Source organism: Malania oleifera, chromosome 2 (assembly GCF_029873635.1).
Source record: "Malania oleifera isolate guangnan ecotype guangnan chromosome 2, ASM2987363v1, whole genome shotgun sequence".
Lineage (NCBI taxonomy): Eukaryota > Viridiplantae > Streptophyta > Magnoliopsida > Santalales > Ximeniaceae > Malania > Malania oleifera.
Window position 1 is genome coordinate 128,055,356 of NC_080418.1, and position 72,089 is coordinate 128,127,444.

The following is a 72,089-nucleotide window of genomic DNA, read 5'->3' on the forward strand; positions in this document are numbered from 1 at the left end:
GGAATTTAGTGATTTATTGAGGAATTGGTATATATGTATTATTTCAGGATTTTGAGGATAGTACGTCGAGGGCGTGAGAGTGGAGTGGGAGGCAAGCCTCCTAGTCAGTTAGGTAAAGGAAATATGCTATGCTAGGAATTTTAGAAATTTTATCAGTAGTATATATATGTTCCGAGGTGAATTCTAAAGGGTATAAATTATTTTTACTAGCAAAAAATACAGATTTTATTACAGGGGTTTTTGTTTATTTAATCATGTGACATAAGTTAATATTAGATCAGTTTAGGATTTATATAGTTTTTCAAAATATCATGATTTACAGAATTATGAATTACAGTGTATATATAGATAGAGATATTTTACAGACAGATATTATAATAGATATTTATCAGACAGATATTATACAAACAGATATTTATCATACAGATATTTTATAGATAGTATACAGATATTACAGTTTATACAGTTTAAATATTTCAGGTCAGATAATACAAATATTTCAACTTAGATAATGTAGTGTTATGGTTATTTTGGAATCATGATCAAACAGTAAAATAATTATGTATATTAGTACTATATAGTAGCAGACCCTAATGAATCAGGTTAGTAAATATTCAGCTATCAGAGCACGATACCGTTGCTATTACAAATCAAAGCGCAACCACACATCTTAGATAATGTGTGGAAGGTTTCCGTTAACCATGCCTAGAGGGTTTACATGCTCCCCAGAAGTCTGGGTTGAGGTGGCCGGTTTGATGAGGTAGATACCAGTATCGTGCCTAAGAGAGGTTACAGATTGGCCGAACTAAGGATTGGTAGAGTTACAATTGACTTACCTGGTAGGCCAACCAGAGTTAAGTCCCGCCTACAGGCCGCACAACCCTGTCATGAGGGGTTAAATCATGGCGTACAGTTTTTCATGGTATTTTTCACAGTTACGTATATGTATACAGATTTACAGAATATCAGAAGACATATTACAATACTAGAAGAATGAATATGTAGAAACTCAGATATTACAGATGTATTTTAAACCATAATAGATATGAAACGTACTGAATATTGTATTATCAGTTTTTACAGTTTCAATTACTTATCAGTATAGTATTTATGTAACTTTGACACCACACACTAGTAATAGCATATTTCTTCTTACAGAGTGTTGTCTCATCCCAATGATTTAATATTTTTCAGGTGATCCAGGTAGGCGAGCAAATCAGGCTCGCAGATAGAGAGGTCATTTGCATTGCCCTGTATATAGGGTAAGTGTTTTTAGCGAGTTGGGTTTTTGGGTGGATCTCAAGGTTTTGGTAGATGTAATTGGGAGTTATGTAATCGTGTATGTATATTTTCGGTAATACAGAATTCTGGTATTGTAAATATTGATTGTACAGTTTTATGCTTTTCACTGCATAGGTATGTAATATGATCAAGGTTTCCTCAGTGCTCACTTGGGGCCTGAGATGTTATAATGGATGATCCAGGGGTATCAGAATAATTTAAATTAAAAAAAATGGTATAGATTTTCAAGTCGTTACAGAAAGACTATGCATCACTAGTTGCAACACATAAGTTTAACTATTTACCTGAAAGTAAATAACAAATTCACCACATAAGCATGTTCTATGCATCAAATGCAAATTATGTGGTAAAATCATGAGTAATATCTAAACATGAAAATTATGTGGTAAACAACAAAATAATCGAACTAATGGTGTACAAACAATTAATAGTGTGTACAAACAAAGACAACTAAAAAGAAAAACTAGGGTTGACGCCACATCGAAATAGTTCGTAGTACGTCGATGACGGCGACGGTGACGGTGGGTTGACAATCGGCATCCTCGATTCTTAATTTTCTATTAGCCATAGTTTTCTCTACAGTTGGTATTTGCTCTACACGGAAATGAATAGAAGTAAGGTGTGAGCGTGAACTAAGGAAAGAGGAAATAGGGTTGATGATGCGGAAAAGCAGTTCGCAGTACGTCAGTGACGATGATGGTGATGGGTTGACGCCACAATGAAGCAGTTCATAGTTGCCGGTGACGGCGGGTTGACAATCGGCATCTCCGCCGGCCATTATTTGGACCTGAATAGTGAATCTAAGAGAGGCAACCTCTGGTGAATCTATGTCCTAGCTTGAGCAAAGGTATGGATTTCTGTTTAACCTAAAAAAAGACAATATTTTTCAAAACCACAAATTCCAAAACACAAACCCAAAAAATCACATTTTTACAGTGTTCACTTGGTTGTCATCCTTGCCCTTTATGGGCAGCCCTCCGGTGACCCTTGTCACCGACGGGAATGTGAGGGCTTCCGGACCTCAGGTGGATGGGTCAGATTCTGTACGGGATCGGAAAATGGTTAAGAAGGAAAACAATGCCTTGGGTGGGAGACGTACTTTTTGCAGGCACTTCAAAGACCTATACCTTTGTCCAAATTTTGATTACCATTAAGGAAACATAAGATGATAAACAGAGAATTAGTCTTCATTTTTTTTTGGATAATGATATGGACAAAGCCGCAGAGGATCTGAAGTTTGCTTTTGTTCTTAAATTCTTATCGAAGAGACTGTCAATAGATGTGCTGCAACTTCAGATTATTAAGACGTGGGGTTTCAGTAAGGTACCAATGATTAGTTTTATGGATGAATATCACATGTTGCTGTACCTGGTGAATGAAAAAGATTATTTACACACATGGGTGAAGGAGGGGCGTGTTGTGGCAGGTTGTTTGTTCCGTTTGTTCAACTGGATAGTTGATTTTGATGTTAAGAAAGAATCATCTGTGGCCCCTCAATGGATCTTCCTATGAGGTCTGTCGTTGCTCTTGTATTGGTTGGATTGTCTTCAAATTTTGGCTACAAGGTTTGGAAAGTTTCTTGGAACGGATCATGCCACACTATATAGAACCCACGCGACAGGGGTGAGAATTTGTGTTGAAGTAGATTTGTAGGAGGAGCCAGTTAGTGGCCTCCCTTTGATGGTAGGTCAAAAACATCAAGTTTGGCAGGAAGTGGTGTATGAGAAGTAGGGTTATTGTTGCAAAAAGTGTTTTCGTCAGGGTCATATAGAGGTTGTTTGTAGGTTGGATGATCGTATCGAGGCAAAAACAGTTAAGAAGAACAAGATGATGATTGGAGGGAAGAAAGAGGAGGTCAAAGCTTGGAAGGAGGTGCGAAGAAAGGACAAGAGTTTAAAAGAAGGTGCAAGTAAAAATATGGAAGTGGATCCTATTATTGTGTCTAAAAATAAAAAGATTGGAAATGAGGTAAAGTTAGTTTTGGATGAAGGAAAACAGGTTTTAGGGGAGGGTAGTCCTCACCTAGTCCTTATTTATGAGGGATTGCATGTGGGTGGGTTGAGTAATAATGCTCGGGCAATTGGGAAGAGTGAGATGGTACAAATTGAAGGGCAAAGAGAGTGTAACACATTGGTGATGGATGAAGGTAGTAAGGGAGGAAAAGAAATTCCAGAGGTGGTTGAAGATTGTGATGTACATGAGTCGGGTGGAAAAGCGCAGGGTGAAGAGATACTTGGAAAGAATATGATGATAGAGGAAGGGGAGATTGTTGAACTTGCTTCGGATGTAAGAGATACAGAATTGGACCTAGAACAGTCTCAGCTTGCTCATGAGAATGAGAGTAAAATACATGGTTTGGCTTCTGACAAAGGCTATGATTCGGAAGGTAATTTTTCTCAACCCAAGATTCCTTTGCTAAAAGCTTCTAGTAATAAAGCAAGGCAGTCCCAATGGGTTATTACCCATCGTGTAAAACTTAATTAATGAGATAAAAAATGATGGTATGGAACGTGCGAGGTATAGGCACGTCAAATAAACACTTAAAGAATTTGGTTGGGAAATATTCGATTTCGATGTTGGCCATTTCGAAACTATTAATGTAGGAGGACTCTATGGTTCATTTCGCTCAATTTTTAGATTTCCCTAACTATTGTTTGAATGAAACAATGGGAGATAAAGTTTGGGTAATATGGAATGAGCACGATGATTTTGAAATAGTGAGTATGTCGAATCAAATGATAGCGGGATGAGTGGTCTTAAATGGGACAAAAGTGCTTGTCACCTTTGTTTATGCGAAATGCTCCTTTTATGAGCGTAGGGGTCTTTGGAAAGATTTAGAGGCTCTTCAAGTAGGGTGTAATCCTTAACTTATTGTGGGGGATTTGATTTAGAGGCTCTTCAAGTAGGGTGTAATCCTTAACTTATTGTGGGGGATTTTAACATTATTTGGGAGGATGGGGAACAAATTGGGGGGCAGCCTAGACTTTTGGCTGCTATGGAGAAGTTTAATAATTGTTTAGACAATTTTGGTGTTGTTGATTTAAAATTTCATGGTGGGTATATGTCTTGGTTTAATGGGCATGTTGGCCTGACTAGGAGATTGGTGAAGCTTGACCGAGCTTTTGTGAATGTGCCGTTCATTAATCGTTTTCAAACTATTATGCTGGAATACTTGGCAAGGAAGACGTCGAACCACAAACCTATGCTGACACATTTCTCAAATCACTCAACAAGATATGGGCCACCTCCTTTCAGGTATCAAAATATGTGGAGTTCCCATGAAATTTTTTTCCTTTTATTTGTTAGATTTGGATGGAACCAGTTCAAGTGTCGGGCATTTGTAAGTTGGTTGTTAAACTCAAAAAGGCTAAAGTTGCTTTAAAAAGGTGGAATGTAGAGGTTTTTGGTCGGGTTGACCTTAATATCAAGGAGTTAGAGAATTGAATGATAGACCTAGAGGAGAAGTTACAAAGGGGTTATAATCAGGAGGTAGAGACAGACTTCCTGGTTACAAAATGTGAACTGGATTACTAGCAAAAATGAGAGGAAACCCGTGTTGCTCTGCTTGCGAAGAAGCAATGGTTGGTGGAGAGTGATCAAAATTTCAAATTTTTTCATGCAGTTATGAATCAAAATAGGAATTCTTCGATGATTAATTCTATGATCTTAGAGGATGGTACGATTTTGGCATCCCCCGAGGAGATCCATGAAGGTGCGGTTAAGCATTTTTAAACTTTTCTCTCAAAAACAGTCTAATAGAGTATTACCTGATTTGAGCCAGCTTATCTCTAGGGAGTTATCTAAGGATTAAAATGAGTACTTACTTAAAAATCCTTAAAAAATGGAGCTAAAAATAGTTCTAAATTCTATCCCAAAAGATAGTAGTCCAGGATCTGATGGTTTTGGTTCAAGATTTTACAAATCTTGTTGGGATTTTTTTAAAGAGGATTTACCTAAAGCTGCCAAGGAATTTTTTAGTAGAGCGCCTCGACCCAGATTTTTCACGTCTTTGTATTTTGTTTTTATCCCTAAGGTGAAGGATCCACAAAGTTTTGAAAAGTTCAAACCAATTAGCCTGTGTTCTGTCACACACAATTTTTTTTTTCAAAAATTATTGTAGGTCGATTGACGCGTTGCTTGAATAGAATTAGCTATCCAGAGCAAGGGGCTTTCCTCCCGAGTAGAAGTATTTTTGAAAATATTATTTTGGCGCAGGAAATGTGTAATAACCCGAGGAATTTTCAGCATCTCGTCGACGAACACAGAGGATTCGTCGACGAGGATATAAGAGGAGCTCGTCGACGAGGACAGGTTTCGTCGACGAGAAAATACTGAGAGGGGTTTTGGGGCAGTTTGAAATTCATCGACGAGGGAGGAAGTTTGTCGACAAAATTCCTTAAGGACTCTTCAACGAGATGACGTGTCTTGTCGACGAATTCATGGCTATAAATTGCCAAAACCCTGATTTTTCAGCAGAATTTTGGTGCAAAAGACTCCCTCTCTCTCTCTCTCTAAACGACCCTCTCTCCTTCTCTCTTCGATCCCAGCCCCATTTCTTGTCATATCGACGATCTGAAGACACCACGACGCTCCTAGCAAAGTTCTCTGCAAGTCTACCGGAGCGAATTGTCGGTAGAAGTGGTTTGGAATTCGTCCTAATTTCAGGGTAATGTATTTTATTCAAAATATGCCTTCCTTATAGTTATAAGAAATGTTGCAGGTAGGAAAATACTGATGTTTTGTTATGGGGGATGTCGTTTTCAGGGGGTTGAATGGAGAACCCTGCGAGTATAGGGTCAAAGTTCAGTGAGGGCTTTTCAGAAACTAGGTAAGGGAAATATGCTATGTTAGGATATTTAACTTATATTATTAGAGATTTTATATGCATGTATACCAATTATTATGTAGTTTTATAGAATAAGAGTATTAAAGAATGTGTGGCCTGAGTAGATATTTTCTGATATAGAATCTTATGCAGTTTTTCTCAGAATATCATGTTATATAGTATATACGAGCATATGTACATCTACAGTTTTATTCATATCAATATATATTCAGATATTTACACAAACAGATATATATATATATATATATATATGTACACAGATGTTTACTTAGATCAGTATATACAGTATTTACAGAATGTCGTGTTTTCCTAATGTCATAACACTCAATTTATACAGACAATTTATACAAACAGTTTATACAGACATAATATATAGTTATAGCATCAAGATGCTACAGACATGTTGTTCAAATATTACAGCATTTACATTACAGAATCATAATGTTATGGTTATTTTGGAAACATGATAAAAACAGCTAAGATAATTATAGTATATATATTTACATAGTATCAAATCCCTGATGAGATATTACAGACAGATACAGTCTACAGAGCATGGTACCGTTGCTATATACAGAATAGAGTGCAACCACATATCTCAGATAGTGTGTGGGTACCGTCAAACCATGCTCGGAGAGGATAGTGCTCCCCAGTTGGGTTGAGGGGGCTGGTTTGACGAGGTAGCAATTCCAGTTCCGTGCTTAGGAGTGGATGTAGTTTTGCCGAACTGAGGTAGTGTAGAGTATAGTGACTTACTTGGTAGGCCAACCAGAGTTAAGTCCCACCTACGGGCCGCACAACCCTGTCATAAGGGGTCAAATCATGACATTTAGATTTCCAGGGAAAAACATAGTTATATATATATATATATATATATATATGTATACAGTTTTACAGCACTTAATGTATATAGTATGATATTAGCAGTATGAAAGATAGAAAGTTTAGATGATACAATTATATTTTAAGCTACGATTAACATAAAATTTATCTATACTATTTTGCCAGCTTTACAGTTTCAAATGTTATTATTATTGATATGCAACTTGGTCGCTACACACTAGTAATAGCATATTTCCACTTACTGAGCATCGACTCATCCTAATATTTTAATATTTTTCAGGTGAGTCAGCTAGGCGAGCAGATTAGGCTCGCAGATAGAGTGTCCCTTGGTAGCTCTATACTTAGGGTAAGTTGATACAGGGGGGGGGGGAGGGTTTGATTTTTGAAGAGGTGATACTTGTATATGTAAATATAATATGTAAAATTACTGGATTATGGTATTGTATGTATATTTGTGGTTATGTGATTTATGTTTTCCCGCTGCATAAGTGTGCCCACTACCTACAGAAATACTTTAGTGCCAATCTGAGGTCTGAAAGTCTATAGCAAGGATATTTAAGAAATTATATATATACATGAAGAAAAAGAAGTGACATAATTTTGAGGTCGTTACAAAATGGCTCACTCAATCAACAGAAAAAGTAAAGGGGGGAAATGTAGTATTAAAAGTGGATATGACAAAGGCTTATGAGAGAGTTGACTGAGGATTTTTTATTTGGGTATTGGAGGGTTTTGGTTTCTCTAGTCATGTGTGTAACTTAGTAGAAGAATGTGTTAAGACTGCATGGTTTTCGATCATGATGAATGGTACATATAAGGGTTTCTTCGAGTCTCAATGGTGTCTTCGGCAAGATGATCCTTTATCCCCTTTATTTATTTATTTTGATGAAAAAAATTCTTTCTAGATTATTAAAAAGAAATTTAAGGAAGGTAGGATTGAAAATTTTTATCTTTCGAGGGGAGCTCCTTTAATCTCTCATCTAGTATATGCGGATGACTTGCTTGTTTTTACAAACGGGGAAAGGAGATCTTTGAAGATGCTTTTGAAGATGTTGGATTTGTATGAAAGTTGGTCAGACCAGTTAATTAACAAGGAGAAATCAACTCTCCTTTTGTACAACAAGATCAACATTTCAAGAAGAAGGAAGCTATTACGCTTGACGGGTTTTGCGGAAGGAAATTTTCCAATGATGTGCCTTGGGGCACCTTTGAGTTTTGGTCACCTTACTGCTAGATTGTTTGATTCGATGGTCTTAAAAATTTGAAATAAGGTGGGAAGTTGGAATATGAGGTTGCTGTCTTAGGGAGGTCGTCTCATCCTTATTCGTCATGTTTTATCATGCATGGCGACTTATACACTAGCGATTCTCTCAGTTCCTTTGGTGGTTCCATTCTTTCTTCTTTTCTCTGGAGAGAGAGAAATGGTAGGGCGAAAATGAAATGGTGTGCTTTGTCAAAGGTTTGTAAACCCCTAGATGAATGGGGTGTTAGCATTAGGGACCTTAATGATGTTCAAAGATCCTTTCACATGAAGTTTGCTTGGAGACTGATGACGTTAGATAATCTTTAGACCCGTTTTTTTAAGGCTAAATATGCTAAATTTAGTCACATAGCTTCAATCCATTATACTCCTACGGGCTCTCGATTTTGGAAGTCAATCTTAAAGATTTTTCCAGAGGTCTATGAGAATGTTTATGTGAAGGTTAGAGAAGGAAAAACTTCTTTTTGGTTTGATAAGTGGTTGAGCAATGGTCCCCTTGCGTAGTGTTCTCACATGGTTCATCATCCTAAGTTTAAAATTCAAGATTGTTGGGAGTCAGAGAATTGAGATATTGATATGCTGAAAGAATTGTTAGGGGTCCCTAAAACGGATGAGATTTTGTTGTCGTCTATAAAGCACAAATCGGGGCCTAATGTGTTTATTTGCAAGCCTTCCATAGATGGTAAATTTTCAACTACCTCAGCTTGATAGGTGATAAGAATTAAAGGGGAGCAATACCCATGGATGGAGTGGGTTTGGCATGATCTTCTACCTAAGAAAGCTTCGATGTGTATATGGAAATCCATGTTCCAATGTCTTACTGTAGATGAGAGAGTGCGGAAATTGGGAATTGTTATGGTCTCATGTTGCAACTATTGTATGAATAAAAAGGAGGAATCTCTTAATCATGTTCTAAGTACGGGTTCCATCACAAGTATGGTTTGGAAGAGAGTAGTGTCTGGCTTGGGAATTCTAAACTTTGATGATAAACCTTGGAGGGTGAAAATTAGTAGATGGTTCTAATGTGCCAAATATTCAACCCAAAAGGTACGATCATCGTTTGTTACCTACTATAATTTCTTGGAGACTTTGGTTGAGACGTTGTAAAGCCTGCATGGAAGATAAGGACAAGTCGGGGAATAAAGTTTGGTTATCGGTGAGGTTTTGGCTAGCTAAAATTGCAGAAGGCGTGAAGAGTTCTCTACCTTCTATTGACAAGAATTTATTGGATGAGTTCCAAGTGAAAATGATAACTTTGAAGGTTAGAACTCCTCGAAAAGTAGTCTGGGAAAAGCCTCTTGTAGGTTAGTTGAAGCTAAATATTGATGACTCTTATAGAGGAAATCCGAGTTCTTATGGTGGTGGTGGTATCATTCGCGACTATTAAGGTAATATTAAGGCATATTTCTCTGAAAAATTTGAGTCTGGTGCAAATAATGAAGCGGAATTGCAGGCTCTTATTAGTAGTGTTCGACTATGTAAAGAGTTGGATATCATAATATTTATATTGAAAGCAACTCGAATTTGGTGGTGGGATGGATTACATCTAGGATTTGCTCTTCTTGTTACTTATGGGACTTTTGGGAATTGTTAGAAGATGAGCTACAAGACCTTCAATTTTCTATAAAGTACCAATTTAAATAAGGTAATTAGGTGGTGGATCACTTGGCTCATCAAGGTGAGGGAGGCAACACAAGGATATATTTTGTAGGTGATGTGCTACCGCGTAAAATGAGAGGTCTAATTCGTATGGATAAGATGAGTATTCCAAACTTTCGTTTTTAATTGGCATCATTAGGTTCTCCTATGTTTTCCTCAAGTTTTTTATTTTGCTAGTATTTATCATGAGTTTGTAGGTATTTTGGTTTTATTTGTGTTTATTTTGTTTTGATTAATATGGTCTTGTTTAGTTTGTTTTAGATTGATTTTTGGTTTGTGTTCTGTTAGGTTTGTTTTGATTTTGTTGTTTGGAATGGTTTTGTTAGTTTATTTGTAAATCCCTTGTGGATTGTTTGTAACTACGGTTTTCCTCTACCATAAGTGATGGCTATCAATAAATTTGGATTTTTTGTAAAAAAAAAAAAAAAGTAGAAAAAAGAATACATTTAACACATTTACAATGTCTAATATTGGGTTTTATAATGGTTGACAGACATTCACTATTTTGTAAAGAGATTTCTATGTAATTCTTGCTCGTGTGTGTTTGAGAATCTTATTATTATTATTATTATTATTATTATTATTATTATTCTTTTGGTTTTATAATCTTGGACTACTATTTATACAAGGATTACCAGTCCATCGAGTACAAAACAAATAGTAACAACAAGCATATGCAGTTGAACAAGTTTGATTCATGATTCGGGTGTCATGAAATATTATAGCATGCATAATTTTTAGGAGGCAAAAAATATTTAGAATAAATCTCTTACTAAATCAGTAGTGGAAATATTTTTAATTTAGTTAGAAATAATTCAACACCAATTAAATACTTGATTGAATAACTTCGATTCATTGAATTTTAAATCATTAACCACTCAACCTCTATCAATCACAATTAAAAAAGATGGGGAGAACCCAATCATCATACTCCCATTTTATTTAAGGCGTTACTTAATTTGAAAACAAATTCCCCATTATTATTTTAAGGGTTACCCAATTAGTGAGTGTAAAACAAGGAATCATAGTAGTATAACCCTTCAAGTTGAAAAGGTTTAGTTAATTTAATGACCATAAAATATTATAAATTATATTAGTTTTAAGAAACAAAATATTTAATTGAATTTCTAATACATCTCTTACTAAATCAGGAATAGAAAAATTATTAGTTTAGTCAAAAATAATTCAACACCAATTAAAAGCTTCTTTGAATATGTTCAATTCATCAAATTTTAAATCATTAACAAATTCAAGCTCTATTAACAGACAATAAACAAGGAAAAGAAAATAAAAAACTCGATCTACATAAACTCTCAAGAGGGCGAGTAATATGATGAATCTATTCGAGCGCGTGGATCTGAGATTACCGTGGGACAGTGTTGGTGGGGGGCTCCACCGCCCACAAGCTCTTCTGTCTCGCGTTCGCCTTTTGCATGGGAGAGCAGCCATGACTCGATTCGATGGCCCATCACCATAGCCCCTCATCCTCTGCAACTTCTCCCTTCCTGTACGCTTATCATAATTGTCTCATACGGGTCTTCCCTGAAATCCAAGATCACCATACAGTACAGAGCAGATTGACTTGATTTCTCAGGTGCTGCAAGACCCACCATTTGTTCGTTCTTAATTTTAGTTTTCCATCTTCATTTTGAGTTCCTCGAGAGAACTCTAGTCTTTTCGTGCAGTCTGTACTGGATTTGTCTTCATTTTGTCTTTTGCTTTTTGAATTTTTGATTCCGTTAAAAGATGAGTTTTTTATGGTTCAGATGAATCTTACCTTGATTCTTTGATTTATTGGTTTTGGTCTACCTAAACTGAACTTTGTAGCGGTTACCGTTTCAGAGCTTCAGATTGGCCTTTGTGGAGTTTTGCGCTTTGAATTTGATTTGTTTGAACTTGAACTTGCTCAATTTTGATTCACTCAGCTGGGTTCTCTACTGCTTACAAGGCACGCATCTTCTCTCTCTCTCTCTCTCTCTCTCTCTTGGTGGCTTTACTTTGAGACGGTGACCTCAAGAATTCAAAATTGTTTCTGGGATGTATTTGGGAATTACAGATTTCAATTGAATGAAGAATTTGTGTTTTATACTTTCTGTTAAGGGATTTGTAGGGGTAGCAATTGCATCGATTTTGTTTGAGGGGGCCTATTGATGGATATTCATGGACCCTTTGGGCAATTTTTCTTTTTGGGCTTTAAGATCTTTAATTTTGAAATTTTCAACTTTTTAGTCTGTTCCTCTTCTAAAGCTTTTAGTTCAAGATTAAAGCTAATCAGACATCCTTTTATCTTTTTTCATCTGAGGAATTAATATTTGTGGTTTTGGAACAAGTGTGTTGTTTTTAAGTTGCGGATAAAAGACGCAGTCCCTACTCGTGATTTTTCAGAATTAAAATTCTGATCTCCGTCTTGAGATTTTCTTCTTCGTATGTTCATTTAAGAATTTTTTTTTTTCAGTCCAGTAGATTCTTTTTGGGTAAAAGGGAAATTTATTAAACAAACTCAAGGAGATGCAATCCGTAAGAAGAGGAAAGAAACACGAAAACAACACCAGACCACCACTCCACAAACAAAAGACAGCAAACTATATAAATTTTTTAGTAAAAGAGGAAATTGAATTGAATTTCGTTGTTTTTATTTTCAAAATGCTTACTACTTGGAGCAAACTCAAAAAATAGTGGTTTAGATGAAATATATGCGCGTGTTCTCTTCAGCGATGCTTTCTTCCCGTGATCAGCTTGAATTTTAAACATCTTTTCTATTGTTGATGTTGTTGATGTCGATGGAAGCTTGGTGGAATGTTCATTTAGTGGTGCAGTGTTTTGTTTGATTTGTAAAACTGTTTTTAACATGTTCGCTTTCCTCCTGGTATTTGCTTCAGTAGTATTTGCCTCTTTCAATTCAATCCTTCTACTATTCTGTTATAAGTTCATATGTAGTAATTATTATTGTGTTCTAATAGTTTTGGGAGGACTTGTAAATATGGTGGCTTTCTTGTTTCCCAACTGGGGAACTTCAGCTTGATTTTAGCATGAGCCTGGTATGGGTTTTAAGGGTTTCTTGGGATAGGCACTACAGTAGATTAAATTTAGGGAATGTTTTAAAGTCTTTTTTTTGGTGAAATATTGTGCTCACATTCTCTTTTATAGCAAGCCATGTTTTGATCCTCGTTTTTGTTTGATATAAGTGCAGGAATTGAAGAGGAGTCCGTAGGTTTTTTTGTTTTTGTTTTTTGTTTTTCTTGTTTTGAGATTCTTAGTGACCTTTTTTTTTTTTCCATTTTTAACTTGTCATGCAATTAGGGGAAACATGGCTTTCCAAGATGATGTTGTCTCCTTTCTGAAAATAATTTTCCTTGTACCTTCATCAAATTTGTTTTGAATGATGTTAAGTTCTCCATTTTATCCATGCTTGCATTTTTATGTTGTTCTGATGTATTTGAGAACCCTTAATTTTCAGAAAGATACCTCATTCCTGAGAAGAGGGATTTCCAACTCTTGGATCTGGAGTTATGGGGGTTTCAAGCTCTAGAATAGAAGAAGACAAGGCTCTGCAGCTATGTCGTGAAAGGAAAAAGTTTGTGAAGCAAGCCCTTGATGGCAGATGCTCACTTGCAGCTTCTCATGTTACTTATGTTGACTCACTAAACAGTGTAGGAACTGCTCTTCGGAAGTTTGTAAAACCCCAAGCTCCTGTCGAGTCATCCTTGTACACTTCCACTAATGCAACACCAGAGCCACTTGCTTTAACTGAAAAGTCCCTTTCCCAGTTTTCATTCTCTTCTCCTGCTCTGTCACAACGCGTGGATGCAACAGAAACTTTTTCTCCATCTCCTTCGCCTACTTATTCTAGTCGGTTTCAGGCAAACCACATGAAATTCAGGGGCAGCTTTTCGAGAAAAGTAGAAGAAAAACCTTCTTTACCTGTTCTGGGGACAGTGACATCCTCAACTACCCCACAAAATACCACACCTCGATCTGGAGAAATACCTGAAAAATCGCCATTTGAAGCTGATCCCCTCTCCAATGGAACTCCAGCTTGGGATTACTTTGGCCTTTTCCATTCGACTGACAATCAGTTTTCTTTTACAGAAGGTGGAAGATGGAATCAGGATTTGGAGAGTGCTGATGATGTTAGACGGCTTAGGGAAGAGGAGGGAATTCCTGAGTTGGAAGATGAAGAAGATAAAGAATCTTTTTCTTCGAGGGAAAGAGATGAGTCTCAGGAATCTGAAGATGAATTTGATGAACCTTCTACAGATACATTAGTTCGAAGTTTTGAAAATCTTAATAGGGCTTCCAATCATGAGGCCAGTGCATCCCATCATGTTGAGTCCATTGCTTCAACACCTATGCCTTCTGCAAAAAGTGTAGCTTCAGAAACTGAGCCCTTAAGCCATGAGAAAAACAGTTCTCCTAATCTGTCACCATTGCAAACTGCATCATCAGCAGTTGCAGCACCTACTGATACAAAGAGAATGCCAGTCAAAGAAGATGGTATTGAAAACAAGGTTTCCCCTAAGGATTTGTTTTCAAGCATGAAAGATATTGAATATCTCTTTATTAAAGCTTCTGATTCTGGAAAAGAAGTTCCAAGGATGCTTGAAGCAAATAAGTTACATTTTCGTCCAATAACCCAAAGCGAAGAAGGTGATCTCTCTCTCTCTCTCTCTCTCTCTCTCTATATATATATATATATATATATATATATATATATACATACTATAAAAAGAGGAGTGCGTATATGGGGTCCAGTATAAAATTTTATGTGCTTCTTTCTAGTTAATAATTCACATCGCCAATTTGTAGGGCATCAAAAACCACTCAGCATATAATCCTATGGATTTGATGGGCTGAAACCTTGGCATATGATTATGTTTTTGTGAAGGGTGCCAAAATATTTACCTAATAGCTTTAGATTATATCAAAGTTCTTTTGTCCTCAGATATGTTATTGGAAGCTTTTAACAAGTCGATTCTCTAATGTAGCAGGTGGGTCAGTGGCATCTACAATATTTAAGGCTTGTTTTTCTTGTGGAGAAGACCCACGCCATGTTCCTGAAGGTAGATCTCCTTACATCAATTCCACAATTGTTCTATTTTCTGTGAATAGTAGAGAATCAACCATTCAGAATATTGAACGCACGGATGCATTTTTAGGGCTGTTTTCATGCATTATGAACTATGAGTGATGTCTCTTCTCCTATATATTTTATAATTATCTGTAACTTGGACTCAGAGTTTGTCATTATAAATTGTACGCAACTTTGAATAGTGTTAAGCTAGCAAAGCAGATTTCTATAATGCAGTCAGATTTGACCCATTTGCCCACTGACTCCACTCTATACACTTGGAATTTGCCACCTGATGAAGATTAGTGTCGTGAGAAGTACATTTATAAGTTACACAATATGATACATAACTTAACAAGGGATAAAATAGTGTAGATTAAGAAAATGTGACAACTTACTGGTTATAATTGGGGAAGAGTAGATTGGTGATAAGAGTTTCACAGCCTTTATGTTTAAAGAATAATTGGATTGTATTTGAAGTAATGACTGAAGATGAATTAAATCAAATTTGCATATTTGAAGTTGTATAATAGCATTTCATGAAAGATAACACCCAATAACTTATTCTCTTCATAACTTTGTCCTTTAGAAGGCCCCTATTTCATGTGAATATCAAATTTGAGCTTCTTGAAGTCTTGAACCCTTTCATGGTTTTTTATTTTCAATGTATGATTAGGAGAATAATTTTTAAGTGAAGTTAACATGCCAATGATCCTTTGAATCTCATTTTTCCAAAAAAATTTCAGTCCTTTGATTTCTATAAACTCCTTTATCTTGATGTATAATATAAACAAGTCCAAAACTATTAGGCAAATTAAATGGTAACTATCAGCTGATGAAACATTTTGTCTTTATTGGAAGGTAAAATGTTTTGAAGATATAAAAATGCAAAACTGCACTTGTCTCTCTTGAATTTTCTACTAATTACAAGGATCTCTCTTAACATTTTGAAAATAGTGAACACCGTGGAGATTTGTTAATTTAATCATTTATCTCCCCTCTTGCTTTATTGACTGTTAAATATGGTGATGGAAAGTGAATAACTGAAAGATGTCCTTTTTTCTCAATGCACAGGGCTACTTTTTGCCCTATAAATTATATGGAAAAAAATTGTTTTAACTATAGTTTAAAACAAAAATATCTTTTGCTGCGCAATTTGTAGCAAAATTCCCTTTCCAAAATATAATGCTATGATGTTGCTTATATTGGAGATGATACAGAGCCAATTGTTTTGGCAATTCCTCTTTTTGTTACTATAGATGACAGTTGTAGACACCTCAATTTTAACCATGCCATTTTCTAGGAAAAACCCGGTGTAATAAAAATTGAATTTAAATCCATGGAGTTGGAGGACCTGTTGGAATTAGTGTATTCCCAAGAGGGGGGGTGAATTGGGTATTAAAAATTTAGTCCTAGGTTCAATGTCCAATAGCAGTATAACACAACCTAGGGTTTGTCTATGCAATCCCAAATGCGCAGATAAATATAATATACGGAAATTAAATCATGCGCATGATTCACAGTCTAATGAAAATAACATACATGTGCAGTAAATGATTTGCGGAATAAAGTGCACACACGATATGTTATCAGGGTTTGGCCAATACTACCTATGTCCCCGTCTCAGTTCGCAAGTCCAAGGATTTTACTACGGCTCTTTTAATGGGTGGAGCGGCACCGAAATACAATCAGGTCAAATTAAAGTATGGCTGACATCAACCTTTGCACACTCTCTTTACTAGGCGGAGAATTCCCACTTCTGGCCACGCCTGGAATACAATAATGAATATAAAATTGCGTACAAATAAAGATGCTTCTAATACAAGCAGATTTGTACCGATACGCACAAGTAATAATCAATGCACTTCCAAAAGATAAAAACTATAAGGTCAGTGCAAATATGTGAAATAACACTCTTGGTAATGTCAATAATCAATCAAGTGTGCAAGTGTATTATCAATCTATCTTTGAAACAATATATAAATATATATCAACCACAAATAGGGTTTCAAAGATTTCCAAAGATATAACCAAAATATCTCAAAATGATTTTCTCAAAGTTTAAGCACAAGAGATATTTTCAAAGCAAACTTGTCAAAAAGTTTTCTACAAAACACAAGACAAGTGTAAGAGTCTTGCAATAAATAATGCAAAGACTCACAAGCTAACAAAAAGTTTTCCCCACAAAATGAATATTGATTAACTCAAGGGGGAAAGCTTTTGGGCTTAACTCTTAATAAAAAAAAACAAGAAGCAATTTGTGAGTATGAGAGTTTGAGCAATAGTAGGACTTGTAGGATCACTTAGAATACTCTCACTCAAAAATATTTTGCAATAGGATGAGCACGGGAAGGGAATATGGCTTATGTGTGAAGAAAATGCTCTCAAAATTTCAGAGGAAATTTTTCTTAATCAAATTGCTAATTCCCTACTAATCAAACCAAATGAGGAGTATATATAAACACTCCAAAAAATATAACTGTTTGGGACTCATTCGGTATTTTTGGAAAAGTTTAAGTGAGGTTAATAAAAATTAACCCTATTTTACCTCAGTAAAAATTGGGCAACCTGAGAGTTTTTGGTCGACTATATTTGAGGTTCGGTCGACTAAATCACTAATTTCGGTCAACCATAGCATTTTTGAACTGAGGTTTTGGTCGACTATATTTAGGCGATTTTGGACCCTTCGAGGTTCGATCGACCAGGGTAGGTTTGGTTGACCATATTTTGATGTTCGATCGACCAGGTCAGATTTTAACTAAGGGTTTGGTCGACCAAAGTGTTGGGAATCACCCATGTGTTAGTTCGGTCGACCATACAGTTCAAGTTCATTTTAAAATGGTCGACCGAATAGTTAACAAGTTGACTCTGAGAGGTTCGGGCAACCGAAGCTTCTATGTTGGTTCAGGGTCGGTCGACCGAACACACTTAAGGTGTGCATTTAAGTCCTAATTTTTTATCAGAAGTCACCCTGTTCATATGGGTATAACTTTTAAGTTATGGGGGACTTTTCATGTGATGTTTAGGGACCTAAGGTCAGTTTATGGCCTAAGCTTTTAAATTAAGCCCAAAAATCCAGTATCGGTCGACCAAAACCCTAAGGTCAATCTATGGTATTGAGCTTATAGTTCCTACCATACATTAATTATTATAGACCTTTGAATAATTATTACAGACCCGAAATGAATAAAAGAAAATAAATTACAACAATAAACACTTTGGGTCTTCATTTCTCTTCAAGTCACCATACGCCGCCATATAATTTTGCCAATTAATCCTGCACACAAATTCAGGGCAAACATTAAATACCAAGGTATTTGTCATAATCAAAACGGGATATGACCTATAAGGTCAACAAGACCCTTTTTGAAAAATTTGGTCGAGTCCCAAGTGTCAAAATGGAACCTTTTTTTCAAATCCAAGCACCGGTTATCTTCAATGGGGTCCCTTAGTCCAAGAGTGGTGACTCAAGTCCTGTATTTTCAAAATTGAGACCTTTTTTATTAGTTTTAAATTTAGTATAGGTCTTTAGTTGCAAAATTAATCTCTTCTATTTAGCTAGGTCCCACAAAAATTGAGCCTTCCATGTTCAAAGAAAAATTGCAGCCTGTTTAATTATAATTTTAGAGCTGAGTACCTCTAGTTCTTATTGGAGTTCCCTAAATCTCAAAAATTGATTTCCTTAAAATAGAGTTTCTCAAATTTTCAAATCAAGTTGTTAGGTTTTTAAATCGAGTTTTCAAATTATTGAATTGAATTTTTTTTTTTTAATTTAAAATGAAGTCTCTCAAACTTGGAAATCGGGTTTTTGACGAATCTCGAAATCATGTTTAATTGCCAGGGGCGAATTGGTCAAACTTTAACATGGGGTCTTGGTCAAAATTGAAAGACTTGAGGTCACATTTTATTGCAAAAGTGGGAAGGACACGTGCCCAAGGAAGTAAAATACAAAATACAGGGAAATAAGATGCAAAAGTACAGGGAAACAGAAGGAATGTTACAAAAGAATGTTGCAGGAAAAGGGGCACGGGGGTACATACATTCAAGAAATACACAGAAAATGAATACAGGGAAAATAGAAAAATCAAGCAAAGTTCCAATCCCTGTCTGCCAGTTGGAAGCATCTTCCAGTTCACCTGCACACAAAGAGAAGTTGCACATCAGATTAGCAAATGAAATTCATATACAGAAATCACATGTGCAAGATTGAAGTCTGTTAGAAATATTCCTTGCCAGCGCAGGGAATAAAAAGGGGAAAACAGTTAAGGGGGAAGCAAAATTGGCGCCAAATCAACCTCGAACCTCCCTATAAATAGGGAGGCTCGCATTGTAGCATGGGTAGGGAAGGAAGTATCAGAATAACTCTGCCAAAGTTGAGAGAAAACTAAAGAGAAGCTCTGCCGAAACTCTGCAGAGATTGAGAGAAGGAGAGGCAATCGGAAAACTGCAGAATAGAGATCCTGCAGAAATTAAGAACGAAGAGTGAAGAATTAGGAAAGAGAATGGAAACTCTGCTGAATTGAGAGTCATAGAAAACTAGGAGGAGGGAGTTTCAGAGAGAAACACAAAGCGGCATTCAGTAACAGATGCAAGCCAACATTCAGAAATAGAAGCAGCAGAATACCTAGACACCCAGACCAGCACAGAAGAAGGAGAGAAAGAGAAGGGCAAAAATCTAAAGCTCCATTTTCTAAATTGTTCGATCCAAGTGTACTGTGTGTGTATGAATGCAGGTACCCTCTCAGGTTTTGAACCTGACCTCCGACCCGTACCCGAACCAGGATTCGAATCCCCTGATCCAAGCCTCTAACCCAAATCAGGGTTCAGATCTTCTGATCTGAACATGAACCCATTTAACCCATGCCCAACTCGAGACCCGAACCCTAACTCGCACAACCCTAACTCGCACTGATGGGTTGAACTAGATCCAACTCCCATTTCCCTGAACCCAAATCTGGGTCTTGGTTCTCACCTTTTTAAACACCCAGGCCCGTACTCCTTTTAAAATTTTTAACCTTCAAGCCTGTTTTAAAACTTTACCTCAAGCCCATTTTCAAATTAAAACCCATCAAAACCTTTAAAACCAACCCCATTTGGAAACTTTTAAACCAAGCCCATTTGGAAACTTTTAACCCCCAGCCCATTTTTAACTTTAACCCGTAGCCCATTTTTAACCTTTAACCTGTAGCCCATTTTTAATCTTTAACCAGCCCATTAAAACATTTTTAAAAAACCAGCCCATCAAAACATTTTCCAAACCGAGCCAAAACCAAAGCCCAACTCATTTTCAAAAAACACCCCTGCCCCTGACTTGCTTTTAAAACACCCCAACCCTATTTGGAAACTTTTAAACCAGCCCTTTTAAAAATAAACCCGCAGCCCATTTTTAACTTTTAACCCAAGCCCTTGAAAACATTTTAACCCAAGCCTATTAAAACATTTTAAACCAGGCCCATGAAAATATTTTAACCCAAGTCTATTAAAACATTTTAAACCAAGCCCATTAAAACCATTTTGACCCAGGCCCATTGAAACACTCCCCCTCAAGCCCAAAACACAGTTAAATTTGAGCCCACACATGCTCAAAACCCCAACACGTGCTAACCAAACCCCACCCGGGTTACCTGAGCCAACACCGTTCCCAAGGGTTGACTCGTGCGAGTCAACCTTAGTGTGAATCGCTGTGTTGAAGATGATTTGACTCGTCTTCATCCTTGATCCTGAAACCTAACCCCAATCCCCACCTGAACCCTAACAGATCTGGGATCACAAGGCGCACACACAAACGCTGAAACAAGCAAGCACACAAATCTTCGTTTTTAACCCAAACCACATGGATTTGAATATAATCCAGCATCCAAATCTCAAACACCACAGCAAAAAAAAAAAAAAAAGGCAGAAAACAAGAGTGGGAAGGATACTTAGCTTCTGGGGATTCGTGAGCTTGAACAGCTCCTAGGTTTGAACCCCCATTTGGGGTCGCGTACTTGGTACCCTCCCTATGAACCTCCTTGAGTGTTCGAATTCCATTCGAACCACGAGCTTTAGCTTCGCGGAGAGATTTAATTAGAATCTTCGGCTCTGTTTCACAGTGAACAAAGAAGATCGGAGATCTGGGTTTTTTCTCAGGGAGACTTTGACCAGAGAGCAAGAAAGGAAAGGGCTAGGGTTTTAAAGTTTTGGAAAAATTAAGGTTTGCGAATCAAATTAGAGGAAGTAAAGAGAGAAAGTTGGAGAGGGAGGAAGATAAGTGAGGGTGAGTTGCAGAGGGGCTAGGGTCTCAGGATATGTTCGTTTAGTTCCAGAAAACAGAGGGGAAAGGTTGAGATTTAGGGATTTGTTCATAGGGATGCGAATAAGGAAAGGAGTATAAGGGAGACTTAGGGTTTTGATTGCAAGAGATACAGAGAGAAAGGAAAAGGAAGAGAGATTGAGAGAGGTGAGAGAGTGGATCGTAGGAGAAACAGAAACCCTAGGGTTTCTATTTGCTGAGTTGCAAAGAAGAAAGGAAGAGGAAGAAAAATTGAGGGAGGGAGAGAGAGAGAGAGAGAGAGAGTGCTTCGAAATGAGAAGAATGAAAATGGGAAGAACTAAAAATTGCAATTTAAGTATCTTTGGCACTGGGACGATAGGATCGTGACACGTAGTGTTTGATCCTCATTGATGTGTAGCACATGGAAGCTCTATCCTCCACACAAGCTGAAGGTTACACGGTTCTCTCAGAGCCGTTGGATCTATGCTTCCCATCCACGCTCCAGATGAAGCCATGTCAGTAATCCACGTTGATCAAATCTCCACCGTTGGATCTCCACACACCAACAACGGCCTCGATCTCCCTGAGTTAGACGTCCCCTTGATCTCCGTTCGCCGCTTAATCCTTGACACGTGGATAGCCTGCTCCCCACGCACGCAGAGGGATGCGTGCTCTTTCCTCAGTCCTTGGATCCCCCCCCCCCCCACCTTTCAGTGGATGTTTGCAATGCTGCCACGTTGTTAATCCTTACCCGCACTCGCTCACCCACTCGTGGGGCGACGTGTGGCAAGGCCTTGACTAGGCCTTAAATAGGTTGACCACCCTTGTTGACCGGTTCTACCTTGAACTGGTTTGGTCCCTTGAACCAGTCTTAGACCGGTTCCTATTTTGTTTTTCTTTGTATTTTATTATTTTAATAATTTAAAAATCCACAAAAATTTCAAAAAATCACAAAAAAAAAAAAATTCAAGGAAAATAAGGAGAGAATTCCAAAAATACTCACACTTAATTTTCATTATTTTGCCTTAATTATCCTTGTTGTCATTTAAAAAAACTAAATAAAAATTAAAAAAAAAAATCACAAAAATATTTTAAAGACCAAAAATTGTTTTTGCACTGAAAAAACACAAAAAATTTAGAAATCTCATGAGAAAATTCTAAAAAAAATATTTTCGACCTGATTTTCCCTATTATCTTTTTGTTATTTCAAAACTTTGGGGAAAAATATAAAAAAAATTATTATAAAAATTCAGAAAAATTAAAGAAAAATAAAAAAAAATGTTTTTGAGGTTGGAAATTCATCTTTGCAAATTTTTCATCCTCCAAATGAATTCCAAAACCTCCCGCAATAGTATCTCCATACTTAGAAAAGTCCTACGAAATTTCAAAAGTCGAGTGTGTATTTTGTAGCTTATCTTCTCGATTTGCCTTCTCGGTGATTTAAACAAAGGGCATGAACTCTTCGGAGTACGGTATGCCCCGGTTCTAAGGGAATACTAATATGATATATACTTTTTTGCAAATTTTGAAAATGGAGTAATTTCAAAGGCTTATTAAGTTTAATTTTGGGATGATTTTCGATTAATTAGATACCGTTTGTAAGAACAGGTGTGTAGGGGGTGCTCATACCTTCCCTTCACATAACCGAACTCCCGATCCCTGTTTTGGTAACACAGACCGATTCTACCCTTAATTGGGTAGTAATCAAGTGTTCTAATCACACTCCAAAAGGTTAGTGGCGACTCCATTACACCTTGTTTTCCACAAAAATATTTTAAAACCACCTTGTCCAGTTTGCCTTGGGAACGTTGTGACAACAGTCAATCAAAAGGAAGCCTGGAAAATGATAAAATGATGGTGGTTAGTGTTATTCATTTTTAAAGTATTAGGGGAGATGTCAGCAATTAGAGGGATAGTTGCTTGGTGGAGGTAGGTCTAGGATTCCCAAGATAAGATGCAAAGCAGGGGAAGAGATTTCCTTTGTGGAATTCTCACAATACATGCGATGACTGTGAGCCCTCCCCTCCTCTCCAGTGCTTCTGGCGGTTGGTGGTTGAAAAATTTTGATGTCCAAGTTTGAATAACTCGTGAGTACAGATAATGCGTGCTATGGTTCTAAAAATCATCATGTTTCATTTGCTACTATCATCAATCATCAATCCTCTGGATGACCTAAGCATTGTTATATTTAAATTTTTAAGAAATAAACTGTAGTATAAGCCGAATATGGTATCAATTTGGAAAGATATTTGTTGCCTGAAAAAAAGTGGCAAAATTTGAAAGTGATGCAAAATGTTTTATGGGGTATCTCAAAATGTTGTTTCCCAAAAGACCAATTTTTAGAGAATGTAAAAATGTTTTCTATGTTCGCAGAGATGCCAGCCCTTTTAATAATTGAAAATGAACTGAAAGCCACAAAGTTTTCTGTGTTTTCTACATTTTTATTCTGGAAAATAAAACTAATTTTCAAAAAAAAAAAAAATGAACCTCGTACTTAACTGGCCAGCCATTTGGGGTTCTTAAGCCCAGCAGTGGATTTGTTAATTTCACCCTTTAGGCCCTCCAATTCCTTGATGAAAAGGCTTAAAAATGAGGAAAGAAATTTTTTCTCCCGATCCCTTGAGATTCCAACATTTAAAAGCCTTTAGTAGGATTCTATTTTATTTTATTTTATTTTTTTATAATTTTAAAAGCATCATAGTCTGCTTTCAATTATAATAGTTATTGTTGAGGAGTTACAAACATATACAATGAATTACATATGAGCTATGTGCCTATGCATTTGCCATTTTTAATCCTTTTGTTCATCCTTTATTCATCAAAAATGTAAAAATTAAAACAAGATATCATATTTATTTTGTATTTTAAGAAGTAATGTTTTTTCAGATATCCATGTCAAGATATTTAGAAAATTGAAGGGGAAAATAAGTGGAAGTTTATTGCAAATATAGTTTTGAGTCATTTCTTGGAATGGTATTTCACAATATGCAATGTGTTCGCCAACAATATTAAGCAGAAAATACTCTTAAAAACCCTGCATCTGGTCCATTTTTATAATGAAGTTATATTATGTATATGTAAGAGAAAAAAAATGCAGACTAAAGTTATTAGAGCACAATCAAATTGTTCCAGGTTCTTAAAGGGTGGAAGGGACAGATCTGAGCAGGGATAAAGGGCTAATGGATGCAAGGATTGCTGCATTTTGGAAATGAAATAATTTGAATTTTGATTTAAAAGCTGACATCATTGTTGGTAAGAATATTTTAATGTTTGTTAAAAAAAATGAATATCAAGTACATGAGGGAGAGAGGATAGTTATGGGCATCATGCTGTTGATTTTTTTTTTTGTGTGACCAGATTAGCTGTTTTGATCATATTAGATGCCCTTCAAAATTAATTCAAAAAGAGGGTGCTTTTTTTTTCTAAATTGGCATGCAATTGGATCTTGATGATCCAACTTCTGCTGACTGTTATCAGAGTGGGCAAAAGCTCTTGGACAGTGGGAGCAGAAAATTAAAAAGAAAAAGGGAAATAGAAAATCAGATGTTCAACATCTGATTCATATGTACACATGACTTGACTTAGCACTTTGAGAAGCTGCTGCACATTTTAAAAGAAAAAGCACAAAAATTTGGGAGAGAGAGAGAGGCCGATTTGGTTTGTGGTGCAAATTTGTACATGCAGGGGCAACACTAGGTTTACAGGTTTTCTTTAAAAAATGGACACAGATGGAGATGGGAGAGTTGGCATTTACACCCTTAAGCCATTCCTTGACTAGAAAAGGTCCCAACATGTGCTAACCTCAAGTTGCTGCAACTGCTAGATTCTGATAGCAATGGCAGTATAAATTTTGAGGGGACTTCCACTTTCTCATACTTTTAGGAAAACAACAGGCTCCTGTTTGACAGCAGTATTGATTGCCATGCCTTCGAGGGTTTGTACTTCATTTTTATACGTTTCTTTGGCTGGCAGGCCAATTGGCAATGCCTGGTTGTCGAGATTTCCTGAAAATCTGATATTCAACCACTAATTTTCTATTTATTTAAGTTGCGGTAGGGCATTTGAGGATGTGCACCCCTGTTCTCAAAGGTCCAATGTTCATCTTTTATCTAAGATTTTCTTCCGCTAGGAAAAAATGACAAAGAGCTTGGGCTCAATCTGCATATAGTTCAGCAGAATTTAGGATGTCATAATCCAATTTCATGATGTTTTAGTAAAAATGCACCCCACTTCTGGAAATAGTTTCACAAGGAACCTAATTTGGTATATTGTTTGGTCAAACCCTCTAATTTGGTAAAAAACTTTTGTTGTTGGTCCTACTTTTACTGCCTCATTGATTTATGAATTCTAATGCTGTGACTGTTACGGGGGTACTTTCAAGTCAAAATGTACTTATGTAATACCTTGTTAATGGACACTAACAGTGTGATATATGTCTGTATCAAACTTTAAATGACAATGGGAATTGGTATGGGATGTGTGGCATGCTTCCGGTTGGATACAGACCCAACAAGCATGCCTGACAAAGGGCAAGGCTGGGATATATAAGTTTAGTTCAAAATTAAATCCTTGGCTCTCATGAATGATTATGAGAAAGCATTACATCTAATTATGTTTTTCCAAAATTCAGTATGTTATCTGTTTGAATTTTGGAGGTTGCCGCCTTGTTGAAATTGGTATGCTTGTGTTTTGCGTGCTAGCTTCACAAAATTACCACTTTAATGGTAAATAGGAGTTTAATTAACCTTGTAATCAGTGCAAAAATCCTGTCAGTATTGGGTGTATCATGTATGTGGCTTAATAATTTGCACTCATTGATGAAATTCATGTTTATTTTTTTTTTCAATTATGTAAAGACTGGATTTAAAATACTTGGCTAATCTCTTCTTCTTCTTCTTCCTCTTTCAATAATTTTGATGACCACTTAGAGCCCGCACAAACATCTGTGAAGTACTTAACTTGGCATAGGACAGTATCATCTCGTTCATCTCCATCAAGGAATCCTCTTGGCTCGAACTCTAATGCTGGTATTGAGGATCTGCATGGTGATCTCTTCGAGAATGTCTGCATGATCTCGGGCAGTCATGCCTCAACCCTAGATAGGCTTTATGCATGGGAGAGAAAGCTTTATGATGAAATCAAGGTATTGACAATTTCTTAACAATAAGAATCTTTATTATTTAACGATTATACTGCCTTCATATTTGCAGAAAAGTACATTACTTTCAGGACTATTGATTCTATGTTGCCAATTTTCTTTGTTATTCGAGGGCTAAAAATTGGATAAATATGCTTTCCCTTCTTTCTTTTCCTATTAGCTATTTGTGAGCTAGGTCTAAGACACGATCGTGTTGAATGATATCAACTGAGCCTAGTTATTTTAGTGTTAGGTTTTGTACAATTTTATTTGCATTTCTAGTTATGTTGATCTCTGTTTTATGAAAACATATGTTCTAGGGACCTTTTTATTGGAGGTCTTGGATTGTAGTGTTTTTAATTATTCTTTATAAATAGGTGCAATGGTGCTAGGACTAGATGGAATGAAATTGGATTAATTAATTATGCTTTGGGACTATGTGGTGCTGGCGCTTCTGTGGCAAATCCACATTTTCTCAAAAACAACTGTGTTTATGCCTTGCTTTTAAGAAATTTTGGTATGGATTGTGTCAAATTCTTTCATATGCTAATGATTATGCAGCATAATTTCAGGGATTAGAGATGCGGCTCCCAAGGGCTGGAACTCAAACCATTTCACTATTTCAGAATCAGACTCCAACTTGAGCTCCTATTCTGGAAGTAGATACTAACTTTCCATCCACAACTTTATACAGCACTTTGTGACCCTCCTTTGTTCATTTTAAATTAAATAGAAAAGTTCCAGCTTGTTCAAGTCTTTGTGTGGGAGTATATTCGTAGTGGTAGAGCGATAAAATCAGATGGAGTCTATTTAGCAGTAGAGATGTTTATATTGACTCTTACTATAGAAGGCTGTTAGGAGGTGATTTAGAGTTAAGAGAGAAATGTTTTTCTTTGGAAATCTATTGAAAGGATGAATGCCCCTCTAATTTTGTTTGTTCGGGAAGTGGATTGGGAAAAGATTTTAATCATTGATAACTCAACATGGAGAGGGGTTTTGCTTGGTAAATAGATGGTTGATGTTGCTGTAGAAGAGTATGCATTGGTCTCTTTGATGCCACTGAGAAATATGCTTAAAAAAATTCAATAAATTTAGAGGAACATTGTCTCTTATGTATGAACAATGCGATAAATCATGTAAATCACGTCAGATTCTGAAATTGTTCTACATTAAGCTTCATTTTGTCTTAGGTCACGGTAAGCCTTAATAATATCTTAAAATATTGATTTATTTTTATTTTTATTTTTATTTTTCTTTTTTAAATTTGACATATAAACTGTTTGATCATTGTTAAAGTTATACATTGTTAGCCGACAACCTAATAGCTTAAGCTTTTAGTTGAAGTGGTAAAGCTAACAATCATCAAGTAGATAGGCTGTCATAGTATGTTTGGAAACTTTTCCAATCATCTAATACGTCATGTTACAAATTTTTCTCTGAATTCAGGCTAGTCAAACGGTCAGAAATGAGTATGACATGAAGTGTAAAATTCTGAGACAACTAGAGTCGAAGGGAGAAAGTTCTCACAGGATTGATAAAACTCGTGCAGTGGTCAAAGATCTACACTCAAGGATCAGAGTTGCAATTCACAGGATTGACCATATATCAAAGAAGATTGAGCAATTAAGGGACAAAGAGCTCCAGCCGCAGCTTGAAGAGTTGATCAAAGGGTAGGTACATGTTAATTTCATTTAATTTGTGCTTGATAAAGGCTTGAGCATTTCAAATGGAACTCTATTGGCAGCAACAATAATTTGTTGAACGTAGATGCCTCCAAGACGCCCTACATATTGCATGATCATATATTGACAGTTTTATTGAATCAAAATAACTCCTATTGAAACTTTGACCTTTGATGGAAAAATCAGCTAGTGGAATTGCTAGCTAAACTCTACCATTAAGCAAGATAAAGGACAAATAAAGGAGCAGCATGTCCCCCCCACACACAATGATATAGGTGCCATATTAGCTTCATACATAAAATATGATTCAGTTGAGAGATTGAATTGAAAAAAGTTGTATAACTCATTTTTGCTAATACCCTGAGTCCTACAATTGCTGATTTAACCCCATATTATTAGTGATTAGACACTATATTAACTCTTGAGTTTATATTTGCACATATGATTAAACTTTGACCATAGATGGAAAAATCATCTTGTTGAATCACTTGCTAAATTCTCTACCATTATGCACGATAAATGACAAAGGAGTGACAACTCAACACCCACATAATAATATAGGTGCACCAACCATGTTAGTTTCTTACATAAAATATAATTCAGTTGAGATATCGAATTGAAAAAAAGTTGTATAACTTTTATTCACAGAAGGGGAAGATACAAGAAAACTTGCATTGTGATGCATGATGATGTACAACAACATTGCAAGAAAATTTACATTACATATTGTCAACCAAAATTTTTAGTTTTTGGGACTCAGCATTTAGGGATTGTTTGGAACCACTAATGAAAAAAAAAATTCTTATCTGAAAATGTATTAATAATAAATACTGAGTTGAAAAAGTACTGAAAATCATAAGTTTTGTTTGGTTGTGTCCAAAAAAAAGGTACTGATATAAGCATTTATAAAATAAGTGGTGTTTTGATACTCTTTTTTTTTTAAGTGCTCTATAATCTTATTATAATTTATATGTTCTTATGCATAATAAATAATTTATAATTATTAATTATTTTAAAAATTATATTATTAACTACATAAATATTTTTAATTAGTATTATTCATAAGTGCTTTATGAAGCTATTACAATAATAATAATATTATTAAATATTAACATATGATTATGTAACCAAAAAAATATTTAGCAGAAAATAATATATGATTATTAAACTATGTTAGTAAAATAACATTTATAATTAATATTATTAATTAACATTTAATTGTTCTTAATTATCAATTTAATGAATATTTATGTTACGTAACATTTTAATATTTTTTCAGTAACAATCAATTAGCATTTTAAACATTGTCTAAATAACAAAATGGATAACATTTTAAAAACAGATTATACTAATACAACAGAGAAGATTTTGTTTCCCAAGTTCACAGTACATCAGATTTGTTATTACATCAAAACAACAAGGCATTTTCCAAATAAAAAAAAGAAGAAGAAAGAAAAGCTGATTTTGTAATTAGGTGAAGACAGAAGAAGAAGCAAAGGCCATAGTGGCAGCCTTGCAGGAGGGGTAGGGGAGGAAGAGGAGGAAGAAGAAGCATTGGCGGTGGTTTTTTCACAGTGTAGAGAGAGATCAGGGGAGGTGGCGGGCAATCAGGGGCAACAGTGGATTTCCATTGGAGTCTGCATGGCAGAGGGAGCGCCGAAGAGGTGTGGCATTGCACAGATCAATTGGAACAAGTATGAGAGAGTTGCAGCAGAGTGAGGTGTTGAAGAGAGAGAGAGAGAGAGAGAGAGAGAGAGCTGTACCAGCCCTGGAGGAGGTGAAATCTGAAGAGGGAAGAAAGATAATCTATGCTCGTTTTTTTTCCCCTTTTTTTTGGGGGGGGAGGGGGGGGGGGATCAAATGGCCACGTAAAAATGGTTACTGTTTTACCTCTTTTTTTCATAGAGGCATCTTCAGATAACTTCTTCAGAAGTAATTTGTTTTTACTAAAAAAAAATAGTTTTGAGAAGTACTTTTTATAATAAATACTTATTTAAACACATGCCAAACTCTACTTTCTTATAAAAGTACTTATTTTAAGTACTTTTGTAATATGTACTTGTTTTTTTAAGATGTTCCAAACAGGAGCTTTGTCTTCACATCCATGTAAATTTTGTTTGTTAGGATCTCCGGACGCGGTTTAGTGTTCTCATATAGCAGGCTGTTTCTTGCTTTCCAAGTGTGGTAAAGTGGTAGCTACCCAAGTTAGTTTATTGAGCAGGTCTTTGGGGGAGTTGCCATAGAGGGAGAGTCTTTTCAAGCTCTCCCCCTTTCTGGGTGAAATCTTGGAATGTTGAGATACCGTGCAGTGTGCACTGGTGGTGTAGATCTGGTATGAGTGGGGCATTTGAAGAAGAGATGTTCTCTGATTTCAGGACAAATCCACAGGATTTGCAGCTTGCATCATCTGTGATGCTGATACCCCAAGCATTAAGTCTTTCATGTGTTCAGTCTATTCAGGAAAGCAAGCCAAGCTGTGAAAGTTTGCTTTGGGATGTAATATTTGTTCCATAGGAGGTTTGCCCAGTTGACAGTGTCCTGTTTCTCTCTAACAAATTACCAGGATGAAAGAGAGGAGAAGGCACCAAAAGGGCTTGGAGTCCAGTAGAGGCTTGATCATCCTTCGATATAGCAGGTCTAAGGCTTGTGGCCATAGCATTCAATGAGGGGACTATGTGGGTGCCACATCATGAAACATGGAAATATATTTCTCATTCCCTAAACTGTGCTTGGTTGTTCCAGGACCAGGTTCTGAGCAGATGGTTTGAGGGACCATAGGTTGTCATTTATTTATTTATTTATTTTGTAAGCTTGGATCCAGATCACCCAAAGAAAACTCTTTGATGTCCAGATATGCCAGACGAGTTTGATGGCTGTGGCTTCACTGCATTCAGTGAGAATTTTGAGATTCAAACCTCCTTCCTGATAAGGTTTGCAGGCATTTTGCCACTTCACTTTAGAACCAAAGATACTCCAGTTGTTACCTTTCTACAGAAAATCTTTCAGTCTCTTATCAATTTCCTTGATTACTGCTTTAGGCAGGAATAGGGCAGTACTCCAGTAGCTATGAATGCATTGGAGCAAGGATTTGATCAATTGTAATCTCCCTGTATAGGAGAGATACTTATGTGTCCGGCTGTGGATTTTGCCTGTGATTTTTCAATGAGGGACTCACAACCTCTCTTTCTCAGCCTCTTGGTGGAGAGTGGTAAGCCCAAGTATTTAACTGGGAGGTTCCCAATTTGGAAGCCCAGAATATCAGCTATTTCTGAGGTTTTATATAAGAAACACGAGAAGTGAAGATTTCAGATTTGTCAGAGTTGCATCTGAGGCCGTAGAGAAGATAGAAAGTGTTTAATACATGCTTGATGTTAGAGGCAGACTCAGAACCCCCTTTGGCAAGGATCACCAGATCATAAACAAATCAGAGGTTAAGGAGTTTGAGTTTCTTACAATAAGGGCGGTAAGCAAGTTTACCTTTTTGGGCAACAATTTGAAGAAGCCTGGTAAGGACTTCCATAACCTGAACAAATAAAGAAGGGGAGATTGGTCTGCCTGTCTGATGTCCTTTTTTCCCTTTGAAGTAACCTTCAAACGGCCCATTAATCAGGATAGAGTAAGAGGGGGAAGTGATGCATTCCTGAATTTAACCTACGAAGATCTCTGGAGTATTAATGGTTCTTAGGAGTAGAATCGCAGAGTTCCAGTTGATCGAGTCAAAGGCTTTCATAAGATCTGCTTTCATTGCCAATCTTGGAGGTTGAAGGTTCAAGTGGTACTTGTGGAACAGTTCATGGGTGAATAGGACATTGTCGCGTATGCATCTCCCTTTAACAAATACAGTTTGATTGAGGCCTACATAAGAACCAACACAAGTTTGAAGCCTGTTTGTTAGGATCTTGGTAATGCTCTTGTAAACAAGATTACAGCATGCTATAGGTCTGAAATCCTTTGCATAACTAGGGTTTTTATTTAGGAATGAATACCAAAAAAGGTAGTTAATCTGCTTGACAATCTTTGAATCCTTGAAGAATTGATAGTGCAGCAGATGTAACATCTTTACCAAAAATGTGCCAGCAGGATTTGTAGAATTTGGCATTGAATCCATCTGGTCCTGGGGCCTTCTCATCTGAGAATGAGAACATGGCTGATTTGACTTCCTTTTTATCCATTGATTTTTCAAGCATAGATTTTGCTTTGTGGTCCCACTTGAAATTAGTAATTCCCCTACATATTGAGAATTTTAGTGCATTACTCCATTGTCCTCCAGTCCAAAAAGGTTTGAGTGGTTGCTAATGTTAGATTATCACTTTACCTAAAAGCTTATGCTATTAGGTTGTGGGCCAACAATGTATTTAAAGCTTTAACATTCCCCCACATGTGCAGCCCGACAGCACGTGGAAAGATAAAAACACAATAATATCACCCATTATAGGGAATACAATAATTTTTTGTATACCACACAATAAAATCCGACAACAAGACTAGAACCCAAGACCTCCTGGTAACCAGCTCTGATTAAGCTTTTAGGTAAAGTGGTAATCTAACAGCTAATAAGTTCTTTTAAGTTATCAGCTTGTGAATTTGTTAGCTTGCCATCTAATTTCCTCAGAGAGATGATTGGAGACTTCAGCCTTCTGTCTTTGGTAACTGTGGAGAAGAATTTATTACTTCTATCCCCTAGATTCAGCCATTGGTTTCTTGCTTTCTGTTTTAGAATTTCCTCTTCTGCTGTTAGCAGGTTTTTGTAGTTCTTCCATTATTGAGGAGACAATAATAGGGGATGTCTTGAGGAAGAGCATGTCAAGTTGAGCTTTCTCAAGATTCTCGCTGGGGGCTGCAATCCTGGTATTGATCACTGAAAAGTGCTTTTGGTGAAACAGTTTAGGGTTTACCTTGAGGATTTTCAGCTTCTGGAAAGGAAAAACATTGGGGAGCCATCAATAATAATTTTCCCGGATTCCTCCACAATCTTGAGGAAATCTTGGTGTTTGGTCCAACAATTGAGGAATAAAGGAAGACAGCAGGATTTGTCATGTGCACTTGGTTTAATATTGAAAACCAAGCAATGGTTAGAGATTCTTAGAGGTTGGAAATCCACAGAAATTTTGGAGGAGGAATATAATATATGGTAATTTTAAGGACTTTGTCAAGCTTCCTTGCAATGAAGCCTTCCTCTCTTTTGTTTGACCATGTCTAGTAAGCAGAGAGAAATTCCTTCAGATCATTCATGCTGACAATATCATCATCTGACAATGGACAATAGTTTAGGACAATAGCTGTCCTCCACATTTCTTGCTGCATTGAAGTCCTCTTAACAACAACCAAGAGGAATCACTAAAGTTTGAGGCAATAGTTGAGAGGTGATCCCAGAGCTTCCTCCTTTCATGGCATTTGTTAGAGGCAAGGATTAATGAGATCCAGCATTTTCTGAAAGAGACTTGGATATGCTGGGAGATGGCTTGTTCATGGGAAAAAACTTCCAACATTTTGAATATGTTGGGATCAAAGCCAACCCAGATTCTCCCAACTGATAAGGCTTTGTCATAGTTGTGTGAGAAGGCCCAGTCCCTCTGAAGGAGCTTAGACAATCTACCAAAATTTAGCAGGCTTTTGTTTTATATAAACCAATCAACTGAATTTTATTTACTTCAATGAAGTACTTGAACTCTTTTTGCTTAAGCGGGTCATTAAGGTCCCTAATGATCCAGCTTGCTATTATGATCGTGGAGGCTGGGAGGGGAAGGATTCATCAGGCTTGGCTTGTACTTTGGGAGGTCCCCCTTTCCCTTTTTATTTCTTGCTGTCTTGGGTCTTTGGGTCAGAAGCTGAGGACAGATTTAGGAGTTCAGTCCCAGTAGAGGATGAGACTGACTAATATTTGGTTGGGCTAGCTGGCTTATTAAGGGGAGAGTCCAAGGTAGCCATTTCAATGATTGCCTGCTTTCTGCTACTGAATAATAATGGGCTGGGCTTAACGTCCTTAACACTGATAGGTTTATCTCTATTAAGTTTTGGGTTGAGGGAGGTTAGTTCCTGTGTGGAGGAATTAAGTTACCTCATTACAGAGTAGTACTGCATCCAAAAGCTTATACTTTAACATGGATTTATCTGAATTATTAGGTATCCATGTCTAATATGTTATGGCATATATGAAAAAACTCTTCTTAGCATTTGGGGTAGAACTATGAAGATATGGACAGATAAAAATTCAAAATTTATTTTGGTGTTTTGCCAGTTATTATGTTCCATAAACATGTTAAGAGATGACTCATCACTGTTGTATACACAGATAATTGTTGTTGCATCTGAACTAGTTGGATTCACATTTGAATGTACGTTTTTTTTTTCCCAGTGTTTCACTCTTTTGTAAAAATGGGCAGGTTAAGTCACATGTGGGAAGTGATGTCTGAATGCCACAAGCTCCAATTTCACATAATCTCAGTAGTACATAGCAATGGCAACACCAGAGTATCAATCGGATCAGAAGATCATAGGCAGATTACCATCCGCCTTGAAAGCGAATTGAGCTATCTGTCTTCAAGTTTCTTGAAATGGATTGGTGCTCAGAAGTCCTACTTGCAGGCAATAAATGGATGGCTTTTAAAATGTGTCTCTTTACAACAGAAACCTTCTTCCAAGAGGAAAAGCAGGGCACAAAATGATAACTGGAAAAATTCTGGTCCACCCATATATGTCACATGTGGTGCCTGGTTGAACAAGCTCAATCAACTGCACCCTAAAGATGTTGCTGATTCTATAAAAGGTTTAGCAGCTGAAATCAGCCACTTCTTACCACGTCAAGAAAAAGGCCAGGGGAGGAGTATGAATAATCTTCGATCAAACGCTAGTGATTCAACAGCTGATCTCTTGGTAGACACGGATGGAACTTCAGATGACTGGAACTTTGGTTTTGATCGTTTTCGATCAAGCTTGGTGGGTTTCCTTGGTCAGTTAAATAAATTTGCCAAGGACTCCGTGAACATGTACACACAGCTTGAAAATGAGATTGGAACTGCCAAGAGGAATTATGAACAAAAGAATAATCAAGACCGTAGATGCTGAAAAAGACTTGTGCTGAAGATTAAATGCTGGAAGTTTACAATTCCATCACAACAGGAGGTTCACATAAAGCATTTGGATGGGAGATTCACTTAGGCATGGCACCTTTGTATATGGAGAAAAAGAAATAAATGGGTATTTGGGGTTGGGGATTCTTCCCATTTTAATTTAAAGAGCAAATAAAGTAGGCTTTTTCTTTCTTTCCCATTGTGTAAAAGTTAAAGAGGTGTTATAAATGGGGTTGTTTGGAGGTCAAAGCTGTTGTAACTAGGCATTCATAAGAAGTGTTTTTAGTTTTTTGGCAGTCTTAAGCACCTGTACAGCCATTGTAAGCCAAGACATTATGTGGAGGAAATCCACCCCTCATGTCCTTTTTATTGATCATATAATAATTTCAGGGGTGCATTCTTGTTTTGGTGTTGTGCATCTCAGAGGATAGCTTAACTACAGCACTACCAGGTTTTACATGATGTTTGGTGGAGAAATTTTTCATTGCATTCCATTTTTCTGCCCCAAACAAAGCTCTAGGAGATTCAAACTTGGGCTTCCACACTGGGGCAAAGATAAGAGTTCTGAGGCAGAGGTGCAGGATGAAAGTGGTAGTCCCTGGACTCCTAACGTTATGCAATGTAAAGTGGGATTTGATAGGTCTAGGTCAACCATTTGGTATGAGAATGGTAATATAACTAATTATTACTTCAAAAATTTTGAAAAATATATGAAAAAAAAAAACTAATAATTACTAATAAATCAAAGAAATATTTAGATAATCATAACTTTAAAAATGTTTGTTATATGGATTTTTCAAACAAATTAAAAGACTATATTTTGAAGAAAATTAACTGTTTGAACCTGGTTCAAGCCGATTGGTGATTTTTTTCCTTATTATATTTAAATTGTTATGATGTTAAATATGGTATTCGACAAGTCTGGAATGTTACTATTAGGGATAAAGGTTCGTTAAAAGAAAATCATATTTCCTCTTCAAACTTCGTGTTGCCACTTTACACAACACCATTCATTAATTTCTTTTTCCTTTTCTTATTTAAATTACTCTTAAAATGTGTCAAATTATTATAATCCTTCGATGTGCTAAAGAGAACGCATGTATGTTTTCGTACATATATTTAAATTTTTAACCCCTATTTTAAAAATTTATATAGAATTTTTCATTAAAGAAAAAATTAAATGTAATTGAGAATATTATTTTAAAGTCTAATTTAAAGGGCTCATGTCTGAATTTTTTTGAATTTTACTTTTACGTTTGAAAATTGGAAATAAATTAAATGGTTAAAATTAAAATATGACAATTACTTCAAATTAATCTTAAAGTATATATACTTTTTTTTCCCAGTCTTTTGTACACTTATGTGACATTCAAATTTACTCCTATATTTGTTTCACGTCTACATGTGTTAGTAAATTGAATTCTTGCAAAATTATTCTAAATATGTGACACCTTAAACCAATTGCCTAGTTAAAGATCCTGAAACAAATTCATGCTGATTTTTATTGATGTCACCAAAAAAAAAATTTTAATATTCGTGGTGATGTATAGATTTTATTAGTGTCATATGATATAGCATTTGGATCGGTTAAATTTGGATAATGGTAGATCTAGAATTTTAACTGAGATAATAACTCACATCAAGATTTAAAATTTTCAACATATTCATAATTCAAAATTTAGGAATTGCATATTTAAAATTTAATGATCAAGGTGATTTAGAGGACTTATGCAGTGTTTGAGAGTATGGATTTTGAACTTTAAATTTTAGTTTGGATAATTTTTGATAAATTTTAATAAAATTTCATATTAAATCTAATTCAAATCCAAGACAAATCTAAATCGTCAAAGGATTCTCCAAACATAGATCACTTTTTCCATGAAGTACTAACTAACAAGCTGTTTGGTTGCTGGGAAAGTTTGGTTTAGCTCCCTGGGAAAGGACTGATATAATTTTCCCAGTCTTCTGGTGCTTTCTGGAGGGCTGGTTTCAGTTTCAACACCTGGCCTGTGCTTGAGTGAGTTTTATGAACATTCTACAAATAGCATAACTGCCCGGGTGACAACAAAAGGCTTTCTTTTTGTGTTGGGCTTCTCTGAGCCTGAAAGTAGGAAAGCCCAAAAAGTTTTATGGGCTGACCCGGCCCACATAGCTGTTGCCAAACTAGAAAAACTGTAAAAATTGCCACCTAATAAAAATGTATGAGTGACCAAATAAGCCTAGCTTTTTCAAATTTTCAAGTAGAACATAATTCAATGGTTATGGTGACTCAAATTTTTAGATCAACTAAACAACATGAATTTTGTGTTCAGGAGCATGAATTTCGAATCTTGAATTTAGATTTGGAGAAATTTTGATATAATTTTATTTTATATCTTAATCAAATCTAATACAAATCTAAATCCAAAATCTTGACAAATATAAGTAAGAAACAAATAAATAGAAGAAAAAACACTCAATTGTATTACCATACCTTGTAATAGTAATAACACATAAGAAAAAAAAAAATGAAAGAACTAATATGTAGTTCATTTCATTTTTATTTTAATATAATTATAGGTATTTACGCTAGAGCTCTTTCATCAATTTGCCAAGAACAGCGATCGCCCTCTCATTGCCGTATGCATCGGTGTATCCTTCTTTGCTCCTAAGCAGAAATTCTTGAATTTGAAATACTTCAAAAGAAGAGAGCCATCAACCATTGAAATAAAAAATTTCAATGTTGCACTGAAACTCATTTTGTCTCTCTTTCGTACACAAGAATGAATTCGATGAGTTTCTCTCTTTCACACAAGAAAATGAATTCAATAAATGGGTTTATATAGACTTGGAGATGTTGCAATATTTAAAACCCATATTAATTATTTTCTATAATAAGTTATTTCCCCTGTCTATCTCACAAATCTTTCCATTTTAATCTCTTAGATAATTATAATGGCAAAAACTTTAGTGCTATATATTTTGCCACATGAAAGAAAGATTTTCATCAAAATACTTACTAAATTTAGCTGAGTCTTACAAATGCATTTAAATTATTAATTTTTAAACTAAAATTCTTAAATAGCTAGCAAATGCATTTGTCAAGGTTAGACAAAATTTGAACTTTGGACCGCCACGCTTTTTAATGAGACAGATAAAACATTTAACATCATTTGTAATATGTTAAATAGAAGCAAGAAAATATTAAATCTATCTAGATATTTTTTAAATATTTTTAAAACTCATTATCAACTAGTCTTAGTCAGTAATAAAATGCTAAAAACTTTGAACCATATGATTTTATAATACATTTGTCCTTTCTTTTTAAGATGAACTGGTTTGAGACTCTTGGGGTAATTAACTTATTGATTAATTAGATGAATTTCTTTGTACACATATTCTTTTTATTTTTTTTTTTGGTAAAAAAAAAAGGTATACACTTAATTTCTCTTAGTCCTACATACTTTTTCTTAATTACTATATTTGTGTACTCTTCCTCTTATCATATCACAAACTCTCCTTTGAAAAAATCAAAAAGTTAAAAAGGATTAATGCTTACAGAAATAATTTTAAAAACTTAAAGAGAAATACGAATAATATCACCACACTTGAGCACTTAAAGAGATGTCCATCTTAGTAATTTTTTCAATAATTACTTGTTGATATTTTTAACCCACGTCAGCCATATTAAACGATCTGATTACAAATGCACAAGCTTAAAACAAAACTCATGCCCTAACATTTTAGGGCGTCCAATTGCCGTCTAAAACATCCACTACTAACTTTATTTCTAATCCAAATTCTTAGTTAATCCATTCACATTAATGTTATAATTATCATGTGTTTAGATTTGCAAAATGGAAGAAGATAAGAATAAAATTATATAACATTTTAAATAAAAAAAATATGAAAAAATCAAATGAAAAATTAGATCCATTGTTTTTAATTTCATTCCATTCTTGTATATTAAGCACATAATTTAGTTTGCAATATATTTATTTCATATGAATAAAATAAAATAAATGAGAGCCAATGAAAACATTTAAGAAACCAATAATTAAAATAACTAAAAAAATGATATTCTATCTTAAAACATGGAATAAAAATAGAAGAAAACTAAGAAATGGCTAGAAGAAGATATGAAGGAATCATTTTTTACCTTATAATATTATACTACTTCATTTTAAATTATGACGAGTCTCTTATTCTTTCACTTTCTAACCTATAAATTATAATCTAATTTCTAAAATTAAATACTCCTAAAAGCACAAAAGAAGAAAATTTGGTAGAGAGAGAAATGTCATTTGATCACTTTTAAAGTTTTAATTTTTTTTATTTCATATAAAATATACAAATATAGTGTTTGTGTGTGTGTGTGTGTGTGTGTAAGAATAGTTGGAAATCAAATTCAAAATTAACTATACTCATTAAAAAATAATCTGCATTAAAATATACTCTCATGTAAAATCCAATGCAACCAAACATCAACCACAAGTGCATAAACAATGTTAAAAGGAAGGTGCTTTTGGCACTCCAAAAGTTATTGGACACTCCATCACTTTTTCTTACACAATAAAATTATGAATTTACCCTTTTTTTCATTACATAATTTCACTTGCAAAATAAAAATTAATAAATTATATTATGATTTAATACATTAAAAAATAATTGTATAGTGCCAACAGTAATATTTCTTTGAGTGTCAATATCTCCTTTTGATTAAAAATAAATATTAGGTGTGTCCCTTGTCATAATCTATGTTAATTTTGGTATTAGGGTTTTCTGTATCTTGTAACGTCCCAGAGGGCCGACCTCACGACATGTATGAGATCGAAATTCTGAAATGCTTCGACTGAGTGGTGGACTCGATATTATGGGATCGATATGATGCTTGGTGAAATATATGAACCGAGAAATGGGTTTCTTTTTTTAAAAAAAAAAAAAAAAACAACAAAGTCGCCACTAACCTATTTATTCTAGGTGTGGTTAGAACACCTATTTAGTGTACCACTAGTTCATTAGTCACCAAAGTCCAAGGAAGCTAGCAATCAATAGTCTGCATTACCAGGTTTGGATTTGGGAGTATGGTTATGCAAAGGGAAGGTATTAGCATCCCTTCACACCCATCCAACGGAGGGTATCTGATTAGTCTGAGATTATTTTCAAAATTGACTGATCAAGATTTCAATTCTTCAGTTTATTTAATTATCAAACCTTTAAATATTGGATAGCCCCGTAAAGAACAGAGACTATCCTCACCTTAAAACCTCTAAAAGTGTGTTACGAACACAACTATTGGTCATCCTTTTGAGGGTTGTTTATTTAAAATTTTCCTTTATTTCTTTTAAAATTTATCTGACCTTTACTTCTTTGAAGACTTGCATAAGATAAAATCTTCATGCCTTCAAACCTCAAAGGCATGCAAAGACTTAACCTTTGAGATTTAAAGGAAAATTCATTAAGGCTTTAAATTAGTGACACAACAAGATAGGTAAGGACAATTAAACAATTAAATAAATTCACAACATGCAATTAAAATTACAACTCATGCAAAGTTCACATGCGATGTGTGTACCGTGATTCAAAGATTCTAAAAGAACCACTAAAGACAAAATGATTCACTTAGACTCTTCGTCCCTTAAGAGATAACTTAGGATCAATGAACCCCAATTTTTTTTTATATTTTCGTTGACCTGATTTATCACACCCAGTTTTGATCATGACAAATACTTTTGGTACCGATGGTTGCACTAAGGCTTGCATGCAGGTTCACTGTGCACGTGTATTCGGATTGAAAGACATACCATGATGGCGTGCGGTGTTCATGCCAAATAATGATGTTTTTTGTGTTATATGTATTTATCTTTCGTTTTCTTCATTCTGAGATGTAATATTTATTATGGACTATACACCCTATGACCTGTAATATTTTTCATCATGCATGATAGGTAGGTATGCTCAAATTGATCATAGTTGGAGTTTAGGTACTTACACAGACCATAGAAAGACCTTAGGGGTCGGTTGACCGACACGGAATTTTTTCGGTGTCCTAAAGAAGGAACTAAAAATGACCTTAGAACACTCACTCATGCATTTATATGTTTGGTCATTTGACAAGGGTGTTTGCACAAATTGAAAAGAACCGAACCAGGACCGAGTCAACAGGTTGACCATAGCCCAGTCGACCGAACTCACATAGTTCATTTGACCCCAGTCGACCGAACTCCCTAGGAGTCAACAGATGGGCCTTCTGGTCGACCGTGCCTAAAATACATTTCAATGCCCTGGTTGACCGAGTTCCCACACGTGGGAACTCAACGGTCTGGTTGACTGACCAAGGCAGTTCAAAATGTTCCCAATCGACCGAACCGTGCTGAATGAAGAAAATTGCCTTGGACCTCGATGCCCGGTCGACCGAACGTGTAGTTCATTTTATTTCCGGTCGATTGAACCTCAAGAACTTCAGTCAACCGAACTTGCCTCGGTTGACCGGTGCTCTTGGGTTGCCCCCTCATTTTTTACCGTAGTTATTATTTTTAAACGAGATTAATTTATTTAAATAATATTAAAATTTTTTTAATTATTCCTTTTGTGTCCTTAACGGTCATATTTTTTAGGAAGTCTATATATACCCACTCATTTTTAATAATTAGAAAGAGAATAGCAAGATCATTAAGGCTAAAATTCTCTCCAATTCAAAAATCATTTTTATAGCCTATACTACTCCCATACATTTCAAAACTTCACATTCCTTGATCATTCAAGTGTTGTGAGTATTTATAAATTGCTTGTGTCTAATCTAGCTTGTTCATATATATTCAAACACTCCTTGTGCTTAGATCATTGAGAATATCTTGTTGAATTTGTTTGAATCAAATAGCTAGCATATTTGAAACCTTGATCTGATTTTGTGATATTCACATATTGTATTTCAAATTTTGCTTTGATATACACTCTAGATATGGACTAAAAATCTATACTTATTTGAGTGTTTAGCACACATTAGAGCACTGAACATATTTATATATAATTCGTACTTGTAATATTGACTGAGCTGTATTGGTGCACACATTTGCTTATCTAGAAGCATATTTCCATATACAAACTTTATACACTTTGATTGTATTCCAGGCGCGGGCCTGAAGAGGGAGACTAGCCCTGTGGAATGGTCCCAGACTGGCTTAGATCCGATTAGGAAAGTTAGGTGCGCCATCCTTTTAAGGCGTGTTGGTTGAGGTCAGCCCCTTGAATTGACCTAATTGTTTAGGTGCCGCTCCACCTGTTAAGTGAGCTTATAGTGGTAATACTTGTACTTGTTAGCTAAGGTGGGGACGTAGGCAATTTAGTCGAACCTCGATAACATATCGCATGTATCATTTACTTTTTCTGCACTTTACTTTAATACACGTGTATGTTTATTTATTGATTGCATAATCTGACCCTAGGTTGTTCAATACTGTTGTTAAACCAATTGACCTAGGCGATAATTTTTAAATATCCAATTCGCCCCCCTCTTGAGATTGCACCAAAGCTAATAGTTTTCCTCATAGGGTTAGTGTAAACACGCACACAAACATGTAGGCATACACACGCATAAAAGAAAGGGAAAACATGCATTAATGTAGTAAGCAAAACACATATAAGCAAATCCTATAAAAAAATCATTGGAAAATGATAAAAATTGAGCGAAAATGGTCCCAAAATATTTCCAAAATTTTTCTTTATCTTTTCATTTTTTTTAAAAAAAAATTTCAAGATTTTTAAAAGTTTTTTTTCCTTTTTTTTTTTTTGGATTTTTCAAAAAAAATTTGGTTCTCTTGAGTGAAAAATGACTCACCAAATTTTTATTTGTTTTTATAGATTTTTTCCTGATTTTTCCTAATTTTTTTCTAGTTTTTTTTCTATTTTTTTGAATTAAAATGAATAAAAAATTAATATTAAAAAAATTGAGGCGATTCTGAAAGTCAAATTAGTTCAGTCAGGTTGAATTGGGTCAATGAGTAAGCCCATGTTGACTTGGGTCAACTCGGGTTGACCCAATTCTAGGAGGAGCAGAGGCAAGAAAATGCAGGGGTTGCCACATGTTAGTCATTAGTGGTGACAGATGGCAGCACATGGGTGGCTATGATTTTTTTTTTTTTTTTTTTGAATTTTAGTAATGGGACACGTGCCAGAAGGTGACAAAAGCAGAGGATTGGGTTTGGATCATTGACGTGGTGCGATCCCAACCGTTCATAGAAAACACACCTTCAACGACTAGGATTACGCCACATCACCCGGGTGACGTCATCTGAATCTTACAAACACGATGGTGCCACATGTCATTGTATGTATGATTACACATGCCTCACTTTCAATTTTTTTTTAAAATATATTTTTTGTTTTTATTTTTCTCTTTTCCTTTTTTTTTTTTTCTTTCTTCTTCCCTTACTCAAATATCCTTTTTGCCTCTCCTCTCACTTTAACTCCCTCCCTTCTCCTTTCTCCAACTCCCTCAGCTTCCTCAGCCCCCTTAGTTGCTAGCCACCAAGGTTAACAACTATCGCTACCACCCCTCCTCGATGACCCTTTGCCATCCATGACAGGTTAGGTAAATCCTCTCCTCTCTCTCTTCTTTCTCATCTCTCTTCTATCTCTTCTTTCACTCTCTCATCTCTAGATCTCTCTTCTTTCTATTTCTTTTTCTTTCTTTTACCTACTTTCTTCCATTCTTCTTTCTCTCTCCTTCTCTTTCTAACTTGGATCTCTCACCCTCTTTTGCAAGTCTTGATTCAAAACAAGGTAGCCAAACGATTGTTGGAGGAGTCGTTTTTTCCTCTATTTTTTTCTAGTCATTTGTTCGAATCCATCCTAAAAAATAAGTTGAGAAATATATATATATATATATATATATATATATATATTCTCTTTTTAAAGCAAGATGACAGATCAAGGGAAATGACACATTTGATGAGCACCACTCATGAGACCCAAAGACGCCTACTTGATGAGCATAACTCATAAGACAATAAAGAAGTAAGCACAACTCACTAAAATTGACTCATCGATCTAATGATCACTACTTATAAGACCCAAAGACGCCCACTTAATGAGCACATTTCATAAGGCAGCGACAAAGTGAGCACAACTCACCAAAAATTGACCCATCTAATGAGCACAACTCATGAGATCCGAAGATACCCACTTGAAGAGCACAACTCATGAGGCAACAAATAAATGAGCATGACTCACAAAAAATTACCCATCTAAGGAGCACTATTCATGAGGCACCAAGATGTCCATTTTGATGAGTATAATTTATGATACAATAAATAAGTGAGCACAAATTCACAAAAAATGGCCCATCTTATGAGCACCGCTCATGAGGTTCGAAGACACTCATTTGATGAGCACAACTCATAAGTCAGCAAAGAAGTGAGTCGTTGGCCCATTTGATAAGCACCGCTTATAAGGCCCGGAGATGCCTACTTAATGAGCACAACTCATTAGACAACAAAAAAGTGAGCATGACTCACCAAAAATGGCCTATTTGATGAGTACCGTTAATAAGGCCCAAATATGTCCATTTGATGAACACAACTCATGAGGTAACAAAGAAGTGATCATGACACACCAAAAATAGTCCATTTGATAAGAACCGCTCATGAGACCCAAAGACCCCTAGTTGATGAGCATAACTTATGGGGTAACAAGAAGTAAGCATGACTCGTTGAAAAACAACTTGGATCGAACCAAATAAGTTAAAACAACTTGAAATGAGTCCAAACCATCCAAATGGTTAAAATGAGGTCAAAATTGCCTGCATGGGAACACCCCAAATTACTCTCGAGTTGGGTACGAGTAAGAACTCGAGTGTAGAAGGGGAGACAACTGATATAGCCAAAATTAATAGGGTATATCAATCAAAGATCAAAGTCAAGGAACCAACATTATTTCTTGTTATAAACATCTTTAAATTAGATCAAACCCTCCAAGCTCCTTCAAATAATTGACCATAAATATTGAATTTAATAGAGGAATGACCTCCATTACTATAAAAAAGGGTATTTCAAGAAGAGGTAAGCATTTCATTCTCATTTATTCCTTTTATTGTTGCAATCTTGTCCTCCCACACTCTTAGGCATCAGAACAATTTCTCGGAGTACACCATGGGCCCTCTAAGCCTCTCTTGTTTGATTCCTTGCAGGTGGTCACAATTAGAGATTAGTCTACATTAACCAGCCAATTTTTTATAGTAAAAACAATTAAATGAATAAAAAATATTATATTGCCAAAAATATAAAGTTGTGAAGATCAACTTGATTCTATTCTTCCCATGAACATATAAATTGTTTTTCGAAACATGAATTTTAGTCTCAAATTTAAATATGTAAATTTGGATGAAATTCAAGACAATTTCATATTGCATTATATTCAAATTCATATCTAAAGTAAGATAGTGTTTAGGAACACATATTTGTGCAAATATGAAAAAAATTTACACAATTTTAAATTTGATATATGAAATTTATGCTCTTTTAGGTAACGTTCTAATTAACATAGGGTTAGGAGATTCAAACCCACCCTAGATCTCTCATATTAGCAACAAGAGGTAGTCTTGCACCAAAGACTCAATTTAGGTATTTGACTACAAATAAATTAAAGAAATAGAGTTCTTTTCCAAGTCCAATATGCTGAATTAAATTTTCTACAAAAAATTTTTGACTCCATTTTCAATTTGATTTCAATGTTAGCAAATACAGAGTAAAAAACTGTCAAAAAAATTCAAAGTGGACTACACTCATTCAATCATAATCTGTATTTCAATTTTAAACTTTCATCCAAACTCATAACTACTTAGACCGACCCGATTGACATATTCAAATAATTTAATTCAATTGACAGTCTTGATTTACTTGTGTTTGGTAATTGATGATATCTTATACGACAATGCCAAATGACCAGTTCTCACCCACATAAAATACTAAATAAAACAATAAATAAATAATTTATTAACAGTAAAATGGTGTCACATCTGGTGCGCAATCGAAATATCAAATGCAACCAATTGAGAAAAAAAAAAAAAACAAAGAATAAACGTAAATAATCTGTATACTGTATAGTATTGGTAACAAACATGGACTACGCTACACCCTCAACCAAACAACCCTCTTCACCAAAGCTTCACTCTCACATTACAGTCCTTGGAAAGAATCTTTGACTTCGCCGTTAACTTGTCCACCGTTACATCGCACGAAACCCTAACGGTGATCTTCCACGTCTTGACGGCGCCGACCTTGATCTTAACGGGAGCGTCCAACTTCACCATCAGATTTACCTTCCCTTGCTTCTGATCGGCGATCATTGACGATCGGACGGCGCTGGATAGGATGTTAGAGCCCCTTAACGCAGTTTGGAAAACCGTCACATTATTCGTCGGCTGGTGAAACGTCGGTAAAACGCCGTCGCAAAGGTTCATGTCGGAGTACAAGACCGTAACGGAGCTCCCGTCCTCGTAGTAGATACTGATCTTGTCGTTAGGGTTCTCGGCGCGGACGCTGAGGTCAATTACCGGTGAGATGTCGGTTGTTGCGGCGGTGGCGGAGAGGTTGAATCCGGTGATGGAGATGTTATCGAGGGAGTATTTCGGCAACTCTGGCCGGACAACGAGGTAGAAGACGCCGGCAGCGACGGCGAGGAGAAGTATGAGGAGGAAGAAGACACCGAAAGTGCAGCACAGGCAGCGGCAGCAGCAATTCCGGCGGGGTTTGAGGCGGGAGTAGGAGTCCAAGCGGCGGGCATTCTCCGGCGGGGGGTAGCGGTAGACTTGGTCTTTAGGGACCTGGATGACGTAGGTTCCCGACGCAGGAAGGGGTTTGTCTGTCGAGGGCTGGACGGGGTTGCGAGGCACGGGGTGCTCTTGAGATGACGTCGTTGATGATTCGCCGGAGGGAGGTGAGCCGCGAGGGTAAACTCTGTCTGCCATTGCAAGCAAAGTCTGAATAACCCAGACCCAGAGAAGAAATGAGATAGAGAATATGCTAGAGAGAGAGAGTACGTGAGGGCAAGTAGTAGCGGTTGACAGAGAAGAATGCCGAGCATAGAATATGTATATGTATATATATATATACAGAGAGAGAGAGAGAGAGAGAGAGAGAGAGAGGGAGGTAATGGGACAGCGGCACACATACGCAGGAGAGGAAGATGTCAAGAAACAGCCGCTGCTTGGGCCTGATGATCGTGCGCGTTCCGTCTTCTGTGTGTTTTCCGCGTGGAGCGAACCAGCGATCTTAACAAAACCGAGGTTTCACACCGGGGCCCACCGGCTTGCGCTCTCGGAATGACGATTTTGTCCTCCATTGTATGTACGGAAGGAGGGACAATTCTGTCTTTTCGCCTTGGCCTCTGATGCTGGCAAGCGTGAGTGAGTTGGGGAATGAAAGCGGCTCCCGCGGCAGCTGGTCCGCGTTGGGAGCCCCTGACAGCGGTGCTTTCCCTGGCCGGGTCACCCACTCCCACTAGCAGCGTGTGGAATTTACGCACGCGTGTCTTCAACGCCACCGGTCCATATGGGCCGGTGCCCTACGGTGGTCTCACAACATTACACTGGGCTGGGCTAATCGCATGATATTAAATTAGCACTTAAATTAGTATAAATTTACCTTGGGCCCATTACGTTAATATGACATATTATGATTAATGGACTTTAAATTTTACATGTAAAAAATATTTTTCATTTTTTATTTTTAAAAACGATAACTATGTTTATTTATCAAATTAATTAAAGTTGTTATTTGACGCCGATGTTAAAATAATGTGTCATTCTGATTTTTTAAAATTTGATGTTAATTTTTTTTTTGTGTAATTAAGTAATAAGAAAGTCTTGAAAGAGGTTAGGATGTGCCGGCAAGGTTATTATTGTTGATATAGTTATTAGTATAGTTGTGGCTAGTTATTACTTAATATGAGTTAGGGCATAGTTGGAACTAAAAAAGAGACAAGTCTGGTCGAACAGTTGATTCAAAAAAAAATTATTGTTTTTTACATGTGTTGTGGAATATGAAGATCTAATAATAATCAAATTTGCTTGTATAATATATATTGCACCTTTAATCTTTATATGGTAAGAGTATTATGTCATATGGAAATTTACATGGGAACTTGGGACATCAGAAGGAATCGAAAAACTTTATATGGATAGTTGTTTGTAAGAGGCTTTTAACAAATATGACAAGAAAATTACCAGCCACAACCAACATTATTGAACTTACCATTGAAGGAATTGAAATTAGGGCTCCCACTAATGCATTGGTATAAAGAGCTAAAAAGCAAGAGGAAGGTAAGTAATTTTCTACCATGTTTCATTCATTTTATTTTATTATTTTTTATGCTAAGTATCGAAGAAAGTGGTAGATGTTTTGGCTCGATAAGGGGTCATAAGGAGGAATAGATTGTTTACAAATAGTAGTCAATTTCTTAAAATTATCAAAGGTTTGTATAAATTAGATAAGATGGGTACGAATTATATGAGGTATATTTAATTGATTTTATTTTGGTTTTGGTATCGGTTTATTTTCTTCTTTTGTTTAGTTTGATGCATGAAGTATTTTTATTGATTATTAAGTAAGCTCCAAGTGTCATTTTGTTTCTACGCTATTCTTCCATCATAAGTGAGAATTATTAATAAACTTGGGACGAGACCGCTATGTAGGTGGGTTGCGGCTCTTTCCAAAAAAAAAAATATATCGAAGAAAGACCATAAGAGAAACTTTAGATTGTATATCTTAACACTGTACAAGGGGTCATCCTTTTATAACTAAAGGAGGCAGATTATAAGGAGAACTTAGGAAAATACAAGGGTAACTTAGGAAGATATGCTAAGGGAGGGTTTCTTTCCTCGCTGGTAATTGTCATCGAATTGTGGATGTGAGGATTGAGGTGTTGATTTTTTATGTCAACAAAATGAAATGCAAGGTTGGAGGTCATGTGTGCCTTCCAAAGAAACCATGATGATTTTTGCAACTAAGATGGATATAAAAAACAAGAAAGGATTTGTTAACAGAATGGCCAACTCCAACAGGTCAGCTTGGACAATTAGGACTGTTGGGAATTAACAATAAATTTTTGAAACCTGTGAGAAACAAAATAAAGAAAGAATACACGTCAAAGAAAAATCAATCATACGTATAAGATAGTATTTACATAGCTCGATAATTTTACCTGCGTTCATGGAATTGTAGGGATTTCACTATTATCAGAAAGAAAAATATAGAAAGTACTGCGGTACAATGCTCTCTCTCTCTCTCTCTCTCTCGCTCTCTTGTAAAGTGTGACAGCTTGCTTTAATCACTCAAAAATAATAATTTTATATACTGTGTACAGGGTTCCGAATGAGCTACAAAACGGGTCCAAAAAATTGATCCCTACGGCCCAATCCTTCGCTTCAAGAATTAAGCCTTAGGATAGAAATCTCTCATTAAAGAAAAGTCGGGTCATCTTTCAAATTGAACGCAATTAGGCTCCACAAAAACCTAACAAGGACCCATTTGAGTCAATTATCGAATTGCTCACGAGCCAAATCGAGTCGAGTGATCTGAATGTGCTCACACTTAACTCGTTCGCAAGTCAAGCTTAAAAATTGGGTTTGAGATTCACTCATTTAGATAATAAACGAGTCCGAACAAGCTCTTATTGAGCCTAACTTTTCAGGCGCTTGTAAGTGACTTGATTCGTTTGCAACCCTAATTTTTACATAACTAAACAATCTCTTCATTTAATATCTATTTTTTTTAATACAATTGAACATAAAAAATAGGTAAAATATTTTTATAAATTTTTTAAAATTTAAATAGAAAACAAAAAAATACTAGTAACTTGGGCCTAAGTATGTGAGTTTTTTCTTTTTTTAATTTTATTTTATATTAAAATATTTAATAAAGGTTTAATAGACTTTGATGCACCAAAAACTTATTTGGATGTTCTAACAATTTTTAAACAAAACTCGATAAACCATCAGCCAGTTTTAAAGTAGAGAGAGAGTGAGTTCCGAAGAGTCGGAGGAGCGTCTTTCACCGCTGAATTCATGTGACCCCCTGCAACAATTCATTAACAAATCACGCCCAAAGGTCAAAATTTGCTGCACCATCCAGCGAATTTTGGCTGCCACGTCATTTAGCGGCATCCCTCCTTTTTAAAAACTCGCTTGATGGTGTTTTAATAAATAAATAAAAAAATCCCAAGTGTTTGCTCCTCTGAAAGACGATTCTGCCCTTCGCTGCTGGGCGTGCGGGGCCTGTATCGTGGGGGATAACCTCGTCTTTTCCCCGTGATTTTCTTGACGATGTGGCCGTGGGCACGACGACCTCTTCCGTGTGAAGTCACTTCCTTGTGAAGTCCAACTTGCAGAGTTGGGAAACGGAAGCGCCGCTCCCGAAAGCCGCGATCCGCGTTTTAAGTCTCCGCCAGCGGTGCCTCCTCCCAGCGGGGCGTTGCCTACTCACTCCAAGTGCGCGTGGAGCGTGCATCCACTTGCTTTTTCCACCCACAGCCTTTCAGGATAAGAATGGAATGTGTTTCCACTTCTCTAAGCCATTCTTCGTTGGGAAGAATGGAAATAGAGTTCACACTTTAAATTTAAATTTAAATATAATCTAAGATTATATTAAATTCTTTTAAAGCTTATATAAATTTAAATTTAAATCTCAAAATTTATACTTCGAAACACTCTATAAATGTAGTGTTGGGGAACATAAATTTCAAATTCAAATTCAAAAATTAAAATTAAAATTACCAAACTTTAAGGTAAGTATATTTAAAACTATTCCAAAAAATAAGAGAAATAAGAGTATAATGGATGGAAAAATATTTACTAATAAAATTAATATTAAATAAAAATAAAAATACTTATTTGAAGTTAAAGCGTGAAAGAACCATTATCCTTAAAGTCGATTTCATGCCTACGAAAAACATTTCTTGATGCATAAAATCACTGTGTGCACGATTTTTAAAATTACTAAAGTGACTCAATTTTGTGTGCACTTACAAACACCATAGTTATAGAAAATGTAGTGTTATTTAGTTGTCCAATGAAGTATAAATCTTGAGAATGAGTATAAAATAAAGTTATTTCAAAAAATAAAAACCTTATATTGAAATGAATGTGGATTGTAGTTTATATAGATAAAATTATGTTTAACTTTCAGCATCATAAATACGAAATCGTTAAAGTAGTAGTTAATATTTTAAAAATATTAAAACTAATATGTTAACAAGTTTTCAAATAATTTTATTTTTAATTAGAAAATTAGCAAATAAGTAATAATAAATATTAGTTTATTATTAGTATTATTATTATGAGTTTTTTCTTATACCTCATATCCCAAGTTTTTAGTGTATCTCAAACTGTGAACTTGAAAATGCGAATAATATTTTTTCAAAATTTATATTTTCAATGGTGCTTTTGAATGCACTTTTTAAAGAAATTTTCAAAAACATCTTTGAAAAAAAAACATTTTGTATTGAGTTTATATTCTGTATTTGTGGACCCCGAAAACTCTATCCAAAATCTTAATCAAATGGGTTTAAGTTTTGTTTGTCTCATATTTGATACAACAAATGTCTAAAAGGAAGAAAAAGAAGAAGAAGAAGAAGAAGAAGAAAGGTATGAACTTGGACATTGGACTTGTTAAGAATTATTTTTAAAAACATTATGTCAACCACATATTTGGGCTTTTTATTTCTTTAAAGCTCATAGGCAAGTTTATATGTATATTAAATTTATCCTATCTTTCGATTTTGTCCTTATAGCTAATTTTGAAAGTGAAAAATAAAGAAAAAAACTTGAAAATTTTATTCGTGCCTGCAATATGCTTAAAAAATTAAGTAAGAATTATGTTTTGCTATAGTAATTGGTATCTTATTTCTACAATATATAACTACCTATTACTTTTTTACGTCGTCTAAGAAGTTACTTTCACTCTTACAACACTATAATACTTTTATACTGTTGGAATTGGAGTGATCCCAAGAGGGGGGTGAATTGGATTTTAAAAATATTTTGACTAAATTAAACATTTTGCCGATTCACCACAAGTCATATCTCATTCAATGTACACGCGTATATGTAAAAAAATTTTAACAAAGAAAGTGTTAGAGTTGGAGCCAGAAGACAACCAGGAGAGTTGGAGCTTAGTTGGAGACGCGATCCATTCATGGAGCTGAGTTGGAAAACGCATTGCAATTAATCTCACGTGGTGAAATTAATCCCATGATTGTAACTTCCCATTTATGTTTAATTGTGATTTAATTGTGATTAAATAGTGAACCCTATAAATAGAGGGTTGAGAATACAAGATATATACAATAGTGAGAAGCTCAGAGAGAGCAGAGAGGAAGAAGGGAGGGAGAGAGAGAGAGAGAGAGAGAGAGAGAATTGTAATTTTTTTGGCGAGATAGTGAATATTTGGTGTGTGCTCTGTGGACGTAGGTTGATATTGACCGAACCACGTTAAATCTTTGGTGTCACTTTGATTTGAATGCTCATAGGTTCCTAACAAGTGGTATCAGAGTCTAATTGGAGTAGGAAAGCTAGATTGGAAGTGATCCCGAAATCAGAGCTTTGTCTAGTGGATTGAAACCAAAATTTGAGGCCACCATCGCATTCAGCTCGCCGATACGAAGAGAACCGTGCAAGCCGGAGTTCAGACGAAGGCTCACGCGCCCTCACGTGCCTTGCAGGAGCAAGATGCCTCTCCACGCGCCGATGACCAGCTCCCTTAAGCGCCGCTCGCATTGCATACATCGTCCTCGCCCGGTCAACCTCGACTTGATCCGGAGGGAACCCGACCCGACCCAAACGCTGACTCAAACAAATCAACCCAACACCAGGTCCGCGAGTATTAGATCCGACCTGTAGGCACAGACCTGACCATGTCAGCATTGCTGAGTCTGCCGCCGTTAGAGCGCCATGTCAGCCATTCGGCTGCCATGTTAGTAGGAGTGCCACGTCAGCCAACACGTTAGTAAGTGGACCCCACTGCCACGCCAGCAGATGGACCCCATTGCCATGTCAGAAGGTGGGCCCCACTGCCACGTCATCGTGCCACGTCAATAGAGTTGACCAAGTTTGATCAGGTTTGACCAAACTTTAACTGAGTTTTTCAGAGTCGTTTTGGATCTATTTTTCAAACGACTTGAACCATTTCTAGGGTTTTTGATTGTTCCAGATCCAACCACACTATCCATTTGAGCTAATTCTATCTTTAGATCAGCAAATTGAGATGTCGAATGAAAAGAGCTCAAAAATCAAAATGTTCAACGGAAACAATTTCGACTTTTGGAAGATGCAGATAGAAGATTATTTGTTTGGAAAGGAATTGCACTTACCGTTGAAGGATAAGCCAACATCCACGAACGAGGACGAGTGGGAGTTTCTTGATCGAAAAGCCCTCGGAGCCATCAGAATGACGTTGTCAAAATCTGTGGCGTTCAATATCAAGCATATAACATCCACAAAGTCTCTGATGGATGCGTTCTCTAATATGTACGAGCAGCTTTCAGCCACAAATAAGGTACATCTCATGAAAAGACTATTTATGATGAGCATGTCTGCAGGTGAAAGTTTTAACAGACATTTGAATAACTTCAATGAGTTGTTTGATCAACTCACCTCAGTCGGGATAACGTTTGATAATGAGATTCAGTCCCTACTAATTCTCAGTCAGTTGCCTGAAAGTTAGAATGGTGTCATTACTGCCATCAGTAGCTTCGCAGGAAAATCGAAGCTTGTATATAATGAAGTCGTCAACATGATTTTGACGGAGGAAATAAGAATGCAGTCGAATCATGGCTCCACTTCTAGTTCAACCTTGAACATGGAGAGTCGAGGTAGAGGAAACATGCATGGACAATCAAACAACCGCGGCAGATCTAGGCCCAAGCGATCTAAATCCAGAAATCCCAGAGGTCCTCAGGACACAGGTTCCAAGAGCACAAAATTTATTGAGTGCTGGAACTGTGGAAAATCTGGTCATTACAAGAACTAGTGCAGGAGTCAGAAGAAAGAATATGAGACGAGGGCAAATACAGAAGCAAATATTGCTTCTGAAAATGATGAGATGTTGATCTGCTCTTTGGAGAGCAAGCAGGAGTCTTGGGTCTTAGACTCTGGAGCCTTATTTCATACCACATGCTGCAGAGATTGCCTAGAGGAGTACACACTAGGTAATTTTAGTAAGGTGTACCTTGGCAACAATCAATCTTGCGACGTAACCGGCAAGGGAGTTGTGAAGATCAATATAAACGGGTCAGTATGGGAGCTAAAGGATGTCAGATATATTCCAGACTTGAGAAAGAATTTGATCTCAGTTGGTCAGCTGGCAGATAAGGGATACACGACGAAATTCATTGGCGATGAATGAAAAGTTTCAAATGGTGTACTAACAATTGTGTGAGGTAAGAAAATTGGAACACTTTTTCTAACCTCCAATGCCTCCATGTCTATTTCAGTATAGATTGACTTGTGTGAGGATCGTATAGTCGGGAAACAAAAGAGGGTTAGTTTCCAGATAAACACCTGTGCCCCAAAGAAGAAGGGACTAGAACTGGTCCACTTAGAATGTGTCGAAACACAACAGAAGAATACCAAGAATCCTCAAGTGGAGGAACCAGTGAAGCAGATCGTCGCACCACCATCTCCTACTCCAGCTCCTGAGCTTAGGAGATCTACTCGGTCTCATATACCAAACAGAAGGTATATTGATTACTTACTTCCTACAGATGGAGAAGAGCCTGAATGTTATGATGAAGCATGTCAGGTGGCAGATACGAGCAAATGGGAACTTGCGATGAAGGATGAGATGAAGTCCCTCACCTCCAATAGAATGTGGAAGTTGCCCAAAGGCCTTCACAACAACTGGGTGTACAGAATTGAAGAGGAGCATGACGGCTCCAAAAGGTACAAGCCTCGGTTGGTAGTCAAAGAATTCAAGCAGAAGGAAGGGATTGATTACACCGGCATCTTTGCACCAGTTATGAAACTGGCAGCCATCAGATTAGTCCGCAGGAATCAAGCAGACAGAAATATGGTAACTACAGAGAAGCTGAAGTTGTGTTCAACTTCAGTTGGTCTTCATGCCTGAAGACATATGTTTTGAGCACATCATTTATTCATGATACTGGTTGAGGAGGCGTCTCTGTCTCCAAGTGGGAGATTGTTAGAGCTGGAGCCAGAAGACAACCAGGAGAGCTAGAGTTGAGTTGGAGACCCGATCCATTCATGGAGCTGAGTTGGAAAACACGTTGCAATTAATCTCACACGGTGAAATTAATCCCATGATTGTAACTTCCCATTTATGTTTAATTGTGATTTAATTGTGATTAAATAGTGAGCCCTATAAATAGAGGGCTGAGAATACAAGATATATACAATAGTGAGAAGCTCAGAGAGAGTAGAGAGGAAGAAGGAAGGGAGAGAGAGAGAGAGAGAGAGAGAGAGAGAGAGAGAGAGAGAGAGAGAGAGAGAGAGAGAGAGAGAGAGAGGAGAGAGAGAGAAAGAGAGAGAGAGAGAGAGAGAATTGTAATTTTTTCGGCGAGATAGTGAATATTTGGTGTGTGCTCCGTGGACGTAGGTCGATATTGACTAAACCACGTTAAATCTTTGGTGTTACTTTGATCTGGATGCTTATAGGTTCCTAATAGAAAGCAAACACACACGTGCGCAATATATCTTATTTAAATCACATGTGTGTATGTAAATAATTATTACATTAAATAAACATTCATACATATGTTTGTTATCGATATTCGGTCAATACGGCCTACGTCCCCACCTTGAGCATACCCCTCAAGGATTGCACTATCCCTGCTCACTTAAACGGATGGAGCAGAAGTCGTTACAACCTCTCCTTACGGGGTTAGATAAACCTCAGCTTAATTACCAGGATGAGCTCAACTGGTCTCCCTTACGGGGCAAAGACACTCTAATTCAATTTTCAGGCTGAACCAAACCAGTCTCACTTACAGGGCGTGTAAGGACCCAGAAAAAATTGATATTTAAATATTAAAGAGAGAGGAAAATGGAAACAGAAACAGAAAGAGGCAATAGGTTTCGTTGACGACATTGCATTTTGGAGATAATAATAATAATAATTTCAAGGAAATTGCCAGGGAATTCGTCGATGAATACAAGGTTTCGTCGACGAGTGCATCAGAAAATTCGTCGACGAATACAAGGTTTCGTTGACGAGAAAATCCTGAGAGACAGATATGGGCTGCTCTGAATTTCGTCTACAAATTTAATGAAAGACTCGTTGACGAGATGACGTGTCTCATTGACGAATCTGGCAGTATAAATAGTGGGAAACTGGGATATTTTGTCATTTTCAGCGCCCCTCTCTCTCTCCTCTCTCTTTCTACAACTCTCTCTCACTTCTCTCTTCGTTTCCGGGCCTGTTTTTCGTTGGATCAAAGATCTAAGGCTACCACGACGCTCCTGGTGAGATTTTCTACAAGTCTGCTGGAACTGATCGCTGGAAAAGTTGGCTTGAATTTCGTCCCAATCTCAAGGTAAAATATTTTATTCAGTATTTGCCTTTTCCCCAGTTATAAGAAATGTTGTAGGTAAGAAAATAGTGATATTTTGTTCTGGGGGATTGTGTTTTCAGGATGTTGAGTTAGGAACCTTGCGGGCATAGATTTAGAATTTTATAGGGGCTTTTCAAAGTTAAGATAAGGGAAATATGCTATGCTAGGAATTTTCATAATGCTATCAGAGACTTCATAGTTACATATTTATACCAGTTTAGTATACAGTACTTAAAGAATATGAGTTTAAATACATGTGTGGTCTGAGTAGATTTTTATGTAATGAAGAAATGTATACAGCTTTCATGATGAATCATACTATACTAGATATACAGATATATATATATATATATATATATATTCACAGAGAAATGTACTTGCATATACAACTCTTATATGAATAGTTTCATGAAACATATATATATATATATATATATATATATATATATATATATACGTATACATGTGTACAGTTGTGTTCAGATCAGTATTTATATCACAGCTTTATACAGAACAGTATATACAGAGTTATAGTATGTCATGTTTTCTATTACCATAACATACAGAGTATAAAGACAAAGTGTATAGACAGATATACAGGGGTAGCATCAAGATGCTACCGATATAGTATACAGAGATTATAGTATTTACAGTACAGAAAGATAGCATTATGGTAACTTTGGAAACATGGCGAAAACAGTAAAAGAGTATATATGTATGTAGTATCAGATCCTTGTGAAAAGATTACAGAAAAATACAGTATAGATACAGTTTACAGAGCACGGTACCGTTGCTATATATAGATAGAGTGCAACCACATATCTCAGATAGTGTGTGGGTATTGTCTAACTGTACTCGGTGAGGATGCAGCTCCCTAGTACTCTGTGTAGAGGGGGCCGGTTAGACGAGGTAGCCGCCAGTTCCGTGCCTAGGAGAGGATGCAGTTTGGCCGACCTGAGGTAGAGTAAAGTATATTGACTTATTTGGAGGATCGACCAAATGAAGTCCCGCCTACGGGCTGCACAACCCTGTCATGAGGGGTCAAATCATGATGTACACAGTCCCAAGGATAAAGTATAGATATGTAAATGTATACAGTTTTACAGTATATGATGAGTATAGTATGATATTATCAGTATGAAAAGTAGAAAATAAAGACAATACAATATATCTTAAATTATGAAAGGAAAATATGCTTTAAAGATGTTTTATTGCATTACAGTTCAGTACTATTTTTTTTTAAGTGTTATTAACTTAGTTGTCACACACTAGTAATAGCATATTTCCACTTACTGAGCGTCAACTCACCCTATTAATTTACCATTTTTCAGGTGAGCTAGTTAGGCGAGCAGATCAGGCTCACGGATAGAGAGTGGTTGACCACCCTGGTTATAGGGTGAGTTTTTGACAGAGTTGTATATATTTTTGGGTAAATGATGCTGGAGGGGTATTTTTGTATGGTCTGTATATACTGGATTCTAGTATTGTATAGTAAATATGTGAATGGCTACATGATATGTGTTTCCGCTACTTAGGCATGGATGTGAATATATATATATATATATATATATATATATATATATATATATATATATATATATATATACACACACACATATATATACATATATAAAAAAAATGATATGAAATTTTGAGGACGTTACAGGGCGGAAACTCCCTAATTCAATTTACGGGCTGAACCCAATCGGTACATTAAAAACATTTTTTGTACATATAAACATACTTCTAAATTCAAGTAGAGATGTACACAATAAAGCTCATAATATATACACTCTAATATGATAGGAAATTATGCTCAGTAGAGTAAGGGTGCCTATCAGATAATCAATACACAAATATATGTGAACATATATTTATGATAAATATGTTCTCCTATAAATATTTTTGCAAATAAAGAATATTTGGACAATCTAGGAATTTAGGCTTAGGAAAATATTTGAGCAATAAATAATTTCTCTCAAAAATGTTTATCATGAAAATAATTGGGAGAAAACCAAGCAACACTCTCAAAAATGATTTTCGGAAAATAAATAACAAATGAGAGTATATGCGTGTGAATACAAATAAAATGCCCAAAATATAATACTCTCTTCAAAATTATTTTGAAATAAACAAGTAAAAGTGAGTTGAGAGAGATTTTTTTAAAAGGTATTGTCCCAAAAGAATAAATTTTAGCAACAAAAGTTGATTTGGGGGAACTTTGATTAGCAAAGGTTTAGAGAGAATTTGGAATTAATCAAAGTTTCTAATAAAAAAAAAAATGAAAGGATATTTATAAATATTCATGAAAAAATAACCATTGGGAACACGAAGGTCTTTTTTGAAAAAAATTAACGAGTTTAATTAAATTTTAACCCCTAATTACCACGGTAAAAGCATGGCAACTCAAGAGGTTCGGTCGCCCGACGCCTAGGGTTGGTCGCCCGAACACTCACAATGGCCCTCAAGCAATTTTTCAATTTGGTCGATCGTGGCTAATGGTCGGTCGACTGAGCCAAGCGATTTCCTTAGGGTTTTGTGGTTTCGGTCGCTCGATAAGGATTTGATTTCCCAAGTCTTGAACTCGGTCGATTGAAGTCAATTTGAACTATTAGTTTGGTTGGCTAAGGAAGGTGAGAAAAGTCACATCTTAGCTTCGGTCGACTATGGGCGATAAGTTCAAATTAGGGTCGGTCGCCTGAGATAAGTCAAATTTTTGACTCCAGGTTAGTTCGGTCGACCGAGTTGATTAAAGTTCGAACTGGTCGGTTGATCGAGGGGATCAAAATTCCTTTTTTGCCCCTGAATTTGACCTTAAATTATTTTAAAACCTTTTTTTATGATTTTAATATTTATGGAAAAGGTTTTTGTAATTAGTGTAAGTTGCCCTAAGGTCGTTTGGTCCCCTATGGTCAAACTATGGTCCTGTTTGAGCATCCAAACATATCATGCAGATGCATGCATTATTACAGACCAAATAATAAAAACTTAAATGCATATACAATAGAAAAAAATTAAATGTCTTCGTCTTTGCTCTTCAAGACTTCATGAAAAGCGCCTGAGTATATAGTTTTTACATCCCTTCTGGCTTTCATTTTCCTCTTTTGTGTGTGCATACCAAATTATGAACCTATTCAAAATACTAGGCACACACATAAGACACTTGTGTTTGTCAACATCAAAACAGAGATCAAACTCAAAAAGCCAATATACACCGTGTTTGGAAATACATTGGATTGACAGTTATATTAGATTTGAATAAAATGTAGTATAAAATTGTATTAAAATTTGTCCAAATTCACCAAAATCCAAATTCAAGGGATGAAATTCATACTCGTAAACACTACTCAGAAAAAAAATAGTAGTAAGGAAACCAGTTATTCTTCACAAATTTAGTTTTAATGATTGTAATTGGCTTAAGGTGTGTTATCGATACTAAAAGTCAATTTGCCTATTCTATTCCGTTATAATATTTTTTTATATTTCTTTTTGGAAGAAAGATTCATAGATGAGTCAAGTTTAATTTTTTGTGACTTTCAAAAGAAGAAAACTTAATCTTACTTCAAAAAGTTTATGAACTTTTTCTTTTAAAAGCGAATAACTTTTGTTAATTATGACATTTTCAATACCACACAACTTTGTTTAATTACTGAGAAATACATAAACAATAAATAACTTTAATTACTAATCAAAAAATACAAAAACAACAAATATATGTTTTACTAATAAAAAAATTTCCAATAATTTTAATTACTAATTAAAAAATTAGAAAATAATAGTAACAATTTTAATGACTAATTATGAGTTTTTTCACACTCCATATCCAATGTTTTTAATGAATCTCGAAGATTGAATTTGAAAACGCAAAACATACATTTCAACTATTTCTTGAAAATATAAATTTCCAATGGTACTTTCAAATACATTTCTAGAATTTTTTTTTTTTTAAAATGCCTTAACAAGATATGTGTACTCTTTGCATTTTCATAGTTCACCATGTATTTGGGCTTTTATTTATTTTATTTTATTTTAGATTTTTTTTGGGGGGGGGGGGGGGGGGGGGGGGGGGGGGGGTGCTTGGCACGAGGGCTACTAGCTGGTAAAGTTGCTCCCGATAGGAACCAAAGCATAGTATTTCCACATGTATGTAGGCGACGAACCGCTTGTCCCAATGTGAAATTGTCAGTATTTGAGTTTTTTGGGTATGAAATTAATTTAACTTAATGCTAAAGAATACTCAATTACATTGATTTCATATAATTCTATATGCATATTAAATTTATCTTACTCTTAGATTTTTCCCGTATGAATAAATATGAAATTTAAAAATAAAAAAAAAATACTTGAAAATTTCATTTGTGTTTGCAATATGCTTAGAAAATAAATAATAATTATGTTTTGAAATAGTAATTAGTGTCTTACTTTTACAAATATATAATTATATGGTATGCTTTATTAGAGCCCACGAAATTACTCTTCCTTTTAACAACACTATAACTCACTCGAGAAAAAACAATAATCAAACCAACTAATCTTCATAAATTGGTTATAATAATTGTAGACAAGTACAAGTTTTTGTAACTTTCAAAAAAGAAAATTTAATCTTACTTCAAAAAGTTCATGAACTTTTTTTTTAAAAAGCCAATAGGAACTTTTGTTAATTATGATATTTTCAAATATTACACAACTTTGTTTAACAAATGCTTAACTACCATTACTTATTAGTTGTTTTTTCAGCTAAATTGTTTAAGCAATTTCACCACCCCTTTACATCTTTTATTTTTATTGTTTCTTTTCATTGGCCCTAGGCAGTGGGGCAAAGCTATCCCAACATAATCATAGAACTCTTTAACCATTGTTTACCATGTGGCTTTTTTATATTAGTAAAAATAGGAAATCATTTTTGGGATGTAAACTAAAGAGATTACATTCTCTTACAATCTATACTTTTTAAAGTGTATGGGTCATCAAAACTTCATTGATATACTATCAATGATGTAGTTCATGTCATTTTAATTGTTACTCAAGAATGTTGGGATAGGCTTTAGCAAATACCTATCCTATTTGAACCCTATAAGGACAATTTAGAAGCTAGGTGATTAGTTGGTATATGGGTAATCTTCATGATCACATGGTGTGTATATCTATATATAAATAATTAATTAAATATTAAGCTATATCTTAAGTAATTAATATATATGAAGGTACATTGACCAAAGTCAAGATCCTTATTTATTGATATATAAGATATAATCACCAAAATCATGCATCTATAATGCTTAATGTAAAGGCCGTAGTGATTCAAGAAAAAAAAAGAAATTAAAATTAAAATTTAAAATTAAAATTAAAATTAAAAATTTAAATTTAATTTTTTTTTTAAAATTAATTATATTATTATTAATTAAATAATATAATATATTAATAATATAAATATTATAATAATATGTTTATATAGATAAGAAGAAGAGAATCAATCCTAGATTTCTCAAGATTGAATTTACAGAAAGCGCCCCCCTTTGTCACTGCATGTCTCCTCCGTCTCTCTCTCCCACTCTCCTCAATTTCGTCTCCAATATTCAGTCGATCAAAAATTCAAAGATATTGTTGGGTTCCTATCACCGTCATTGACAATTTTACTGGAGCGAATTTGTCCTAGGAGCGGCGTAGACAAATCTCCTAGGGTAAGGTCAATTTTCATTCTTACCTCAATTTTTCTTAAATATTAAGTTCAATTAACGAATGGAAATTATCAGGAGATTTGTGAGGAAATTCTCTACAATCTAGTCGGAGTGGGTTTTCAAATTGGAGTTCTAGAGCACCAATCCTAAATCGAGGTAAGTTTAATAATTTACGCTTTTATAGGCTATTTAGGGTGTTCAAAACCTAGAGAGATTTTAGGGAAAGTTACTCTGAGAATTGTAATGAATAATATGGTAAAATTTGAATTTCAAGGTTTCAGGGGTTTTGAACGCTGTGGGGTGTAGGCTAGGATTTTATCGGTCTTTTTAGGAATCAAGTAAGGGAATTAAGTTAGGTCAGAATTTTATTAAATACGAACTAATTAAGTTGTTATTTATTTATTTTCGTATTTAAGAATTTAAAGGTAATTTCAAAAACCAACCGTTCGAAATGAATTTTACAAACATAAGATATATGGTATGGTATTTTGAATAAAAACGAACGGTAAAAAGTTTGGTTGTTTATATGGTTAGTTTTAAACGTTGAAATTATGTGGCCGATGATTATTTGGTAGGATTTATTGTTTAACTTAATTTGAGACTGATTGCGAAATATTGGAACTGTTTGTGAAATACTAGAATTGTTATGAAAAATACTGAAATTGCTTGTGAAAAATGCAGGATATTGAAATAAAGGCTATTAGTTGGGTATTGTTTGATTGGCCAAGGGTCAAGATTATTATTTGACGGCCGAGGGCCGAGGTTTTATTTAAACGGCTGTGAGCCGGATTGTATTTGCAGCCGGAGGTCAGGTTTTTGGAATAATAGGAAATATATGTGAATTGATATTTTAAATGGTAATTTATATTATCTAAATTGCAAGATATGCTTTAGGAATCCTAGGGACTAGTGTATTGTGAGTACACTACCATTGCTAGTTAGACCATGTACACCCACACTGTTCTAGATAGAAGTGTAGGGGGTCTAGCCGATTGCCTCCGTGAAGTTGAAGTAATGGCATCGGACCTGCAGCTTTGCTGTAGATGCCTGCAGATGTGTTTGTAGAGGATGCTGTTTTTTTGACTTTATTTGGACTTATCACCTAGGCTTAGTCCAGCCTTCGGGCTGCATAATCCGTGCCATGGGGGAAGTAAATTGCGTGTTTGTCACAGGGAGTGTCTTATATGCATATCTGTTAATTTATGTGAATACAAATAATTAATAAGATAATTTCAAGGGCTTGCTGAGAAAGGTGAGTGCCCTAATAGCAGTAATAATATTAGAGCAGAGGGAAGTTACTTGTATGGGTGGATAATCTTCCCTATCTTCGGCTAATTGTATGCGTGAGTGTAAAATAAGAATAATTTCATAAATGTGTATATCTACTTAGTGAACTGGTTATTTTCTGTACATTAAATGCATGTTAGCCACACACTAACATTAACTTAGTCTTTTCCTTACTGAATTGTGTCTCACCCCTACTTTACAAACGATCTTTTTATAAAATCCTAGAGATCGGGTGTAGTGGGCTAAAGGAGTCAAGCTAGTGGTGTAAATTTATGTAGGTAGTGTGTATGGACAGAGAGTTTATTTTTGTGAAATTTTATGGGTTGTAATTATGTAAAAATGGATATATTTGTGTATAAAGATAGTTAGAACTCTGGTAATGTAATTTGTGGATTTTGTATTTTATTTCCGTTGCGTATATGTGTTTTATATTTGATGAATAAGGTATCAAGTACACATATGTCACTAAAGTAGCACCCCGAGCCCACGTGACGGGTCGGGGTCGTTACATGTGGTATTAGAGCCTAGGTTTGCTAGGTTCTGCAGACTTTGAGAATTGATAAATACCAAAGTATAGGTTGAGATAAGATAAGGATATAATTGTGAATCAGTCACAAGTTTTAGAAAACCATGGTAAATCCATCAATGGTTTCGTTTCTGGGTTGAGGGACTGGAATTCAGAAAATTTAGGTTGGAATGTTATTATGAGTGGGTATGTGTGTGAAGTTAATGTTAGGATGGAGATTTTTACCTCAATGGTTTTGTGATAGAATTGGAATATGAATTATTAAATTAGAACGTGTATATTATGTCAATTCCATTATTCCATATTTGCTTTAATTATGTTAAATGTGAAATTACTAAGTTAGGTTATATCCTATTTATAGGATGGATTCTAGGGGAAAAGATATTGTGGTTGGAGGGGATACCTCTAGTGAGGATGATGTTGATGCTTCAGCAGTGCTGCAAAATATAGCGTGGCAAGCTAGAAAAGAGAACAGGAGGGACTTTAGAGAACAAGATCAGCCAGTGGCTGATAGGGGTTGCACATTTCAGCAGTTCACCAGGGCGAACCCAGCAGCATTTGCAGGAGGACCGAACCCGATCGTAGCTGAAGATTGGGTTCAAGAAATAGAGGAGTTGCTGGGGGCGTTAGAGTGCACTAAGGAGCGAAAGGTGAAGTATGCCACTTACAAATTAGTGGGGGAAGCCAAAAGATGGTGGCGATAAGAGAAAATGGTGGAGGAGCAGCGCCCAGGGCCGACGGCTATCACTTGGAGCTGGTTTAGGGAGGTTTTCTTCGTCAGGTATTTCCCCGCTATCACCCATGCAGTTAAGGTAGAGGAATTATTGTAGATGACTCAGGGGCCCATGACTGTGCAGCAGTATGCAGCCAAGTTTGTGGAGTTATCCCATTTCGCTCTACACATGGTTCCGAACGAGCCACCGAAGGCCCGAATGTTTGAGAGAGAACTAAGACAGGGAATACGTGCACAGGTGGTGGCGTTGTTGACTTAGAGCTTTTCTGAGCTAGTGGACTGGGCTATGGCAGTTGAGGCCAGCATTCAGGAGGGGGAGAAAGTGGTGAACCAAAAGAAAAGGCGCTTGCCTCAGGGGTTTCAAATTAGCACTAGCCAGGACTCATAGAAGCGGCCTAGTAATTTCTCAGGTCAGCAATAGGAGATGGGGTACTGAGGCTATCGGGGGGGGGGGGGGGTTCCCCAACGTCCTATCTATTCCAGATGCCATCAGAGGCATTGGGGTGAGTGTAGGGGAGGGTCAGTTATTTGCTACCGATGTGGAGAGGCAGGACATCGGATGCGAGATTGCTGTGCGGGGTTGAACTATGTGCCACCGCAACCACAATATTGAGGAGGTAACTAGGCACCCCGAGGTGGTCACCAACAAGGTACGACTCAGGTGCGAGTATACTCACTTACGCCGAGTGATGCGGAGAACGTCGACGATGTGGTGACAAGTATTATTTCCATACTGTCAGATAGTGCTGTTGTGTTATTTGATTCAGGTGCAACCCACTCGTTTGTGTCTCAGGGATTTGTTAAACTATGTGGGTTAGAAGCTCAACTGTTAGAGACTGAGTTAGTAGTGGGCACATCAACAGGGTCAGTGTTAATATGTAGCAGGGTGATCAGGGATTATCCAGTAGAGATTCATGTGCGTTCGGGAAAAATGTGAATGTGATATTATTCTGGGGAATGTATGATTTCAGGGTTCTTAAGTTCTGAATGCCGCGAGCATGAGTATAGTATTTTTAGCAGACTTATCCATAATCAGGTAAGGGGAATAAGCTACGCCAGTTAATTTTCAAAAAATTTATCAATTAAAGTATAACATGTGTTTATGGGAATTGAATTTTACATCTATTATATGCTTGTGAAAATTCATAAATTTGAGTTACACGAAAGTTTTACAAATGATATGTATTATTTTCATATAGCAGGAAAATATAGTTTTACCCGTACATATTATAGTATAATAGTTTAATTGAAATTGTGTGGCATGAGAAATATCAGATATACTACAGAGATTGAATACATAGTTTATACAACTTTTATAGAACCATGATTATATACAACTTTTACAGAACCATGATTATATACAGCTTTTACAGAATCATAATATATAGTTATTACAGAGCTATGATATACAGTTTATACAGAATCATGGTATTACAATTTATACATAATCATGGTATTATAGTTTATACAAAATCATGGTATTACAGTTTATTGTAGAATCATGGTAAAATAGTAATATACAAAAATAGTATTATATAGTATCAGATCCCTGATGGACCAGCACAAATTACAGAGCACGGTACCGTAGTTAACACAGTATAGAGTGCATCCACACATCTCAGAAAGAGTGTAGAATAGTTGATTATGCCCAGAGGAGAGATGAGGAGCTCCCTGGCAGAACCAGGTTGAGGGGGCCAATTGTACTTAGAGGTTTATAGTTTGACTTAGCCTGGTAGGCTAGCCAGAGTTCAGTCCCACCCATGGGCCGCACAACCCGAGCATGCGGGGTTAATTCATGCATACAGTTATCTATCCAAGGAAGTTTTCACAGTTATATAAATAAATATATATAGTTTTACAAAAAAATAGGAAATATCTATTACAGTTAAAAGTATGTTTAAATAGAAAGCTTATTTTAAAAGGCATAGGTGTGAGTTATGACATGATTTATATTGAAATGTTATCACAGATTCAGTTGAATAATTAAATATGTTATTCGAGTAAAACTCATTGCCACACACTAGTTGTAATTTATTCTATCTTATTGAGAGGTGTCTCATCCCAGAATTTCAAACATTTCAGGTGATCTAGATAGGCGAGCAGAGTGTGCTCGGAGATAGAAGGGACTTTTGTATTACCTTAACTGCAGGGTAAGTTTTTGAGTTGGGAGTTGTACTTTTGAGTATACCCCTAGGGCATTGTGTTTGGTTTTGGGAGATGTATATTTATATTATGGGAGATGCGTATTTATATTTTGAGAATTACTAAAACTCTGGTATTGTAAATAAGGTTAAAGTGTTTTATATTTTTCGTTACATAGATTGTATGTATTATTAACAGGTATCCTTAGTACCTCTTTGGGTCCGAGATGGTGTAGTAAATAGTATTATGGGTATCAGAGTAATAGTATGTATGTATGTATATATATATATATATAATGGTAATAATTTTGGGGTCATTACAACAAAGGCTACGAGCGTACTGGCAGTTTGAAGGAAAAGGACTCGCGAGCGAAAGCTAGGCTCGTAGCTACTGCCAAACTTTGTTGGAGGTAAACTTAATTACTAGCTCTTATTTGCATTGTACAAAAGCTGTTTCAGGAAATCCCCTCAATTTAAAATGACAACGTAAGATATGAGAACTCTTTGCCCACTATTTGTACAATGAGAGATAATTATTTAGTCTTAGCTGTTGATGCCTCCTCTCAAATCTTGATGTAGGGTCAACCTTGTGTTTGTGCAACAGGAAAACTTCTCCATGTGTCGTCCTCAATGGATTTATCTTGACCTTGTAATTTAGAAACTCCTTAAGATACAAATTAAAAGTACATTTGTTTAACCTTACAACATTTATCCCAAGTTTGGCACATGGAATTGAATAGATTGAAAATGAAATGGAATGACAAGTTATATGGGGAATATGTAAAATTGTAAAGAACAGCTCCATTCTATTCTTGTATGCCAAACAAATCTATGCAATCTTGCTTAAGTAGACAAACCATCATAAATTTAATATGCCGAGGAGAGTCCATAAACTCATAAAAAATTTGGAACAGCTTTCCCACCTGTAAAGTGTTGCCTCCTTCAAATGGAAACTCAAAAAAACAACCAAAACTGAACATATATATTCCCTTTATTTTGCAGATTTGCAGAGGAATGCTAGACCTCTCACAGAATGAGGAAACTGAATCTCAAGGAATCAACTTTGCACAAAAAACTCTGTTTTTTCTTTTATTAGTAGTTATTTCCAAACATAAAAGTTCTGAGAATGATCACTCCCTGTTGAAGGCCCAAAAACAGTGTTTAATACAACCCATGTACAGAGAAATTTATTGCCTTCTTTTACAAAGAAATTAATCTCAAGTCATCGCTCATAAGAGTTGAAGTTGAAGTTTAGATAAAATGATGACAATCGCGACAATAACATATTGTAATCAATGATAGGATCAGACCAAAATGGAATAGGACAATAAATAGTGTTAGTGCAAAATGGTGCAGTTAGGACTCACTAGCAGTCAACTAAGGTGACCTGTTAAGGCTGCTATAACACTATCAGTGAAAGATCTTCAAAAACTGTCTTCATGTCAGGTCTTTCAGATGCTGGAAGGATGCATCTTAGAGCCACCTGCAGCATATCATCGAGACCCTTAGGTGGGCATTCCACATGCACACCCCTAATCAGCCTGTCGAAGCACTCGGGTGAACAGTTTTGTTCCACCAACAGCCTCACCCAATCTGTCAGATCAACCCCACCTGGACTCCCAGAGATAATCTCGCCAGAAATTCTTCCCGTCAGGAGCTCCAAGAAGACAACCCCGAATGCATAAACATCACTCTTTAATGAAGGGCAGGGTCTACTTGAGTTTGCAAACTCAGGTGGCCTGTAACCCAGAGCAGCTGCATTTAGAACCTGCTCAGCTGTGCCAGCCGGTGTCATTAGACGGTGCAGACTGTAATCGGTAAGAAGAGCATTCAAGTTGGGAGACTGTACTAAGATGTTTGTAGATTTGAGGTTGCCATGAGGGATTGCCCTTTCATTATGGAGGTATTTAAGGCAGCGAGCCACGTCTATAGCAATCTTCAGCCTTTCATGCAGAGACAAGGGTGGCAATTTTCTGGGCTGTGTCTCTGTGGAAGATATCGAAAATATGCCATTTCTTTATCATCACATGTAAAAAAGCCGTAAGAAATATTCAGATTGCCTAAAGTTTGTTTTCAATATTTATTTGAAAAAAAACGAGGTTTTCTCCATGTTACAATTATCTTATCTCTTTTCCTCCACGTTAACAGTGTACCACATGCCAATAGCTGTATCCATGCCCCTCCTTGCAACGAGCAATTTTTTTTCTAAAAATTTTGCCAATCAGGTTTTTCCATCCCCACAACAAACTTGCCTCATGAAGTGAATCTAGCTCAAAACAACAGTTTCTATGAATAAAAAAAGCAAGAAATTATAGGCAATTAATAATGTGCTTTATAAAATGAAATGCTTGTGTTACAACTTGAGCTTTTTCATCAACTAAATGGGTAAAAATGATACTCATACTAAAAGAACGATATATATATAAATTAAATCATGCGACTCAATTTAACATCCATTGCTATACACATGATGAGAGTATGGAAGCTTTTTAATCTGACAACATCGAACACTCAATCTCAAAATTGTATGGCTCACTCATTTGACCATTTCAAATACCAGCATCTTCTTAAAATGAACTTCTCTTATACATTAATTGACAGACCAGAATTTAAAATGGTGAAAATTACACAACATATTTTTTATGTCTGAAATTTGACTATCTGTTCATTTCTTAAAAAGTCTTGATGATCTCTTCGACCCAATGGTCTATAATTACTCTCTATTGCCCAACACAATGCTCTTTTGAGGATTTAATGGGGTGAAATGACTGTAATTGAGTCACATATCCAAGGAATTATGCCACAGTGTGTTTAATTAGGCAGGGGCAGCTATTTTTATGATTGTTTACACTTCCCTAGTCAACAGACACATTGTGACTTGCAATGGACCTAATATCAGCAGCAGATGATCTCATTAGGCGAGTTGATGTTGTTGGATGGTCTTGTGCATTCTCAACCCCAAAAGTTAGCTCATGAGGTAAGATTTTTCCTCACACTTAATAACTGTCCACCAAGCCCCTTCCCCAACCGATGTGGGACAATCCCAACAATCTTCCCCTCACACATTGGACTCCAAACTCCTCACAAATTGGGATCGAGCTCCAAACTCCTCACGAATTGGGCTCACCAAATCGGCAACACCACATGTCCGGCATCCCAAGGAGAAACCATGGGTTCTGATAGCAGTGTTGGGTGGTCTTGGGCCTTTTCAACCCCAAAAGTTAGCTCATGGTAGGTGTTGGCCTAATAAGGCTAACAATTATTATTTTGATGATAAAAAATCAATGATGTGTTTAATATGGTTCAAGTGAAAGTTTTTCAGGAAAAAGGCAAAGTTTAAAGGAAGTGACAAAGCTCAAGAGCATAAGGAAGCCTATGGATTAAAAAGAAAATTTGAAGAGCATAATAAAGCTTATGGATTATAAAGAGATCTTAAAGAGCATGAGGATTAAAGATATATTGGTGAAAGCTCAAAGAAAAGATTGAAGACTCAAAGATGATGGAAGAACAAGATTGAAGAACAAAGGATCATTTTTGTAGATGTTCTAAATGTAAGTACTTCAAGTTAATTTCAAATATAAATTGGATTGAAACTTTCAAGATATTCAGAAATATATTTTCATACTCAAAAGAATATTTTAAGAAAAAGAAAAACTTTTTAAAGAAGGGCCAGGCGATTGCCAAATTAAGAAAAGGGTTTTTCAAAAAGTCAGTAGCAAGACAGGTGACTGCCTAAACATGTCAGGTGCCTGCATGAACAAGCCAGGCGACTGCCTTGGTTTTGGCAGGCGACTGCCAGTATTTTGAGTTGAGAGTTTGTTCTGTGACAGGCGACTGCCAAGACGTGGCAGGCGACTGCCACTCGAACGTTGACTTAAAAATTCTTAATGGGAAGATTTTTTAAACAAAGTTTTTGAACATAATTATTTTAAAAAACTTGGAAACTATTTTAAGGAAACTTTGGGGGTATGGAATTGCTTCTAAACATCTATAAATAGCCCCAAATCCTCAAAGGTTTGATACACCAAGCAATTTCTAAGCAATCAAAAGTTCTCAAAGACTCTTAAACTCTCTTGTGTTCAACTACTGAGTTGCTACTGATTCAAACTTCGAAGCAAAGCTTTCAAAGTCAGAATCTTTCATATTTTGATAGATATTTGGTGATTCATACTAAGTATTGAGCTTTAAATTCTTTTATATTTGAATTACTTTGAAGTATTATTGTGCTAATTGTTGTACTAACCTACTCTGCTGTGAGAGTGTTTTCTTGTACACAAAATCTCTTCATCTTGATTCTTATTCATAGACAATTCAGGGCTGTAGAATCGTTGGACGAAACGAGGGAATATCATTTGGAGAGGCAGACTCTAACCTAACGGAAGGAGTGTTTTGTAATCGGTATTGTTCCACTCATTAACGGAACTAAACTAGTGAATCCTTTGGTTGTTTGCCAAAGGCGATGACGTAGGCTGGGTATAAGCCGAACCTCGTAAAATCTTGTGTCTCTCTTCTTCCTTACTCTTTACTTTTTTAGCAAAGACTTATAATCTGCGTGTATGCTTTTAATTGATTAATTCTAAGTGTTTAGTTGTTAAATAGACCGGAGGATAATTTGTTTTTGGTTTGATCAATATTGATTGCGGAAACCAAAATGGACTATGTTGGTTGATCAACCTAAACTTATTAATCTAAAAGTTTGTTTAAAAGCTAAACATAAGGAAAACTTGTGAGTTTGGAATAAACACAGGGCTTATACAAATTCAGCAATTCATTACAAGGCTATTGAGATAAAGATTGAGTTTTTGATTGGTTGTGGTTGAATTGTTTTTATATTTAATTGTTGTGATTGATTGATAATTAAGAATTAAAATTGAAATAATTTAAAAAATACGAATTCACCCCCCCCTCTTGGGAAGCTATTCTAATTTTATTAGGGATGAGCAAACGGTCATTTCAGCCAAATTCAGTTAATTAACCGAATTAACTGAAATTTTCGATTAATGAGAACTGTTAACCAAACTGACCGAATGGAGGGACCTCACCGAACCAACCCCAACCGAATT

General features: G+C 35.9%; 3 protein-coding genes across 6 annotated transcripts in view; 1 reads left to right on the forward strand and 2 right to left on the reverse strand.

Annotated features, from left to right (window-relative positions):
- Positions 1 to 11,264: 11,264 nt before the first annotated feature.
- LOC131148024 (nitrate regulatory gene2 protein) lies at positions 11,265 to 35,527 on the forward strand. Of its 4 annotated transcripts, none has more exons than XM_058097768.1 (7): positions 11,271 to 11,505; positions 11,754 to 11,859; positions 13,369 to 14,558; positions 14,897 to 14,971; positions 26,161 to 26,375; positions 27,816 to 28,039; positions 34,435 to 35,527. In XM_058097768.1, the coding sequence occupies exons 3-7, from the start codon at positions 13,421 to 13,423 to the stop codon at positions 35,114 to 35,116; spliced, it is 2,334 nt and encodes a 777-aa protein (XP_057953751.1). In that variant the 5' UTR covers positions 11,271 to 11,505; positions 11,754 to 11,859; positions 13,369 to 13,420; the 3' UTR covers positions 35,117 to 35,527. The 4 variants fall into 4 exon arrangements, with proteins under 4 accessions (XP_057953752.1, XP_057953751.1, XP_057953754.1 ...); XM_058097770.1 differs by having other exon boundaries at positions 11,273 to 11,505; positions 14,900 to 14,971; XM_058097769.1 differs by lacking the exon at positions 11,754 to 11,859 and having other exon boundaries at positions 11,265 to 11,505.
- A 10,541-nt stretch (positions 35,528 to 46,068) lies between these two features.
- On the reverse strand, positions 46,069 to 47,342 carry LOC131148025 (NDR1/HIN1-like protein 13). The gene has a single exon (XM_058097772.1). The coding sequence runs from the start codon at positions 47,063 to 47,065 to the stop codon at positions 46,253 to 46,255; it is 813 nt and encodes a 270-aa protein (XP_057953755.1). The 5' UTR covers positions 47,066 to 47,342; the 3' UTR covers positions 46,069 to 46,252.
- A 20,746-nt stretch (positions 47,343 to 68,088) lies between these two features.
- Positions 68,089 to 72,089, reverse strand: part of LOC131148768 (probable inactive receptor kinase At5g10020) — a 13,752-nt gene continuing 9,751 nt past the window's right edge. The window contains exon 3 of the mRNA XM_058098684.1: positions 68,089 to 69,012. Within this exon, the coding sequence (XP_057954667.1) occupies positions 68,426 to 69,012 (587 nt within the window). The 3' untranslated portion in view covers positions 68,089 to 68,425. The remainder of the gene's footprint in view (positions 69,013 to 72,089) is intronic.

Excerpts from the sequence above, each read along its gene's own strand:
- LOC131148024 (XM_058097769.1), top strand. The coding sequence starts at position 13,421 with ATGGGGGTTTCAAGCTCTAGAATAGAAGAAGACAAGGCTCTGCAGCTA. Across the intron at positions 26,376-27,815 it reads AGCTTTATGATGAAATCAAG|GCTAGTCAAACGGTCAGAAA; the intron begins GTATTGACAATT and ends CTCTGAATTCAG. Across the intron at positions 28,040-34,434 it reads CTTGAAGAGTTGATCAAAGG|GTTAAGTCACATGTGGGAAG; the intron begins GTAGGTACATGT and ends AAAAATGGGCAG.
- LOC131148025 (XM_058097772.1), bottom strand. The coding sequence starts at position 47,065 with ATGGCAGACAGAGTTTACCCTCGCGGCTCACCTCCCTCCGGCGAATCA.